The following is a 72,089-nucleotide window of genomic DNA, read 5'->3' as shown; positions in this document are numbered from 1 at the left end:
ATTCATTACCTACACAGCTCTAGTTGAAGTACCAATTTAGAGTCATGTGTGTCACATTAATTGTAATCCTGTTTCTAAATGACAAGATAAATATTTCAAGGAACATAATGTACTATGGTCATAGGTCAGCCTAAATGAATGTCTAAAACAGATTAGCACTAACCGTATGCAATATGTCAGGTTTATAAAGTTATAAGTGGATAAATTGTATTAATATTTAGCAGATTGTTCTATGAATCCCATCAATATTTAGCTTTAAGTAAATTAATACTGCATTCATTTATAACACTCTCTGAAAATACCACACACAGGGAAACACAAAATCTCTGACTCAAAATCTAGTACTTGAATTTAAGCAGACTAACATAAATTTTATCCTTTCCCACTAAGCATCTGCAGCTTTGATGCACACGCATGTGAAGTACATATGTTTGGCTCCCAGCAACTCAACTAAAGGACAATACTACAATTAACAAAATATAACTATCACATTGCAGGTCCTACCAATATATTCTAATTTGTCTGTTGTGCATCTCTCCTTCATCTGAGACTATATCAAAATCCCATCTGTAGTTCTAGAACAGAAAAGCAAATTGTCCCTAAACACATGAAGAAATAAGTGCAGGATAAGAATGTAGGCTATTCTTACAACTGAACTGGAGAGTCAGCATTTCATATCTGACCTGAGATTAAGCTAACATGGCATGTGTGTACCTACAGGCTCTTAAGATCACAGGAGAAGTGTGTAACCAACTCTCGCATCACCATGTCATTGCATGCTACTCTTTTCACAAACCAGAATTCCCTGTTGGAAGACTCCCCAGCAATTCTTTGTGTTTCTTGAATATCTATATAAGGTGTTTATTCATTTCTCTGATAAAAAAGAAGTAAAGGTTTATTGTGGGTCACAGTTTAAGGACAGCTGGTGATGTCAGGTATGCACGGCCACACAAGCAGTAAAACAGAAAGTCCCACTGCGTCCACAGACAGGACACACAGAGCAATGAATGTCTGTGCCCAACTCGCTTTTCTATTTTTATTCAGCCCAGGAATTTTTTTTCATGGAATTGCTTCACTTCTATTTTGGAAGAGTCTTCCCACCTTAATTAATCTAATCTACAAGCCCCTCCCAGGGATGCCCCCACGTTTATTTCCATGGTGATTCTAAATCTTAGCAATTAGACAATCATGATCAACCATCAAAAATGTGTTGAAATGTCTCTTTGGGCACATTGATAAAGAGTGACGATCAAGCCGTCAAATTCCAACATGCAGAAATGGGCTGCTATTTCATGGCTGTTGCCCTTTGTGTAACTGTTTGAAATTTTCAACTGCCTCTCTTTAAACCAAAGATAGCTACCTCCAGTTGATCAATGGCTTGCCTTGTTCCAGACTTAATCACACAAGGTTCAAAGCTATAACAATATTCCCTGTAGACAATGGAGTAGCTGCACATTCTTTGTTTGTTCGTTTTGTTTGTTTGTTTTGGAGGGTTTTTTGTTGTTGTTGTTTGGTTTTTTTTGTTTGTTTTGTTTTTGTTTTTTGTTTTTTGAGACATTCTTTGAAGATGGCAGAGAGTGTCGTGGAGTAGCACTTCTCCTCTGAAGATGAAACCCATGTTTTGCTAAGGGAAGTTTGTGTGAAAATGAACTTATCAAGGAAACCAAGCAGTTTTCTTAGGGTCTATATAAGGAGAGATTTTTTTTAAGATAGAGTTTTGGGTTAACAAAGGAGAAAATGTTTGGATGAACAAGAAGCTCTTTAATGGGAATTTCCCCCAAGCTTCTGCTGGACTTTGTGTATGATGGGCATTCCATCCTCTACACAATATTTTGCTAGGACGAATGCACTACAAAGCTGCAGTGTTCCAGAGAACTGAGGCAGTATTGGGTGTCTCAGTTGAGACAGGACCATCCTGAACCACATTTGGATGACACCAGTACGAAGGAGAAATCAGTATACTGAAGATATTTTTCGCTTTGTTGAAGGTGTTCATTGGGAGTTGTGTCTCACACAGCTGACTGCACTTCAGTGGCAGCTAGAATCAGGGCTCAATCTGATGCCCATTTAGACTCAAGAGAGTAAACGAGAAAGGTAGAGTGACATGGAGCGATTCCTCTTCAAATACTGCAGCAGTTCTAACTTGAAAATTGTCAACATTCCAGGAAACTCAGAGCAGATCATTTAGTCAATCTGTTCCCATGAGGACCAAAATAACTTAGAAACTTCACTGGACACTCATTTAGAAACTATGTCCACAACTTTAATTTACATGGAATAGAACATTCTCCAGGCAAGAGCAGCTTTAAAATTCTCCCTGTCAGGATCAAGCGCACAGACACATTTTAGAGAATTTGAATCCCATGTTTCTTCTCTGAAGCTGTACAGAATTAACATTTTTCGGCCTCGATTTCTTCATCCTCGTGCTCAGGTATCAAAGAGCAGGTGGAGGTGATTAGCATAAGGAAGAGCAGAGGCAATCCAATAACCACAGCAGCATGAGGCCTGCCCACCTACGGTGCTGGCGGCAATCAGTCACCCAAGGCTGTCATAACAGAGTGCCACAGACTGAGTGGCCTAATAACAGAAATTTATTTTTCCATAATCCTAGAGACCAGAAGCCAAAGATCAAGTTCTTGGCACATCTGGCTTCTCTTGAGGCCTCTCTCTGTGGTTAGCAGATGGCTGTCTTCTTGCTGTGTCCTGTGGTGGTCTATTTTTCCTACGTATATACATCTCAGGCTTCTCTCTCTCTCTTTAGAGGGAAATCGGTCATATTGGATTAAGACTCAAATTGATAATACATAACCTTAAGTGTATCTTAAAGCACTTATGTTCAAATGTAGTCACACTGAGCTTAGGCCTTCAACATATGCATTTGGTGATATCACAAATCGATAATAGACATGAATCAAGCCTAACTCATAAGGGCTGATATGAGGATTCAATGAGCTAGTACTTGTACAGTATTTAGGACAGTGGACAGCATGAATCATCACTATGCAAGTATTTATTAATGGGTTTTGAAAATTTATTTTTCAAAATCTTTGAGGGCTGGGGAGATATTTCTGTGTGTAAAAGCTGTGACTTGAGTCTCATCCAGAACCCATGTAGCAATGAAAGGAAAGAACTGAGTCTGTCAAAGTTGTCCTCAAATTACCACTTGCATGATGTGGTATACACATGCACGCACACACACACACACACACACACACACACACACACCACATTCATATATGCAAAATAATAAATAAAATAATTGGAAAAAATTAGACAGGGACTCATTACCTAAACCTGGCTGTCATTAAACCAACAATCCTCCTGCCTCTACCAGTAGATGGGTGAAAAAGGTTATTCATGCTTAAAATTTTTATTTTAACCTTACATAATTAATTCTTGATGAAATGAAGGGGCTTCCTCTTTCTGAGAAGCAGGAATAAGGCTTGACCATTTATTATTTCTGCACAATAATTTATCTTAAAATGTAGTGCATAGTTACTCGTGCCAACTTAGATAGCCTGAATGAGTAAAGCTTGTATCTCTGGGTGTTTCCAGAAAGCGTGAGGTCAGGAGCACTCAGGTCTAATCAATGGCATGTGTAATTGATAGACTGAAAATCTTCTCGGATAGACTATTGGAAAGTGTGGGAACTGCAAGGGGGGGCTGGCAACGGGAGATGGTCACTGGGAGTATGTTTGTCAGAAAGGCATATCTTGGCTTGGCTCCTCCTACTTTCACTCTGCTTCCTGGAGGCCATAAGCCAATGTCTCTGCCTTACCACGTCCTCCTCACCTGATGGATAGGAGTCTATGAAACCATAAGCTGAGATAGATCTTCCCCAGTTCCGTTGTTCTCTCAGGCCACAGCAGTAAAGTCCAACAAGCATACCTAGCTCTTTAAAACAAAACAAAACAAAACAAAAACAACAACAACAACAACAACAAAAAACCTCTAATGTTTAATACACCTTTAATAAATTGATTAAGACACAACCTGGTTGGAATATTCTACCTAGTCCCTCATGAGACGATAAGACATCATTGGAAGACTTGACTGGGCTGACCACACACTTCCAAGACCAACAAGTTTTTTGTCAGTAATTGGGAGGCAGCCTCAGTTCTTCACTATGTGGGCTTCCTCAGAGTGCTGCTTAAATGCCCTTCAAATCTTGTAGGTGACTTCCCTGGGAAGAAGTGATCTAAGAGAAATCAAGGCAGAAGTGACAGAGTCTCTTATGAGCTGGACTCAGAGAATACCAGTTATAACTGAGGCTGCACTCTATTGGTGGAGCAGATCAGCACTGATGCTGATTAGGAGGGCTCTACGAAAGGAGGCGCCACACTGAAAACATCCACAGGAGCCAGCAATTGACCAGCTACTCTATCTGATCAATCAGACATTCCTTCGAGGGATGTAGAGCAACCCGGTAACAATAAAATATTGCTTACAACTGGGGACGAATAGTAAGCCGGGACAGCCCAGTGACCACATCTCAGACAGACAAAGGCCCCACTATGTTATGTGCTGCCCTTACTGAACGCTTTGTCATTTTTCAAATTCTTTTCATTCCCCACTTGTTGCCCATGCCCTGGACAACTCTCCACCCAATCCTATCTGCCCTTAGGGGTTGGGAGTGAATTGGCACAGAGTGAAAGTCTGCAAGCAGATGAGCAAGCTCATCAGAGCACTGCTGCAAGCTCCTTTAATACCCTCCACCCAGTACCCCATTGGTCCCAAGAAAGCATCTCTTCTAAACTGCAGTTTCAGGTTGGCTGGCATTGTTTGCAGTAGCAATTCATGATCTCTCAGGCAGTCCTCAATTAAGTCCTCCTACAGGAGGTGCTTTTGTGCTGCAAGGCCCCCAGTGTTTACATAGAGGCAGCCCCTGCCTTTGTTTATGCTACACCCACTTTCCCTTTTCAACCTCTCAGTTCTGGGACAATGCCCCTTATTTTTTCATTAGTTTGTCTAGATCAGACATCACACTCCATGTTTCATTTGTTTTCCATTCTCACGTCTGTTAGTAAAATATGAACCACACTTACATATCTAACTATTGTTACATAGTCATTTTGCTTCCAACAATAACAACAAAAGTACAAACACCAAGGGAGTCTTGGTCATCGCTTAAATTCCCAGGACCTCACATAGTAGTTCTTCCCAAGAGGCAATAAAAGTGAAACATATCTTTTTTTTTTCAGTTTTTACTATCTTTTTAAGACAGCTGACCTGTTTTTTCAGAACAATGTATATGTCTTTAATTTCTGTGTTTTGCACTCCCTGCTATAGTTTTTCCTGTAAATTTTAAGACAACATTTTTCAAAGATGATAGTTTTTGTTGTGACCCTTTGGCACAATGGATGCCAGCTAAATATATTCTCTTTCCAGTGACTTCTTTCCCTTTGGGAAGACAAAATATAATGAGAAGTTTGCTTTGTAAGCATCCCACTGAAAAAGGAGTTATTTGATTGTTCAGGGCCATCTGGTGAAGGAGACCTGTCTGAGAACTGAATAATGGGCCCTCGAGCCAGCTTTCCCTCTCTGAACATGGGCGTCTCCACACACTGCCCCTTTTACTTTTTCGATATGATATCACTTTCCGAACCCACACATGAAGATCTGACAACAACTCATTTTAAAGATGACTTATCACTGATCAGGTTTGAAGATTTAAAGAAGCGAGAGAAAGGAAACAGGATTTTTTTTAAAAGAAGATTCTAACTTTTGGGTTTATAAAATTGAAGTGCTTTAAAGATTAAAACAAGCCTTGCATCATTGACATAAAGTATTATGAAGTTCATCACTTAGTCCCCTGGATGAGCACAAAAGAAATTCCGAGGCAACCTCCTGAACCCCACACTTCCTTAACTAAAGAAAATTAATGGGAGTTTACACAGAACAAGGGAGTCGACTTGAAGTCTCCTTGAGGCATGGTTAGCAAAATTAAATCTGGAGGGACTAGAGCAGAACAGGGAAGAAGGCTCTAGAACCTCTGACTAGGTGCAGCTTCAACATTCAGTAGCCAATCTGCTGCCACTGCCATCCACACCCACAACACCTAACTGACCTTCCACAGAGCATCCCTGGAGTCCTCTGTCCTGCTACATCTAGCACACACAATCGAGAGTACCATGTCATGGCTACCATGCCTGTTCTGCTTCCTCCTAGGGCACTGTCCCATTAAACAAGTGCATGCCAGGGAGGCCTCCCAGGTGTTCCAGTGCAAGGACTCCTCCACAGTGTCCTGTAATTCAGGAGTCAATACCTGCTTCTCCTCGGTACATAGGCTGCCATAGATAAAATCATTTGAAACCATTTTAGCCAATTAGGTTCTCTGATAGATTTGGAAAAAAAAAAAAAAAAGAAATAATGAAGAGATTCTCTTCTTTTCTAGAAACCCATGATAAAACACATTTACTTGTACAGCAAAATTTACATGGGGAAAACAACCAAATCATAAAATATTATGACACTTAACTATACGTCTATCAGTAGGTCCCTCCTCCATTAGCAAATATAACTGACCTATAATCTCTCTCCCTCCCCCCCCCCCTCAATTGTGAAGATCTACTCCAGGCAGGATTCACCTAAGTAGAAGAATAGTGTAGATGATTGAACCAGTTACCATAGATTTAACATCCACCCAACTGGCCTAAGCAGCAGTCCTTCTTAGACACAGCCTGTGTATATGGAAGGAACTCAGGCATTGGGAGACATTTATCTCAGACCTTATCCCAACCCATTTCTGTGCACGTAGCAGTTGGTTCCAGATGGACTCATGACTCAATGTCAGTTATGAAAACTAAGGCTTTGCTCTAATCTTAAAGGCCAAAATGTTTCTTTCCTGTTAGATGAACTGCAGGACCAATACACAGCCTGATTTAAAGTGGAGTCAACAGAGAGGAAGTGAAACTAGCAATAAATCCTGGGCCTATGAGAGGCAGAGTTCTCCACAAAATACTGGACTTCCCTTTGGGCTGAGTTATTTTGGAGGGTGATTTTTGTTACTTTGCATCAAAAGGTTTTTTTTGTGGCACAGGCTAACTGGTTGTTTACTAGAAGGTTTAATCAGTGTGGCAATGCGGAGAAGGAAAGGACATTTGGTTTAAACCCATGCCTACTGTCACCACCCTAATATCAGCAAGTAGAGTTTAATTGGAAATAGGTGACATGGTTCTAAGAATAATCATCCGAGGCTAACTGCATGAGTGGTTTTGATGTCAGATAAATTGGCTCTCTTGTTATAAAGTGCATCTCTCCTGATTAGTACTTGATTAAACAACAACAACAAAAAATAACCTCTTCAAGCTGAAATATCAACAGCCTTCTGGGTTCCACTTTCCTCAGCAAGATAATGAGCATAGCACATTGTTTAGCATGTTTTAATTGGATGAATATTTGATACACAATGGTTTTTCTATCACCTTCTGTGCTAAAAGTTCCATTAACACTTGAAGAATTTTCCTGTATTTTCTATCCTTCCATGCAAAGACAGTTGCTGCGCCGTAACAGTTTATGGATTTAAGCTTTCTTTTCATTTACCCATTTGCATTCATCTATCAACGGTTGAAAGGCGCTCTGCTTTTGACCATAAATTCTTTCCAAAATAGATTTTTAAGAGTTAAAATTAAACTGGATTTTATGCTGTACCATTAAATTCTAAGCAATTTCTGTGTGCTCTTTGTTCTGTAAAAAAAAATATAAAATAAACTAAAACAACCGGAAAATGTGTCTCTGGCCCTCCAGAATGTTGTAAGCTAACTCAAGGTAACAAAATGAGCAGGGCAATGGATTGTTTTGGTGTCAGTTATGGATCAAACAACAAATCAATATAAAAAGAATTCTAAGTGGAAAGAAAAGGATTAGTTGAGAGGACCTTAGAAGTTATGATTTGACTCATCAGACAGAAACAGACCAATCAAGAAAATGTGTATCAAACTCACAAAGCCACATGATACTCTAAAATGAATACTTTTTAATTATTCATTTGTTCCAAGCCTCTTAAATTTTTTCCACTTTTGTGACCCCTCCTTCTCTGAGAAACATTACTTGAGCCTGGATATAGGCATATAAGATAGGGAAATAATCAAATATTACCTGATCATAAGAAAATACAGTAGATAATAATTGTTGTAGATATATAATTTCATAATTTATTAAAGCTGTAAGTTAACATGATGAATTAGATATCCCTCTTCATTTTTTACATGAAAGAATTAAAATATTGGCTGAATACTTGACATTTTAAGACAAAGAGCATCTTCAATATGTTTCAGAGTTATTATTTTGATTTGATAATCATCAATACTAAGAACACCACTTATTAAAATATGGCAGAAGGCCCTTTCAGAAACTAAGGATGTACATCTTTATCTATCTTCTGATAATATATGTTTAATTCTTTACTTTTTGGCTCTTTAATATGTTTAGTATCATAGACGTAGATCACTGGTTCTCATGCTAATGCTGTGACCCTTTAAAACAAGTCTTTATGTTGTGATGACAACCAACCATAAAATTATTTTTGCTGCTACTTCATAACTGTAATTTTGCTACTGTTATGAATTGTAGTATAAGTATCTGTGTTTTCTGCTGGTCTTAAAAGATCCCTGCAGTTTAAGAACAACTGCTATAGATAGCTCTAGACTGGCTAATACATGATTGTGGCCAAATTGATGAGATATGAAGGTCACCTCACCGAAGAGTTCAAAGCTTCTCAAAAGCTTTTCTTCTTGATGGACTGCAGCAATAACTCGGCACTGGACATTCAAGAAAAGTTTCAACCCTGGATCAGCACAGGTCAGTTTGCATCAGCTCTCCCAATACCTCACATCAACCCCAAAGCTCAGAGAATTCTGATAACATCAAGAGCATAAAAAACGGGAAAAGAAATCTTTTCACATAGACTAACTGAGCAGTCTGAGGTCAAGTCTCTAGGCTAGATGGTGCTGACCAGCTGTCTGATCAGAACAGAATCCTCGGGTCACATAGAAGCCACTTCTGCTAGCCCTATCAGGATTATCTGTACTTCAAGACTACAGGAAGCACTATCGACAGAAGCAGAATTAGAATGTCCATTGAAGGCAAAAGGACAAGACACGCTTGTGTTGTTGGGCACAGGGCTAAACACTAGTGAAAGTCATTCCATACATTTCCTAAGTCTCCAAATGTGGAAACCAAAAGGGAAATGACAGAACAAGAGCCTGTTTCCACTGAGCAGCTGTCAGATCCTTGCAAACAATGAGAGAGCATGGAGACTTAGGATGCTCTTGACAGCAAATGAAAGCAAATAGCAACTGTAACAAGTGTTTTAAAATATTTTGAAAGGTGAAAAGTTTATAAAAAATCTCCAACTTCTTTAAGGATTGTAAGATCTTTTCCCTCAAATAAAAACAAGGAGTTTTAAGGGTTTTTCCTTTAAATGCTTCCAAAATAAGCATAGATGTCAGAAATCTCAACTATAATGGCTTTTGTTTACAAACATAAATGCCAGCATATTTTCTTCCTTGGCCTTGCAATATACTTACATAGAGGCTGTTAAAATGCGCCATTGTCCAACAGGTAAATAGAAGTAAAGAGATATAGGCAGTCCTCACAAGCTGCCCTGCACAAATATACCTAGAAATCATATCTCCTAAGTTCTTTTTTGCCACGCCTAGACAGACCATTTCTACTTTTGTCATGATAAATGGGTAGAGGAAGGGTACAATTACAATATTTATTTTACATAGACTACAGGACTGGCTTCTTCTTCAAGAAGAATGTAATGGGAAGTGTTCTGGGATCCTTTGTTTTCATCTGTGTGTGTATAAAGAATACACTGGAAGCATGTGGCACTAGTCCCCATCCTCACCCTTTCTCTGTGTAGCCTCCTAAACCTTCCCAGATGTTACAATCAGCACACAGGCTTGTCAGATTAGAGAAACTCTTGAACCACAGCAAACAGATGCCAACACAAAAGGACATTTTCTTTTGTGCCCAAGAGAACAAAACTTTCCAATCAAGAAATGCCTGGGCTCTTATCTCCTTGTTCAAAGCTCAAGTCCAAGTGGACCAAGGTCCTCCACATAAAACCAGATATACTGAAACTTATAGAAGAGAAAGTGGGGAAGAGCCTCAAACACATGGGCTCAGGGGGGAAATTCCTGAATAGAACACCAAAGGCTTATACTTTAAAATCAAGAATAGACAAATGGGACCTCATAAAATTGCAAAGCTTCTGTAAGGCAAAGGACATTGTCAATGGGACAAAAAGGCAGACAACAGATTGGGAAAAGATCTTTACCAATCCTACAACCAATAGAGGGCTAATATCTAATATATACAAAGAACACCAGAAGTTAGACTCCAGAATATCAAATAACCCTATTAAAAAATGGAGTACAGAGCTAAACAAAATTTTCAACTGAGGAATATCGAATAGCCGAGAAGCACCTAAAGAAATGTTCAACATCCTTAGTCATCAGGAAAATGCAAATCAAAACAACCCTGAGATTCTACGTCATACCAGTCAAAAACTCAGGTGACAGCAGATGGTATCGAGGATGTAGAGAAAGGGGAACACTCCTCCATTGCTGGTGGAATTACAAGCTGATACGACCACTCTAGAAATCAGCTTGTCAGTTCCTCAGAAAACTGGACATAGTACTACCTGAGGATCCAGCAATACCACTCCTGGGCATATACTCAGAAGATGCTCCAACATGTAATAAGGACACATGCTCCACTAGGTCTATAGCAGCCTTATTTAAAATATCCAGGAGCTGGAAAGAACCAGATATCCTTCAACAGAAGAATGGATACAGAAAATGCGGTACATTTAAACAACGGAGTACTACTCAGCTATTTAAAATGATTATTTCATGAAATCCTTAGGCAAATGGATAGAACTAGAAAATATCATCCTGAGTGAGGCAATCCAATTGCAAGGAACACACATACAGTATGCACTCACTCATAAGTGAATATTAGCTCAAAAGCTCCAAATAACCAAGATATAATTCACAGATCACATGAAGCTCAAGAAGAAAGAAGACCAAAATGTAGGCGCTTAAGTCCTTCTTAGAAGGATAACAAAACACTCACAGGGGCAAATATGGAGATAAAGGGTAGTGCAGAGACTGATGGAACGGCCATCCAGAGACTGATCCACCTGGGAATTCATCCCATACACAGTTATCAAACCCAGACACTATTGTGGATGCCAAGAAGTGCATGCTGAAAAGAGCCTGGTATAGCTGTCTCCTGAGAGGTCCTGTCAGATACAAATACAGAGGTATTGTAAGAGCCTTACAAATACAGAGATGGATGCTCACAGCCAACCATTGGAATGAGTCCCCAATAGAGGAGTTAGAGAAAAGACTGAAGGAGTTGAAGGAGATTGCAACCCCAGAGGAAGAACAACAATATCAACCAACCAGTCCCCCAAGAGCTCCCAGGGACTAAGCCATCAACCAAGGAGTACACATGGCTCCAGATGCATACGTTGCATGCATGGCCTTGTCATGCATCAATGGGAGGAGAGGTCCTTGGTCCTATGAAGGCTTGATAGATGCCCCTGTGTAGGGGAACTGAGGGTGGAAAGGTGGGAGTGGGTGGGTGGGTGGAGGAACACCCTCATAGAAGTGGAGGGAGGGAGGATAGGATAGGAGGTTTTAGGTGGCACTGGGAAAGGGGATAACATTTGAAATGTAAATAAAGAACATGTTCAATAAAAAAAAAAAAGAAAAGAAAAGAAATGCCTGGGCACCTTCATCTCCCATCTAGTTGGTTGAACTATGAGACTTCCTTATGTCAGACTTTAGATTTAAAAAAAAAAATCTTTCTGTTTCTTTCAAACTACTCCTCATATGCATACAAACATTAGTTTAAAACAAGCTTGCTTTTGTATGCTTTTAAAATTACTTTGGCACTTTCAAAAATGTAAAGAAATGGTTTCACGTTGTGGTTGTAGTTACTACTCTTATTTTTATCCACCTGGTGTCAGCTTTGCCTCTTCACACTTTCTCCATTGAGTTGTCAAGCTATGCATATCTATCATCTGGATAGCCGTTCAGTACACTGTCATCCATCTATTCAGATAGTCAGTACAAAATGCAAAGTAGATAGGACCTTTGTGCAAGTACAGAACAGATGTCACCACTTCAGTGTCAACTGTCCACCTGTGATCAAAGTGCAATCTGCACCAGCTAAATTCTGTAGCATCTTTCTAAGGCAAGATGAGGTCATCCACTTGGCAGCTGCATCTTTCTAAGGCAAGATGAGGTCATCCACTTGGCAGCTGCATCTTTCTCTGACAGTTGTCCTTCCTATTTTCCAAATGTTCCTGATCTCTCTCACCAAGCTCTGTTCTCCAATGATTGCCACTGGCTAGAAGACACACAGAAGAGAAGACTTTATCAGAGGCCCAAGTCACTGAAAAGGAGTCTATGTGAGCGCAAAAGCCAGCGTGTATCTATCTTCTGTTTTTACTTTTGTTCTTTAAAGGTCCTCAGCAACTTCTCACATAGATTTATTTTTAGATAAGATTTAGAGACTTCACATAGCTATACATCTCCATATACGTATAACTTTCTCCATAATCATCCCCCTGCCTCAAAATGGCAAGTGATCCAACCAATGACTCAGCATTTCCATCCAATCCTCACATTTACATGTGAGTTGTCTTGATTCTATGAGTTTTTATGAATGGACACAGCATGGCTCCACTCCTTTAGTGTATTTCCCCTGCCCTTTCCTGCAGGATTGCACAGTATCACTCCCCTGCCCTCAAATTCCTCTGTGCTCACCATTCTCTTTCTCTGACTTGTCCTTACAATCATTAAGGACTGGTATTTTTATTATCTATGATCATGCTTTTTCTAGATTGTTTTATGGCAACTGTGTGACACTCCAGAAAAAGTAAAGTCACAGAACAGATACTGACTAGCTCAGCACACTGGCATCTTCCAATTCCTAGTTTATTTATCTTCTTACTTGCTAAGTATCTCCATTGCTTCCAAATTAGGTCAATAATGGATGAAGAAGGAATCGATTTTCACCTGAAGGTTTTTGTGTGGACACAAGTTATAACTCACTTGAATCAATACCAAGTAACACAATTACTGGGTTATATAATGAGAGCACCATTATTTTTTTTTAAACTGTCAGGTTCTTTCCCAAAGTGCTGGCCCACTCCTGTTGCACACATCTCCTCAACATTTACAGTCGGAGTTTTGGTTGTTGACCATTCTAACAGGAGTACCAATACCACTTTATTGTTTTAATTTCCAGTCACTTAATGATGTAATAGTCAACATCTTTTATAGGAGAAAAGGCAGGCATGGCCTGGAGGCCAGCCTACCTGTCACATTGTCTTTCTAAATAAGAAGCATGGCATACCACATTCCTGAAGTCAGAGCACTTAGTTTTCAAGAGTATGTGTATTGTAGCCTTGCTGTACTCTCCATACCTCCTTTAATGGGCCTCTTCTACATAGAGACTTTAGTGATAAGAGTGTTCATTGTCAAGACCAGGGTAATGTGCTAACCAATCACAGTGGATAGACTTCTATTAAATAAATGGTTACTCACATGCACTACAGCAGATGCTGTTCCATGAAATCATATCCAGACTAGTTTTTCTCTCTCTGCAACCATTTCCAACCTATGGGCATTGTGATAAAGATGATAATCTTTCTATATGCTCTTTTACTATCTCTGTATATTATTTGGTAAGGACTGTTAAGTTCTCTTCTGCATTATTAACTAGCATATTGTTTTGCCTATCTTTAGATTTTATAAGTTCTTTATATATCATATACCATGGTCCTTGGCTGGTTGCAACTTTTCTCCCATCTTACCTTTGTCTTCTCACTCCTGATATCAAAGGCCATAGAGATGTTCTTCATTTTCATCCAATCTACTTTATCAGTTCCTTCTTTTATGAACAGTGCCTATGTCATTGCATTCAAAAGTTCTTCCTCAACATCAATATCTTGTAGATGATCTCCTAATCTATTTTTTAAAACCTTCCTAGTTTCATGGTTTACATTCACACCAATGATTCATTTTGAGGCAATTTTGTGAATGGTTTAAGGTCTATAATAAAATTGTTTTATTTTTCTGTTTCAATACACTCATAGCTATTTTTTCCCAATAATATCATTGGACTCTCAAAATTTCTGTTTGTTTGGTTTTATTTTTTTCATTGTGAAATAGTTTTCCTATAATATAATAGTATTCCTTCATCTCATGAAATCACCCTCATTTTCCCAGAGGGCATCACTACAATAAATTCACTGATTAAATTGTACCTACATATGTAAAAGGAGCTGCTGGTCCTATTCTAGAGCATAGTAGCAAGCATCTCAGAAGCAGAGTGGGAATTGAATTTGCCATAATATTTTTACTGCTGCAAACAAAACAGGATGAATATCATCATGTATGAAAATAGTAATAAACCATTATACTTGTCATGCTCCTGCTTTGAGTGTTCTATTTTTCTACTTCAAATCTGTCTTTCTGCTTTCTCTTTTTTTTTTCAATATTTATTGAGAAGCAATAACACCAAAAAAAGGCTTACTGTCTAACTTATGCCTGGAGAATTTCATAGAGAGAATTTAGAGTGCTATGTATGGTCTGTAAACTTTACATTAAAAATCTACTTGTCAATGTACAATATCCATAAGAATTTAAATGTTTACTTTCCTGTCTTTCTTGGTTCTTCTCTAGGAGGTATTAAAATAAGTCAGCATGCTACAGAAATAGATTAATAGGTCAGGAAAAAGTTCTTCTTGCTACCCATTTCCAACTTAGAGGAGGCATTGTAAAGAACAATTACTTCATTTCCAACACTATTAAGATTTAAGGAATTGATTGTTGATATTTGTAAGGACTAACAAAACAGTTTCTTGTTTTAAAGGTTTTTTAAGGTGTGTGTGTGTGTGTGTGTGTGTGTGTGTGTGTGAACACGTATGCAGGTACATGGGGAAGCCGGACAAAGGTATTATATCTTTTGGAACTGGGATTGCAGGCGTTTCTGAGCTGCCTGGAAGGGATGCTGAAATCTGAACTCCAGTTCCTATGATTGAACAAGTGCTCTTAACTGTTGAGACACCTAACCAACCCTATAAAAGCTTCTTAGGAAATTAAGTATAACCCCAGTTCTTGATGAAGACATAAAAATTATGAGGAAAGATACAATACTAAGGGAAAGAAAGAAATGGCTATTGGGGCATGATTGAGCCCTGAAAAGTGTAAAGAGGGCATTAAAACAAAATGACCATGTAATTAAAGAACTGAGCATTATGCCATGGCCTCCATTTCTTGAAATCCCAAACACATCAGGGCCCATTAGTTTTGAGTAAATGAAGTTCCACTGATGTTCCTCAGAGACTTGAGCTTTAAGCTTCTATGAAAATACACCTTAATTGATTTTTGAAGATTTAGGGATATTTTTACAGACGCTAACTTCAAATGCAACAGCAGGAGTGATCATCAGCATCCATTGGCTCCAGCATCGAGTGCCCAGCCTGCCAGCAATGCTATCCATTCTCAGCCTGCCAGCAATGCTATCCATTCTCAGCCTGCCAGCAATGCTATCCATTGCTTTTATAAATTTGTACAATTACTTCCTTTGTTCTTGGTAATATTTAGACAATTTCTTATCATCTATAAGGGCAAGTACGCAAAGTCATGGATGCTCAAATGAATTTCTACAGAATGCTGAAGATACAATGACCATCATCAGCCTCAATTATCTTTCCTGGAAATTCTTTTCTTTGTCCAATCTTCTAACACACAAGTGTTTCCCAATGAAGAAAGAAAGAGTAACATACAAACACCAATACATTATTTTCTTCTGACAATCCAAGTAAGACTGGTCTAACTTGAAATTTGGTTACGATATAAATGTCTAAGGCATATGATCACAACCTTATTACAGAATGGGGCTTTGTTTACACTTTTTAAATTAATTCTACTTCATTTCAAGTATAGTACAAATATTTTGCTAATTTTGCTAATAATACTTTCTTTGTTTTACCCAGACAAAGGGCATGATGACCCATGATTCTTGCCAAGCGAATGCTTTACAGTAAAACTGCCGTTGCTTCCTTATGCTTGTTCATTGCTCTCTGTTTGAAAGCAAAAGTCTGCAGTCTAACTGCTGCCATTACAAGCCGACAAAGTAAGATCACGTCTGAAACTTGTGCCCAGACCTCCATTTGGATCTGTCTTTCAAGAGTGAGATTACATTTTCATGCCATTGAAGCAATAAATTTCTCCTCCAAATGACTTTGTAGTCCTACAACCATGTGGTTGTTATGGTTAGTATGCAGAAACAACGGTTGCTGAGTTGGGGAAGGGATATCTGATTCACAACTCTGGATGCTTTAACTTGAAATGAGGTCTTTTTCATGCCCTTTTATTTTCTGGGAACAAAGAGCCCTGAGCTTTTTAACAGCAATGACAAGAAACAATTCGACTGGCAAGGGGCTTGACAAGTCCTTAGCAAAGCTGAGGAATGGGCAACTCACAGTTAGCCAGAGGAAATGGTACAAGTAGTTTGGATGTCTATAAGGACCGTATGGACAGGCACACCACTGCTCTCTCCAGACCCGCCAGAGACCTCTGCAGTGAGTGGTGTTCACACAGCTGCAGGTTCTTGGAAAGAAACCTGAAGTGAACACAGGGGAGCATTAAAGGGTTATTCAGTATTTTGACAATGTTAACTAAAACCTCCTTGTAGTGAAACATATAACAGTTATTGGAGGTTGACATAAACTGTTAAAGGAGCTTCTTTTTCTTCTGTGTATAATAAGAACATAATTCTACAGTGATCTTCCGAGACTAATAAAGGTGGCTTTTTATCTGGCTCGTAAAACTGTTGAGATCTTACCATGACTTTATTAAGCAGTTTTTTAAGCTGTTCTTTTTTTCCAAATTGCACCCTTAATTAATTAATTGATTGATTAATCAATGTGTGTGTGTGTGTGTGTGTGTGTGTGTGTGTGTGTGTAAGGATTCTCTAAATAGCTTTTGAAAGACTCATGTGAATTTTTGAAAAAATATAGTTTACAAGGAACATTATTTTTAGAATGATAGTAGGTAAGACTCCATTTCTCTCTCTCTCTCTCACTTGCACACACACATGCACACACCTTACATATGTAGGTGTATTACCCCCAAATTATTCTAATATTGCCAATAGTAGATTTGAAATATATTATTTACATAGTTAACTAGTACATAATTTTTCCTAGTTTATATACTAAACTAAAATATAAATATAAACACTATAAACTAAAACTCAGTCACTATGTAAACCACAACGATTTGAAGATAAACACAACCTTACGCAGCCATTTGACAATAGAGAAGCCTGTTTATCTCTCTTTGAATGTCAAGTATGGCAATATTTAGACAAAAGGTTGTAATAAAATAAGGATTAATAGGGCCAGCTAGAAATAGCTGATGACTATTGTTCTCTCAACAAGCCAGCACTTAATAAGCACCTGTTGTGTGCCACAGGCCGAGACCTCCAGTGATTCATGACTGCAGCTGGATTTAAGAGCTCCTCATTTGAAGGGTGTGAATGTACAGGCATGGAAGAAAGAGGCATGAGTACTGTGACTTCTACGCCCACCTAGATTACATAGTAAGACCCTGGTTAAAAACAACAGGTGCCAGGCATCGTTCTGTCCTGGAACTGCAACACTTCTGAGACCACTTGAGAAACATGGATGGGACAGTGTCTGTATGCCGCCACAACTTTAAAAATAAAAAAAAAATAAATAAACCCTTTAAAAACAATATGCCCAGTAGTTTAAAAATAAAATCCTTGAAAGATTTTGCTGGCTATACAATGTAGAATTAGGCAGCCACACACCTTGGGCTTGGTCTCAAGTTTAAAAAAGCAGCCCTTCTTATTTTCATGTGCCCCGACATTTTGTGTGTGGCTTCATAGAACTGTTGCAAGTATGCAGGAATATCAGCAAAGATTTCCACCAGGGTCCAGTACTGTGCAACAAGTTGGAAAGACAGAGCTACGGTACCATACCAGTAGGTGCTACTAGGTTTATACAGTTTAAATTTTTACTTTTTTTTCCACTTTGTTTTTAGTTTTTCTATGCACGAGTGTTCTGCATCTATGGCTATGCACTGCTTACATGTCTGCTACTCATGAAGGCCAGAAAAGAAAAACAGATTCCCTGGACATGGAGTAACAGACAGTTGTGAGCCATATAGAGGTGCTGGGATCTAACATGAGACCTCTGGAAGAGCAGTTAGTGCTCTTAACCACTGAGCCATTACTCCCGGCCCTGGATTTATACATTTTAAGTTTACTATTATCTCTCTGCTTATCAATATCTGGGGAAGAAATATATAGATACATAATGTATCTAGAGAAGATACAGTCACTGTGTCCAGTGTGTAACATTTGGGCCAGAGCTGGAAAATTCCATTATTTCTTTAAAATTGGGATTTTGTTTGAAATTAAAAAAATAAAAGTAGAATATAATGACTATGCAATACTAAGCTGCAATTTTTTCTTTCAAGAAATTTTAATGGGGCTGAAGAAATAACTCATATTAGGAGTGCACACTATTCTTGAAGAACATCAACTGTTTTTTGGTTGTTTTTCTCTTTTTTTTTTTTTGATATATCCATGTTATGTGGCTCACAACTACCTATAATTCCAGCTGCAGGGTGTTTGACACCTCTGGCTTCTGTACACACCTCCACTCGCTGCATATACCCAAACACAGATGCATACATATATACATAGTTTAAAAATAGTAAAATAAGCCTTACAAAACACTTCTCTGGCAATTAATAAATAGTTGTGCTTTGGTATCCCTAATTACAGATAAATGTGTTAAATATAATCTCTTCATATATCTGTATATAAGGTACTTTAATTCCCATAAGACACTGATGGAGCAAGGGAGATGGCTATGTCAGTAAAGTACTTGCTGCATAAACATGATCCCATGTTCAGATGCCCAGAATCCATGTAAGAAGCCAGGCATGGTGGTGCACATATAATCCTAGAGTAGGGTATAGAGATACAAGAGAATCCCAGGAGCACACTGACTAGTTTTGTCAAATACATGGCTTTCATGGTCTGTGAGAGACCTTGTGGTCAATGATAGGGAAAACCACGTGATATCTACCTGTGACCTTCAAGTACATGAGCATATGTGTGCATGTACACATATGCAACACAAAGAAAAAGGGAAGGGTCACCTGTCCTCTGACCGGGAAGGTGGCCAGATGTCTGGAGCCCGAAAAGGGGGCTGCGTCGGAAGCTCTGTAGCTCCCACCTGTGCAGACTACTTTCAGCAGAGTCCCGGATCCAATGCCGGGGCCTAGCAAACACAGAAGTGGATGCTCACAGTCAGCTATTGGATGGACCACAGGACCCCCAATGGAGGAGCTAGAGAAAGTACCCAAGGAGCTAAAGGGATCTGCAATCCTATAGGTGGAACAATAATATGAACTAACTAGTACCCCCCGGAGCTCGTGTCTCTAGCTGCATATGAATCAGAAAATGGCCTAGTCAGCCATCAGTGAAAAGAGAGGCCCATTAGTCATGCAAACTTTATATGCCTCAGTACAGGGGAACGACAGGACCAAGAAGTGGGAGTGGGTGGGTGGGGGAGCGTGTGGGGGACTTTCGGGATAGCATTGGAAATGTAAATGAAATAAATACCCAATAAAAAAAAGGGGGTGGAAAGAATTCTGATATCCTATACTTAGTAGTATTTGCATCTGTTAATAATATTGAAACAATATCATGCCTAGGAGAAGAAAAATTGAACAAATAGGATATAATAGCATAATTATAATAAGTATTTCCAATTTTGGCAGAGCTTTGTGATAAAATCACTAATAGACACATGCATCTATATGTATATGAAATTATGTCTGAATATATATTTGAATAATATGACATATATATGTATAGTTGTATCACGTATGGTGCTATATATGCATATATCACATATAATAAAATTGTGTACATCTAAAAAAAAAGAAAAAGGGAAGGTATTGATAAACTGACCACATTAAAATTAAGCCACATTATAAAGAAAATAGAAAACAAAGCTTTTTCAGTCTCAACAGCCATTTTTCAATAATTTGCCAAAATGACAAACGCAAAGGGAAAGAGGAGAGGGGCCTGGTATATGTTTTCTGAGACTTTAGAGAAGTTGAGGTTGTTTCTTTGGCCACATGCATGCAAATGTACAAGAGGTGTGTTATGGAAGGCATCAAGCAAATGAGTACTGTTACCATGGCAAAACTGATAGAGTCCACACCATCACTCAGCATGCCATGAGCATCACTGTAAACAAGCAGGTTACGTGTAAGATCATTAACATGAGTCTTAATGTGTACACTGAGCCTATTAGACACTCTAAGAGCAGAGACAACTTCCTGAATGGATAAAGGAAAACAATCAGGGAAAAAGAAAAGCCAAAGAGAGAGGTGTGTGGGTTGAGCTAAAGCTCCAGCCTGCTGCACCCAGGAAGCCCAGTTAGGGAAGACTGAAGGAAAGACTGGGAGCCGCTGGAGCCTATTCCTTGTGACTTCGTGGCTTAGTATGCAAAATGAAATTTACGGCAGTAAAAGTGTTTTCCTCTAAAGAGAAAGAAAATAGCAAAGCCAACCACAAAGCAATAAACATTTGTAACATCGTTACTAAAGGTATCACCATGAAATAGAAAGATGCATATGTATGAACAGATACATGTACAAATCATAAGTCATGAATAATAAAAACAATAGAATACGTGAAAAATAATTTTACTCAAAAGAAATACATTTGGCCAATAACTCAATTATATTGATAAATCTCTTGTGCTGTGTGTATTGCATAATATATTGTGTAAATGCTATCATACTGTGTATATCATCTATAAATTATTGGAAATTTTAAAGAAATACGGAAATAAAAATGAGTTCCTCTTACTCAACTGTGAAGTTGAATTCAATTTTGAAAATAAATTCCTTAAGTTATAAAGCTGAAGGAGACTCTTAACTGCATAACCTGTGGCTGAGCAATCACCTTCTGTATGCACACAGGGTAAACTGAGCAATCACCTTCTGTATGCACACAGGGTAAACTGAGCAACCACCTTCTGTATGCACACAGGGTAAACTGAGCAATCACCTTCTGTATGCACACAGGGTAAACTGAGCAATCACCTTCTGTATGCACACAGGGTAAACTGAGCAACCACCTTCTGTATGCACACAGGGTAAACTGAGCAATCACCTTCTGTATGCACACAGGGTAAACTGAGCAATCACCTTCTCTATGCACACAGGGTAAACTGAGCAATCACCTTCTGTATGCACACAGGGTAAACTTTTGCACATACCGAGAACATTTTAACAATTTAAGATGAAAAGCATGTTGAACATTTCACATGCCCATTTAACAGAAAATCTCCAAACACACACCATGTACTTCCAATGGTAAGTATGTATCGCATAGAGTGGAACAAAACCCACTGTCTAATTTTGAAAAACAAATGTATATTTCTGTTTGAGATAACCAGCTAGACCATACATGATGCAAAATTGGGTTGGGTGGTTAAAGTTGGAAAACCTCTAAAACCTATTAATATCACTGTTCTAAAAGAGCACAGATTCAAGCATCTCAGGTTTTGTGTGTAGGCAATCCAGAAATTGCACAAAGAATACAGAATTTAAAGTTATAGTAAATGTCACTAAAGCATCAGAGGCAGACTAAGATGAGCACTGTAGAAACTGACTTGAATCAAAACCATTTCTGAACTCCTTAGGGGAAAGAGCAGACATGTCTTGAGAAGGTATAAGCAGACTCGGTGTTTACTCAAATCGGCGATGTCAAGTTCAGCTAAGGCACATAGGTGCATCTGCTTCTGTCCATTGCTATTCCTTCAGCCCTTGTGCACAACTTAACTGATTTTAGCCCTTTCCAGTTCAACAGGAACTAGGAAATGCAGTGAGTAATAAAAGGAACAAATCTATATTCTGATTTTTCACTCATCTAACAAATATTTATACCTTCTGTACAACATGTATGATGCTTGGTGCTGGAGAGTGACATGCAAATGTGACAACACTCCTGCCTTCAGGTGGCTTACAGTCTCATGGGGACTTCACATCCACGGAGAGAGAACTGGACTGCTAGGTTGAGTGTCCACTGGGCTGGGCAGAGTGCTAGACTACTTGGGGTTTCTGCATATAAGATCCACAGATAAACATTAGACAGAGCCTGGGGAGTCTTGTGGAAGGATTGAGGGACCCAAAGGAGATAGGACTCCACAAGACCAACAGAATCAACTAACTTGGACCTTTACAGGCTCTCAGAGACTGAACCACCAACCAAAGAGCATATATGAGCTAGGCTGAGATTCCCCCCCCCCTCCCACTTCCCCATGCACATATGTAGCAGATTGCAGCTTGGACTTCATGCAGGACCCAAACAGCTGGAGCTGGGGGTATCTCTTACTCTGTTGCCTGCCTGTGGATCCTGTTCCCTAACTGAACCACCTTGTCTGGCCTCAGTGGGAGATGATGTCCCTAGTTCTGCAGTGATTTGATATGCTAGGGAAGGTTGGACCTCTCCCTTCTTAGAGGAGAAAGGGAGAGGGGATAGGGAGGAGATGCATGCATAGGGGACTGTGAGGAGAGGGGAGGGATGTAAAGTGAATTAAACAAGCAAACAAATAAATAAACAACATACAAACCAGACTGGGAAGATAGCTTAGTTGATAAAACCAAGAATGGGGAGCAGCACTTGGTAAGAACCTGAATGAAAATGATGGCATGGTAGCATGAGGTGGTAATACCAGCCCTGGGGAGGCAGAGAGAGGAGGATCCCTGGGGTATATGTGCCAGCTCTTCCTTCTAGCCTAATTAGTGAGCCCCAGACCAGTGGGAGACCTAGTCTCAAAAGAGAAAGGTAATATTCCTGAGAGTCACACTTTAGGCTGTCCTCTCAATTCCACAAGCACAGGTATGCATGTGACTGTAGCCATACATGTACATTTATGCTCACACATGAGAACAACCACAGACACGGGGGGGGGGGCAAGCACACACACAGAGATGACAGATGGTAAATAAATAGATATAGATAGATGGATAGACAGATAGATAGACAGATAGATAGATCGAAGCATCCACAAACATAAACTCACATCAATATTCTTGTGTAAAAGGATTCCAAAAGCAGTCAGAACTCTACAGCGTGGACGATAGAAAATGTAAATCCTCAGATGGAGATTTAAGAGGGAACAATTCAGACTGGCCAGAGTTTGCCTCAGAAACAGTGGTTACAACATGAAGAAACTTTAAAAGCTCAGTAAGAGGTTTTGATTTCATCTCCAGGATTATGGGGACCTTGAGGTGGTCAGCATCTGGAATGATCTCATTCCTATGTCATGAAGATCACGCTAGCAGTTTGGAGAACAGGCTGATTGATCTGAACTTGAGTAATGAGCTAGAATCAACTGGATCGGGCTGCTGGTGAGGGGAAGGAAGACAAAGGGTTTCTTGTTCTGCTGCTTCAATAACTGTAGAAACAGGTGCTAGCAAGACACGGAACACTGAAACATTCTACTTAGTTTGTGCTTATAAGGGATATGGGATAAAGATATTTAAACCTTTTTCTCCATCTAGAAACACACGGATGTACTTTTGTTCATTCATGTATATGTAAATCTAATTATATATAATCTATCAATCAATGTCTAGTCAGTGTAATTCATAACAAGAAACATTTTACAGAAAGCTATTGGTTATAAGATATGAAAATTACTAAATAGAGCTGATTTGGCATTTTGTCTTTTATTCCAAGATTCAGAGCTATGATTTCAGAATTGTATTTGGACTTTTTCAGTTTAAAACTGGTTAAAAAGTATAAGTGGTCTTTTTTTAGATGGCACAGAAATGAGCCATGCCTTGACGGAGCCTAGAACTTTCTAGAACGGTGATTCTGAAGTTAGTCTGTAAATTATGATCACATGGAGAAGTTACAAATCCCAGGCCTCATTGCAGAGCTGTTGAAATGACAACCCCTGGAGATAAGATGTGGGGCAGGAACATATCTCTATGTTCTTCAGGTGGTTTCTGCATGCAGACAAGTTTGGGAACCAGTGGTCTAGAACAGGAACACAAAAGTGAACTGAAACTGCTCACTGAGAACTGAGGCCGCTCTAACACAGAGGCCACAAAATCAGGTGTGCAATAAATAGCTTCAGTTCTCAGTAGCAGTTAGTAATTTCCCTCCATTCCACAGCACAGGAAACATTTACTCTGGGTCCATCCAGGTCTTGTCTCTCTTCTCCCCTGTACTTTTCCTACATGTACAGCTGGTTCAATCCAACAAGCGAGAGTCGTAAAGTGTCAGGGAGAAGAGACAGATTAGCAGGGACCAGCAGCCATAGAACCTCCAGCTGGGATCAATCCACGTTGTTTGTGCTGACTCCCTCAACACTTGTCTTCTCTGTTGGTTTCTGACCTCCCTAGCACATCCCTAACCTATCCCATCCACATGGAATCTATGCTCCCTAGAATTTCTGTTCCCATTCTCACAGCTCATAACTTCATTCCTCTGAGCAGTGACAGAAATTCTGCAACTTGCTACTTTGCATGGACTTCAAGGGACAGAAGATTTGGAATAGTATGAGAAGGGATTGTTGAAAGTGAGAAACTCCACTTAATAACATGTCAACATATAAACAACAGTACCACTTCCTATTACATGGCTGGTTGTGCAAAGGGATGTTGTTGTTGTTGTTGTTATTTTGTTTTGTTTTGTTTTTCAAAACAGGGTTTCTCTGTTTAGTTCTGGCTCTCCTGGAACTCACTCTGTAGACCAGGCTGTCCTTGAACTCAGAAATCCACCTGCCTCTGCCTCCCAGGTGCTGGGATTAAAGGTGTGTGCCACAACTGCCCAGCGCAAAGGGATTTTTATCTTTGTAAAATTGTTTAGTGTGTATTTTTAGCATTCTCTTAATTAACTTCATGAGGTCTTTTTAAAGATGCATGTCCATTTTGTGAAGGTAATTTGTTTTGTGAAAAATTATAGAGAAACATAATCTATCAACTTTCCTGAGTGCACAAAGCTTCAATACTGTGGGAGCTAAGATGGTATTGCCCTTGCAAACTGGCTAGCATTTGCTCAGAAAAGCACTTGGACCAGACATGGCTAGCTTATAGGACAGTAGTGTCAATTATTGTATGAGTTGTCAGACTGTTCAAGGACATAGATCAATGGGAATATGGCTCCATTAGTACAGGGCACAACTGTCACTTTAGAAAAGTTTTTCTACATCTGAAAGTTCATGAGTGAACAACAGTGGTGAGCATATATTTAAGGAACAGCATATGCTGTGTACACATCAAAGCAGTGTCCATGCTGAACACTTTCAGATAGGAATGACTAAATTGCAGCACACTCAGCCATTTGAGGATTCAGGAGCCTGCTGGTGTACTGTCATCTAAACAATGGTTCAGAACTTCACATGGTCTAACAGAACAAGTTCAAGTTCAGAACACAACTCTGTACATTGAATGATATGACATGGTGTGTGGAAGATGACACGAATGGGCTATAAATGAGAAGAACATAGATGTGCAAATGTGTACATTGCCTTACTCAGATTAGCTTTCTACCCTTTTTATTTTATCCATTTATTGACTATTTTACTCTAACTGTCCTGTTACTTACTATGTCGACCAGGCTAATGTCTAACTGTGGCTGAATGTCCCTGCCTCTCCCTAGTACTAAGTAGGACCAGCTTCTGTATGGCAATGGCCATCTGGTACCATGATGATTTTCTTGCTTGCAGTGTACAAATAGCATGAAACATTCTGTAACACAGACGAGATCTTTCAGACCCATTGGAATCAGCACTGCACTCTCCGGAGGAAGACAAGGCCAGGATAGACTCACCTACTTTGAAACAGAAAGTGTGGAAATTTCTAAATGAAACAAAAGATGCCTAAATACAGATCTCTTTCCCTTCTTATGGGTGCAAGGCCTATTGTGTATTGAACTGTTGGTTCTCGGGTGCACTTGGGAGCTATTTACAAAGGCAATGTTCCCAGAGATACTTTTAGCTTAAAATATCGTTCAAATAAGATCATATAAAGAATTAATGCATGAGGCAGAGCTAAGGAATGAGCCATAAAAGAGATGACTCAATGTCTGTAAGATGTGATGTCTTGCCAAGAGCTTTATAGGGTACATGGTTTTGAGTTTATGTGAATTAAAAGTACAATTTCAATATGTTAGGTATGATAAGATTTTCCTGAGTAATTAGGACAAACACCAAGGTAAGATATCACGGCGAAAGAACATTGGTTCATGCATAAAGTAGAGAGACGTTACCACAGAAAGGGGGATGACAGTCAGACTATGAACTGAGTTAAGCCAACTGATGGCTTGTTTGGCTTGCCCAGTGTTTAGTTCTCTATCTGCAGAAAGAGTTTTATTTGAATTAGCAGTCAGTATTTAAACATTGGGAGACTGCCCACACAATTTCTAAAGGGTTGACTTCCCTTAAGAAATCCAAAGCTCTGAACGCAATGCTAGCTTGCAGTCCCATGTCAGTCATCAGTAGTGATCATTAGAAGCAGGCCACCAGGACAAGTCACAGGCTCTCGAAACAGACATGATAACCAACTCTACTTTTTGTCACAGTGACTGTCAGTTGCCTTTTGTCATGATGGCTATGCTGATTATATTACTGCAGTTGTTTTGTAGTGCAGAATAATGTTTTCTTTGTACCATGTTTCACAGACTTCTCTGCTGTCTGGTCTATATATATATTTGAGGTTTTGATCTCCATTATAAAGGAAAGAGCAGGGAATAGTCAACCTCCACTGGGTGCATTTGTTCATTAGATGGTGGATAACCACAAAGCTTGGGAGTAATTAGGAAGGGACCTCAGCATCTGGATAGAGATGTGCTTGTAAAAACTTAGCATAGTAAAGGAAAGTAGAATTGATTAAAGGAGAAGGGAAAGAAGGAAAATGCAATGGGAAAGTCCCTTATTATTCAAGTAAAAGGTAGAAGGTGAAATTAAGCTGGTATGAATGACAATAGGAATAGAAGAAAAATGTACCCAAGATCTACATGAACAGATGCAGGTGACTTCTGGAATTAAAAGGGGAGACAGATGTCAAGCCAAATGGTTACAATGATCAACTCCTTAGAGCCATTCTTTCATTCCATCAGAAGACATGGAAGCAACTAAAGTCTGGGGGAGATGTCTATTTCCTTTGGGAAAATTATCCCTTGCTTTGGGGCATCTTGCTTTGGGATGTCTCCTGAACATGCGGGTAGAGAAATTTATCAACAACAATGGCATTGTTATGGGTCAGTACAGCCTGAGCTAAGAGCTAAAAGCTTAGGCTGTGCCAACAGGCAGAAGTCAGACCTCATGTACATAATAGGGGAACAGTAGGTGCCACTTTGCTTGAGAAAACTGCATGGTGAGTGTTTAATACAAAAAATGAACAATTGGATACATATAAAATTCATGGAAATCACAGATGTGGAAAAATAACAAATGGATTGAAAAACTCCAACATAGTTCAAAAATAACTAGAAACTCAGTGACAACTGGCCTCTCGGTGATTCTAGGTTCAAAGAGTACCAGGCATTGGATTGAGAACTGAGGAGTAATGACCCAGAGACACCATACACCGGCTCTAAACTCCCAGGTGATCTGTTTTGGTAGCCTGATTGCCTCTATTCCAGAGGTAGATGCTGGCATGCCTGCCTCTGGTAATGTAGAATTAACTCAAGACAAGCCACTCCAGGCAAACATTGCTGAATCAGAGTGCTCTCAGTGACTTGATGAAAAGACAAGTAGATTAATAGAGACAATATATTACCTAATCCTGTCTGAAGTTTAAAAGGATGCTGGGTAAAGATCTTGTATAGTAGTATGTTAATTAATTCAGAAATATAGAATACTTCTGACATTACAGAATTTGACATTTTTATTTTCAGTGTCTCAAAAAATTCAGTCCTACTCAGACAAAAGAGAATACTGGCTGGTGAATCATGTTACATATCAAGATTTGTATTTAAATAAGTCTCTCTTGTTTTAAAGAAAATCTCATTTCAATCTTTAACCTCTTTCCTCAACATATTTAGTGTCATAGCTAGAACTAGAAGTCAAGAAGCTAGAAAGAACAGTCACGCTGGTAAGATTATAGTGCTCCATCCAGGGGTAACTCTGTGCTTAGAACAAAATAAACACTTAGTATAGAAGCAAGTAATTGAAGGTTATGATTCCCTCTGGTCCAGCCGTAGTGGAATCGCTCACATATTGATGCAGAACACTTTCTGAAAAGTTGAAAAGATCATAAAAATGTAATGACTTGCACAGATACTCTGCTTGATAATGTAGGAATTCATAACCTCCATATGTCAAGAGTCTGGGTTGTTTACAGGATTATATTTTTACTGCACTTGTTTATTTATATATTTATTTATTTTTGTATGGGTGTGTGAAATGGGAACTTAAGGGTTCTTTGGAAAGTCAGTTGTGTTGAATAGTGTTTTGCTGTGGCAAACACATGAAGGAACGTTTCGCTGAAGCACACACAGGAGAAAGGATGTTCTGTTAAGGCAAACACATGAAAGGACACATGATAAAGGAATCTTTGCTAACAGCACATGAGTATTAGTTTGCCTTACATATCATAGTTGAGTTCCATTTGTCTGGACTCCATAGAGAGAAAAGCACCAAAAAGCTTCTGATGGTGTGCTGCAGTTTCTTGTCGGTTGCATGGACTTGGGCTGATTGATGGTGATGTCAACTTAGAAAGACTCGCTTGCTGAGGCAAGACCTGTGGATGAAACATGATGTTTGGAGGAAGTATAAAAAGAACTCCATGATCAGTGACAGAAGATGAGCTTGGCTTGCTTGTAGAACTAGCTGTACAACACTTGTTGGTCTTGTATCTTCACCGATCTTTGCTTCACTGAGAGAGACACAGCTGTGAACTTTTCTTGGAGTTGCTGTTGGCCCTGGTGCCTCCTGCTGACTTGTGCTGAGGCTGAGGCTGGCCTGGCTGAATGTTAGGTAGTGCTGCTGATGATGCGTGTTTGCTATCCCAACTCTACAGAACTGGACTGCTGGTGTATCCATGAAGTATTGGCAAGTGGAACAAGCGGTCACTGTTGTGCTTTGAACTGAACTGTCAATTTCCAGACAACACACATGGGAGTCGCTTCAAAGAACCATTTCTAAACAGGTCTACTTCCCCCATATCCTTTTTTTCCCACTACTTCTGGTGAGTGGTGGGCTAAAAGGGTGGTTAAAACATTTAAGAACTATCATTAAAAACAGGTTTAAAAAAAGTTACAGGTGTGTAACTGTGTGTGTTCAAATACTCATAACAGTCTCAAAGTAGATGTTTGGAGATCAGAAGACAACTTACAGGAGCACAGAACCTATGGGAGATAGAGCCAGACAAAATCCTAACATGGAGGACTGAGTTGGGCAGGAAGTCCCACCACTACCAAGATCTACTGGTATTTGATAGCTGCTGGAAGAAGGAGAGATAATGATTTTTTAAGAGGGTTGCCCTGGTGCTGTAGATATGGCTCAGTAGATAGGAACACTTGTTCTTACAGAGGAATAGTGTTTGATTCCCAGCACCCACATGGTGGCTCACATTCATTTGTAATTTCAGTTCCAGTGGATCTGGTACCCTCTTCTGACCCCTGTGGGTACCAAGCATGCATATAATGAACACACATATATACAGGCCAAACACTCAGACACATAAACTAAAAAGGATAACCCCCAAGCCTAAAAGAAATATTGCCTTTGGTAGGAAAAACAAAAAACAAAAAACAAAAAACAAAAAAAAAAAACCCAAAACTCCAGGGAATGGCTCCATACTCTTGAGTATTTGGGCAAAACTAGCTTTGATAGTTTTCTTTTCAAAACATGGCACCAATTTTACAAAGTATCATTTTGCATAAGGCTAAAGATTGACTCCCAAGAACAACACACAACTTTAAATGAACAAGCCAGGAAAGCCACAGAGGCTCCTTTGAGGTCTTCACACACAGCCTCTTGGGGGGCCTTTCCTCTTCTGCTAGTTCCTCGGCAGAACCAGCCCCAACCTAGGTTGTGATGTTTGTCAAAACTGTCTCATTGAGACAAGAAATACTGGGGCAACCTTTCTCCAAAACACTGCAACATCAGAAATCAGAAGACTCAGTTTGGTTCTGTGGCTCACTGTGGTCCTTCAACACTTCCTAGTTGAGGCCAAACCTATTATGGACCTAGTTTCTTGATTCCTCACTGAACTAGCACTAGATTCAACAAATATAAAAATAAAGTAATTATTCAAATATAAGGTTTTGTTTTTCTCCATAGATACACCTATTGTTTTTGTTCAAGTAAGTTCTGGTCATCTGGAGGTCCTCCAAAACAGCTTGTAACATGGGCCAGAAAGATGTTTCTATTCAACAGTACCTTAGTTACATCATTTTAAACATTAGGAATTTAAAATGTGTTTTGAAATACTTGGCCTGAATTAAACTGTGATATATATCCATAGGTTTAAGGTCCTTTTGGATTTCCACTCTAAAAATGTTGACAATTCCCTAAGCTCCAAATTGCCATCATTCAATTTTAGACTCAGAAGTCTATTCCCCTGGCTGGGTATGACTGTGGACAAGGAAATATGTTCAAAATGCAAACCACTTTATGAATTAAAGAATGGGCAGGGAACCCTTGGAGATGCTATGTGACAAATTGAACTTAGGCAGTTAGGATCTACCAGTAAGAGCTGAGTTCCGAACATTAAGACTTCACAAGGAGACAAATACATGGCCATGTACCTGTCACGTGTTCCAATCTTTCTTCTTTAAATACAATACAATACATAATAAAACTGGATAATCAGAATTATTCTTAGTGTCTTTGCCTGGGTACCATAGAACAGATCTGACCATTTGGAGTAGTGCTAGAAAATGTTAATCTTATTAAATATTCTCTTCATGATTAGGGCCCTTTACATGTAATATCCTATTCAAACGAAATCATTTGGCAGCTCCTTGTTCTCTCTTGCTTTTCAGCTTATTAGATTCATCACCTCACTTTAGCAAGGTGCTGGATGACCTGTTTCTATTCTAGGTAGCATTTGTGTGAGGATGATTTCATCATATTAATGACTGCTGGCCCAATAGACCCATCCCTGTGGCCATGTAGCCTCCATAAAGTTAAATCCCTTTTAAAGTGTGCTGACCTTGTGAAGGCATATGCTGCCCACGTGGGAGTTTTTAACATGTTAAAAATGATTGCTTCTTTGTTGCTGTTATTACTGTCTTCTCGAAAGAGAAGAAACACTCTGTGCATGCCATCTTGCAAAGAAAAAGAAATCTCTAGAAAGGACTTAATGATCCAATTGGAAAATGTTCTAACAATACAGTCATTCCTGATTTTTCAATTTACTACAGGTGCAAAATCCCCGACAAACCCAGGACAGTGAGCAGATTGAATCACTTTTTAACAATTTGAGTCTTGAATGAATTCCAAAGTGCTGAGAGTCAAGCTGGTTTCCCATTTTTTTTAATATTTCAAGTTAAACCATTTTCTTTGAAAGTTGGCGCACAGTACTCACAAATTATGGACCTTGGAAAACCAAATTCTTTATTAAATAAACATTTAGGCATTGGAATTACAATGATAATTTTAATCAATGTTGCCATAAATGTAAGGACAGGAACTGTGTGTCTTCAAATCTTCCTTTGTTGTGTATGCTGGCACTCCCTGAAAGAGACACAATTTCAATATTTCAGAAATTAAAACATTGCTGAGATATTTCACTCTATAAGTGTTACAATGGGGCAAAAATAGAAAGCTTTAAACTCTGGATACAATAAGGGTATGTTGGACTAGTATCCCCATGAAACATGCTATAATCACATTTTACACCAGGTACTTTGAAGCTAAAATTTCCAACAGTCAAAACAAGGAAAAACTATGCAAGAGATTGAAAAAGATGGTTGGTATCCTATAAAATCACAATGCAAGCCAGGACATACAACACTAATGCTTAGGGGGCTGAGGGCGGAGACTTGCCATGAGTTCAAGGCCATACTAGATTGTATTAGTAAAACACAGTCTAAAATACAAAGAAGTGACAGTGCACATAACACAATAAAATAAAAATAAAAATCTTGTCCAGCTAGCTCACTCTACTGAAAGTTTAATTTAATATAACTTCTATGTAATATAAAATGATTTCCCTGTCTTTGGTGGCTTAAATGGACAGTGGCTTGGGAAAGAGGGCTATGTTACTAATTCTGGCTGCAGAGGAGGTAAATGGTAGTACCAGTGCTCCGAAGACTCATTAGTATATGAAGAGAAGACACTTTATGGTCATATATGACAATGAACCCCCTTCGGTTGAGCCATCTCACCCCACTGGAATGAGATGCACTGGAAACACCATCACAATCACAAACATCATGGAATGTTCTAGAAATGACGATGCAAAAGTGACATGAGCACCGACTTTGGTCTCAATATTGGGGTGGTAAGTCATAGATAAACTAGGATTTATTCACAGTGAATATGAGCTATTTGGGAGAGGAAAAAGAGACACTATAGAGATGATTTTTGTCTTAACAGTTGCTTTGAAATTTGAACATTTAAAAATTCAAAATTGGCACCTGTGTTGTACAAAATGCACAGCTACCTAAGAAAGCCCTTTTTTATGGGGTGGGGGAGAGCAAAAACTTCTGTTTTCCCAGTTGTGCTGTTTAAAAGTGAATCTGTGTACCAGAAGGTTGCTCAGGATTATGAAACTTAATGCATTTTAGCACAAGCAAATATAAACACTTTCAAGGAAGGCACAAGGCAGGAAACAGGGAAGACCATATGTTTTTAATGCTCTTGGCATCACAACAGTCCCAGTCTCCAGAAAGGAGCTGCTAGCTGTGCTGAATTGCTTTGCCAGCGAGCTTCCAAAAGTTAGTTGGAAGAAAATACAGTGTTCTCCATGTACCATGTAAGGGAGAAAAATAGATTTCCCGAGTCCAAACATATTACATTCATGAGTTAGTTTACAGGCCATAGTACTTTATAAGATTTCTGAGTATTATTGCTCGTGGGTTAGTAGCAAAGATAAATACGAGATAAGAGAGAATAAAGGTTTAATTTTCTGGTAAAATTTTCTTAACAAGCTATGGAAACTCCTTTTACTTAAACCGGTGTGTTGCCTACATAAACAACACAGGGTATTTTCCCTTCCCAGCAGTGGAGCTATCTCTTTCCCTTTGTCTGGCAAGAGCCTTTAAACATTCACAGATTCTCTCTCCACCCCACCTCAGCCTGTTTCTGACACAGAACAGAACCAACTGAGAAGGTGAGGCATCACGAAGTTGAGAGTAACCTAAGCTGTTGGCTGGAACTGTGCTCCAAGCTTGCCCTTGACATTTGGAGCCACACTGTGTCCAGATGACTCATGGTACCCTGTCATTGATTTGCTTGATGGATAGTCCTTCTCAGACTGCTCCTTCTGATAGCCTCCTGAACAGCCAACAGGGGAAGGAGAGCAAGATGCAGGAACCCTTCCCCAGCTCCTGGTAGGATTATTTGGCCTTACCAGAACTGTCTTCAGAATTATCCTCTATTTTGATGGCCCAAAATTTACTTCCAATATTCATTCATTTATTCATTCAACCTCTCCCTCTCCCTCTCCCTCTCCCACTCCCCCTCCCTCTCCCTCTCTCTCCCCCTCCCACTCCCCCTCTCCCTCTCCCTCTCTCCCTCTCCCTCTCTCTCCCCCTCCCACTCCCCCTCTCCCTCTCCCTCTCTCCCTCCCTCTCCCTCTCTCTCTCTTTCTCCCTCTCCCTCCCCTCTCCCTCCCCCTCTCCCTCTCCCTCTCCCACTCCCCCTCTCCCTCTCCCTCTCTCTCCCCCTCCCCCTCCCACTCCCCCTCTCCCTCTCCCTCTCCCTACCCTCTCCCTCCCCTCTCCCTCCCCCTCTCCCTCTCCCTCTCTCTCTCTCCCTCTCCCTCTCTCCCTCCCTCTCCCTCTCTCTCTCTTTCTCCCTCTCCCTCTCTCTCCCCCTCCCCCTCCCACTCCCCCTCCCCCTTCCTCTCTCTCTCTCCCTCTCCCTCTCCCTCTCCCTCCCCCTCCCCCCTCTCTCTCTCCCCTTCCCCCCATCTACTAAAAACCTACTCTGAATTTGATAGATCCTTAGCTAAGTACATAATCTTAGCAACTAAATAAATATCTTGGCACAGTACAGGCTAAGTACTTGTCAATTCTCAATGTAAAATATAATAAGGATTGATAATCCAAAAAAAGCAAGTAAAAAGTATTACTTTCACTAAAACGTATTACTAGAATATGAAATATTGCCTTATCTTGCCCAGTTTCTGCTGTTTACTGGTAGGTATTTGAGGCTGCCCTACTTCCTTGGGCTCAAGAGAAGAAGAAGAAGAAAAAAAAAAAAACCCAGTGGATCGTATGGTCTGGCCTCTTTGAGTGATGTATGTGCTCACTGTATGCTACAGCTAATCAGGCGTCCCATCTAATCAACACATCACACTCTGCTGAGGGCAGTACATTGGAGAGGACTTCTTCCCTTCTTGTGAGGCTGGCTCTTACCCAGTGCAGATGAAAGGCATTGAGCAGATCCCCACTCTAGAGTAAATGAGCAGCTGCTCTACCCTGAGCAATGTATTTCTTATTTAATGCTCAAGGACACTACAGGATCAGCAAGACCTCTCCTTGTGCTTAAGATCTGACCATCTCCCATGATTGGAAGACCCAGAAATAACCTGCCCCAAAGAACTTGGGTCTTAGATGAGAGTTGAGAAACTGGCAGCCAGGAAATTCCTTGGGCTAACAGGATTTTTCTTACAAATCGCAAGATCAAAAATACAACTACTCAGCCAGACTTGGTGGCACATGCCTTTAATCCTAGCACTTTGGAGGCAGAGGCAGGTGGATCTCTGTGAGTTCGAGGTCAGCCTGGCTACAAAAAAAAAAAAAAAAAAAAAAAAAAAAAAAAAAAAAAGAGTCCAGGAGACCAGGGTTACTATACAAAGAAATTTTGTCTTGGAAAAAAATAAATAAACCACCAAAACCAAACAAACAAGAAATCCCAATTACTCAACATTTGGAATCGTGACTCTAAAGCCAGGACCCTTATGAACCATCATGAAGCACCAGGTAACCTCCCAAGGCCAGCCTTGCTCACAGGAAAAAGGAACCCCATACCTACTAGTTTCTTGTCCCTTGTCTGTCCTCTTGTCAGACAACCCTCACCACTTTCATCTACTCTCTCAATCAAATGCAGAGGCTTTCTAAGACAAAAATATTACATCTGTGTTTCTACCAAAGGCAAGGGAAAACTATGTTTTTTTTCTAGTTCCTTTTTTTAACATATATTTATTATTACTCTTACAAAGGAGAAATCTGATTCTAGGAGCACTTAAAAAGACTTATGCTGTAGATATAAATTTAAAAATCACAAACTTTGAAGCTCTGTTGCTTGTGACAGTAGAGGAGCTGAAGGGCAAGTGTATAATGAACATTTCTCAGTAAACAGGTCCCTCTGATGATTTTACAACTCTCACTCTTACCATTAACTTTTAAGAATAAAATAAACAAACATCTTGGCTTTTTTAGCAGATGTTTATGAAATGTGTTCTTTTGTATTATGGTTTTTATGTAAATACAATTCTGATTTTTTTTTGTCTGTGTGTTTGGTTGGTGTTTGTTTATTTGTTTGTTTTTGACAGGATTTCTCTGTGTACCCCTGGCTGTCCTGGAACTCACTCTGTAGACCAGGCTGGCTGGGAACTCACTGAGTTCTGCCTGATTCTGGCTCCTACGTTCTGGGATTAAAGGCGTGTGCCACTACTGCCTGGTAATTTTTAAAATTATTTTATATGTACGGATATTTTGCCTGCACATGTTGTCAACATACCATTTACATGCATGGACCCTGTCAAAGCCTTGGATTTCCTGGAACTTGAGGTATAGACAGTTGAGAGCCCCCATGTGGGTATGGAGAATTGAACCTTGGTTCTCAAAAGAAAAGCCAGGGCTCTTAACCAATGGGCTACCTCTCCAGTTCCCTGAATGCAATTCTTATTTTCAAAGATGGAAGTCTGCTTATAGTTGGCCATCACTCATTCATCAATTGCTTGTGTGCTTCAGTGCTTCCATTGTTTTCTCCACTAATGTATGCCTTATACATAAGAAATATCTAGTCAGAATCCTAGTTTCATAACTGTCTTGAAATGAATTGTAAGTACAACACAATCTCTATTCTCTACAGGGAATTATCCAAGTCATGATTCCTAAACTGACTGTAAAATATCAAAGAAAATAACACTACAATCCATTTCTCTTATGGTCCTTAGAAGTATCTTAATCCAAAGATGCCTTTTAATGTTTGTTACTCAAACAAATTGAACCACAGTTTACTCTGAGCTATCTCACTAACAGTAGTATGAAGTTCACATTGATTAGTACAAACTTTCATGTAGTTTTATTTGGAGACCAGGGGCATCATTTTAGAGGACAGGCCAGAGAGAGAGAGACCAGAGTTCAATGGGTAAGGAGTCTCAACAACTAATAGGATTTATTAACACCTAAGCCTGAAGCTATTATCTGGGAAACCACACATTTTTTTCTCTTTTCAGTTCTCAGTGTTGTTAATAAAAGAATTCAAAAGAGAAGGAAGCCCAAGGGCAACTTACTGGAGTTTGGGAGCTATAAATCTTGTCAGCTTCTGTGAGAAAGAAGAAGGGAAAGGAGAAAAGAGAAGGCCAGTGTCCATGAAAAACACCATGGAGGTCGAAAACAGTTATATGTGAAAAGGGAGGTGAGGCATAAGAGAAAGAGTGAAAAAGCCCAAAGTGTCAGGGGAAACTTAGGTTGTGGGACAGTGTCTGAAGGAAGGAAGGAGGGAAGGAAGAGTGCGAGGGAGAGAATGGGAGGGGGAAGGGGAGAGAGGAGAGAGAAGAGAGGAGAGAGGAGGAGAGAGAAGAGAGGAGAGAGGAGAGAGGAGGAGAGAGAGGGAGAGAGAGAGAGAGAGAGAGAGAGAGAGAGAGAGAGAGAGGGAGAGAGAGAGAGAGAGAGAGAGAGAGAGAGAGAGAGAGAGAGAGAGAGAGAGAGACCAGGGAACTGAAAGACCCTATTGGAATAACTCTTAAAGGAACAGACAATTTTATGGATTATTCCAATCTTTGGAGCAGACCAAAGTGGCATGTCTCCACTCAGGGACAGAGGAACTGTGTGCTTTGGATGTAAGGTCTAAGGAGGAGCAGGCATGATGTACGTGTGCATGGTATATTCCTTTCTAGTGCTGCTGAGGAAATGAGTCCTAGGGTTAAAAGATGACAAAGAAGAAGATAGCCACCCTCAGTGGCCTCCAAGGCCACAGTGTCTATCTAACACTCACCCTCAGGAGTGGAGATGGAAAATCATTTAGGAGATGGGTTGATGTTAGAGAATACATAGAACACATTTCTATTATGAATATCCAGAAATGCTTCTAAAGATGGTCTGTGTCCAGCCTGACATCTGATCGTGTCCATATAGTTCCATTTAGGGATGCTCATTTAGGAGAACACTGGGATGGCAGGAAATCAGAGCTCCTGGCTGGCACTCCTGACCTCTCCCTAAGATAAAACCAAAGACATGATTTTTGGGTCTGGCCAAAGATGGGATGAAACTGTTACCTTTGGGTCTTATGCCTGGTAAGTTACTGTTTTCTGTTCTTGAAGTGTTAGGTTCATGTGTCAAGAATTATCAAGGAGATTTCACTGTTCCTGAAGCACTTCAAACACTCCCTCACAGGAACACAACAGTGATGAGTTTCTAAAAACTCAGTCCATTGTCATCTCTTATAATAGTGATTTAAATCTATTCTTTCATAATATTAAAGTTACTGATCTGTTAAATTACATACATTAAAGTTACCAATCTGTTAAATTATGTACATATGCCTTAATTTCTTCGAAAGTATGTATGACATGTCTTTGTGTCCATGTTAATTTTGTTACTGTTATTCAAGGATTGTTGGACATCATAAGCATTTTTTCTTTGGTTTGAATCCTTTAGATTTTGATTATTCAGCTTTTCAAATGCTCACAGCAAATGAAAATGGAGTTAAGCAGCTCGTCCCTGAACATTAATGATAATTGGATAAAGGTTTTTGTGGCAGTTTGTTTACCAGAGACCTCATGTCAAGCTGTTTTGCAAAGACTCTCTGAATAAGTCAACAGCATGGGAACCTCAAAACAAATGCTCTTCAGGAAATGAAAATACAAACCACATGTTAAGTCTGAGCTGTAGCTTTAAGGGCAGGGTGGGTCCTGCAGTGGGGCACATTGTTTACAACTGAAAAGAAATATATAGCTGTGGGGGATGGGAAACTGGGGGTAGCTACTAGAAAGTCCCAGACACCAGGAAAGAGAGAAGTTCCCAGAACCCAACAGGGAAGACATTAGCTGAAATATCCAACAAAGGGGAGATAGAAGCTGTAGAGACCACCTCCAGTAAATAGGCACAATCCCCAGTTGAGGGATGGGACCACCCACCCATATCAAAAATTTTAACCCAGAATTGTTCCTGTCTAAAGGAAAGACAGGGACAAAAAATGGAGCAGAGACCATCCAGAGGCCCACCCCACCTTGGGATCCATTGCATCTGCAGATACCAAATCCAGGTAGTACTGCTGATGCCAAGAAGAGCTTGCTGACAGGAGCCTTGTATAGCTGTCCCCTGAGAGGCTCTGCCAGCACCTGACTAAAACAGATGCAGATACAACCAACTATTGGACTGAGCCTGGGGACCACAATGAAAGTGCTATGGAAAGGACTGAAGGAGCTGAAGGGGGTTGCAATCCCTTAGGAAGAACAATACCAACTAACAGGACCACCCTGAGCTCCCAGGGTCTAAAGTAACAACCAAAGAGTATGCAGGGAGGAATCCATGGCTCCAGCTACATTTATAACAGGGGATGGCCTTATCTGGCATCAATGGGAGGGGAGGTGATGGATTGTGTGGGGATTTGATGCCCCAGCATAGGGGGATGCTAAAGCAGGAAGACCAGAGTGGGTGAGTAGATAGAGAAGCTCCCTCATAGAGGCAAAGGAAGAGGGGGATTGGATGGGAGAGTTTGTAGAGGGGAAGCCAGGAAGGGGGATATCATTTGAAATGTAAACAAATAAAATGATTTAAAAAAAAGAAGGGGGAGGCTAAAGGGGTGAGGCGTGAGTGGGTGAGTGTGGGGAGCATAGAGGCAAAGGGGGTGGGAAAAGGGTGGGGTGTTGTGGAGAGGAGAACAGGAAGGGGGACAACATTTGAAATGTAAATCAATAAAATAATTTTAAAAAGATAAAGCAACACAAAGATGGTTAAAGCAGAAGACTGTGTGTGGGATGAGTAGACCCAGGTGCCCCTGTGTTCCCAGGGCTGTGCTGGGTCCTGACACAGCCATGTCACATGGCCACATGAGACACTCATATGTCTGAGGGCAATAAGAAGCCACTTAATTACAAAGGGGGAAATCATTCAATAAGTCAGAATGAAGTCATCTCATTGCTATTGAATTATTTGTTTATATCCTGGTTTTTTTTCTTTCAACCCAACAAAAATAGTTTATCTTACTATTGAATTACTGAGAGACATGTTGAAAATGATAAACGTGTAGTTGAGTAGAAAATCCAACTTCTTAGCCATCAATTTCCAAATAAAGGCATGTTGGCCTGCAAAAGACTTAGGGCAATCCATGTCACCAATTAGCATATTTACATTTCAGCCCATGAACAAGGCAAAGAGCAATGAAGCTCTTTTCAGTTAACTCCACCACAGCAAAGCTTTACAGAGTCTGTCCTTCACCTTAACCTTTCAGCATCTCAGTGTTCTCTGACCTGGTTTGGACTGACTGCTTTTAAAAATAACTGAGGAGAAGGAGGGAAACAACCTGAAGTGAAATCAGGGAATTTCCGTTCCCCAGTTCCTCACCCAAGGTCTAATGGGGTCCCACAACAAGAACTAGAATTGTCGTAAGATCCTGGGCTGACTTGTAGACTTTGCGAAGCACTGTGTTAATATTCTTTGTGCAGATCTCATGACATCCAAACAAAAGTAACTGTTGCATTATTTTTGAATATTTCTGATAATTTCATCTCCTTTCTTAGAGAATCGGGGTTCTCTCACCTTGTCTGGATACATTTGCTTAAATAATCTTGTATGTATAGGTTTTAGACTTAGAGACTAGTCCTTTTAGTAGCTCTCTTAAGACCTTTGCATCCTTTAAATCAAGGAGAGGTCTCCTAGGGAAATAAAAGTCATTTCACTTTTCCATTATAATTAACAGTTTTACCCGTGTCTCCATATGAAGATAAGATATTCAAGCTAAATGTTAGATAAATATAAATCTTGCCACTAGCATACTCTAAACCAAGGCACTATAGAAAAGCATATACACACAATGCCATACTATATCCCACAGTCATTTTCTTCAGAGAAACTATGGAGTTAAATTTATTTTTTGTTTTCTAGATACAGAAAAACATCTTCAACTGAAGAAAACTGTGAAGGCTGAAGCTTCATTTTCTAGTAAACTGTTCTCTTTACCTTATAAGAGAGTAAACTATGCCTTTAAAAATGTATTTAACACATCTATAACAGCATGTTTCTGCTCACTAGTGGTTTCCTTGGTTTTTTGGCCCTCAGTGCAGGATCATCCAGGGATTTTTCCAGGCCCTTAGCTTCCCACTGGAGCTAAACCATTGCTCCCATTTGTTCTGAGACATCCAGCTTCCGGTACTAATCAGCACCAGGTTTCTAGTTCTCCAGCATACAGAGGGATCACACAGACTCCAATCTGCCAGACAAAATAATATTTATTGAGTCTACTTATACAGTTATATACACACATGCATATATATATATAATATATATATATTATATATATATATATCACATATACACATATGTATGGTGTGTGTTCATGAATGTGCATGGACTTTCTTGGTTGTATTCTTCTACAGAATTCTAACACAGCTGTTTGTAAATAGAGCTCATGATGTCTTCATCATCAGAAGCAGCTAAAGTCCTGGGAGCGTATTCACTTCATCCCTATAAACTTTCATCTGATCCAAACAGATGAGTAGGCAGTCACCATTTGAAGTGGCCAATAAGATTCGCTGGAATCATATTGTTATTGATTTATAAAAATAAATTCCAACATTTTTCTCTATACACCTAATAATGTCAACAACTCCTATTCTATATCTTTCCAAATGAATAATCCATGTACTACAAATAAAAGGCAACATCTGTGAACACATTTTAACTTTGTTGGTAAATCTTATCACTGTTGGTTGAGTCTTGAGCACTCATACTGTCAGTGTCCTCTGGCATATAACAAATGTGTTTATCCCAATCATGAAGATTCACAGTCCCACAGCGGTGGTAATTTTTCTGGATTCTAACCTGAGTCAAGGTCAAAAGCAAAATCCTGAAGTATCATCTTTGTTCACCCTTTTTCCTCCCACAACAACAAAGGCTAACATGCCATTTGTTCCTACAGTCATTTCTTTGAATATTACTTCGAGTATGTAGTTACACTAAAAGAAACAGACCCAAGGAATGACTAATTACTAAATGACCAAGACAGAAAATTGATATTATGCTTAAAATTTAGCCCTTAAGATATTGAGGCAGTTATACGGAAAGCTATGGAGGTAACAATTTGGCCAGGCTCACGTCGCATTGTGTCTGCTGAAGTCAGCTCAAGATTCTTCCTGGTTGACACATACAAGTGTACATCCTGAGAAGCATTTTCTCTTCTCTGTAACTGCTTCATAGACACAGCAGCTCCATCATGATTACTATGTGGGTGGAGCTGTCAACTTTCTGGGCCTTCCAAAGCAAAGCAATAGATATCTAATGAGGTTATACCACAATAACCCTCTGGTATAGCATAGCTCATTCCCTGAAGCACTTAAAATGTTGTAAATCATTTATAGTTTCATTCCGCACATATACCTTCCACTAAAGAACTCAAGAGCATTTTCTAAGAGCTTAAGAGCAGTACAAGACTCAGATGTGCTTTGGGAAATCACTACAGACTGTCATGTTACATATAACACATCTCAACTGTCCTATTTTTAAAGACTACCACAGAAATATATTCCAGTCTTCTTGAATATCCCATTACAAACCCAGAATGGTTTGCTAGATGGCACCAGGGAAGTCACTTGTGTCCCTGACGATTGGTTGTTTCTTGTGCTACATTAGGTATTAAATATTTTATACTAACCCAAGTTACATAAATGTATATGGTTTGAATTATCCTGTGATTATATTAAAGCAGAAGCTACAAGTCTTTAATAAGTAACCTTCACACTCTTGATTTTATGCATTATAAACATTTGGCCTATAAATAGAAGCATATAGTTTCTTCATGGACCATTTAATTCGTTTTCAAAGCAAATGAGCTTAACTTAATATTTTGCCTGGATAAGCTTGCTTCTGTTGGACAAAAGTAAATAGTGTTAGTGTTAAGAATATAGCTCGGGGGTAGAGCACTTGCCTAGCATTCACAAGACACTGGGATCAATCCTCAACATTACAAAAATATATAAAACAAATACAGATTAAAATACAAAAATAAAGGCCGGACATGGTGGCACACGCCTTTAATCCCAGCACTCGGGAGGCAGAGGCAGGCAGATTTCTGAGTTCAAGGCCAACCTGGTCTACAAAGTGAGTTCCAAGACAGCCAGGGCTACACAGAGAAACCCTGTCTTGAAAACCAAAAATGAACACACACACACACACACACACACACACACACACAAACAAACAAACAAACAACAAAACAGAAATAAGCCAATAAACTTTGTTCTTAAAATGTCTATAGTCTAGGAGCTGGGATGAAGTAGTCGGTGATGACTTGTTACATAAGCGCGAGTCCCTGGGTTCAGATCCCCAGTTGCACACATCTGTAAACCCAGCATTGGAGGATGAGGAGAACAGGTGGATTTCCGGAGTTAGCTGGCCACTTACCCAAGCCAAACAAATATGCTCCTATAGGAGAATCTGTGTTAGATAAATAAGGTGGATAACTGGGGCTCGGGGAAGGAAACAGGTGGATCGGTGGAAAGTGTGAGGGAAAATAGGGTTAAGGAAGAGAATGCAGAGAGAGACATCTGGAACCGAGGGGCATTTGAGAGATGGTATGAAAACCTAGTGCACTGGAAACTTCTGAAAATATGTGAAAGGGGTCCTAATGAGGTCTCCTAATGCTAGGGGAGACAGAGTCCCATCTGGTTGTCTCTTCCAGTACTGAGACTCACTTGCATTCAAATGAGCTGTTGGCCAAGGTGAGGTTCCATAGAAATCCCCTACACAACCCAGGCTGTTACCAAGATGATAGAACTTATAGGTTTCTCTCAGCAAACTCACAGCAGGGCTTCAGCACTGAGGACAACAACTACAAATCTCATTAACCATGAAGAAGTCAAACTGGTATGTTCATGAAGAGTTAACTCCTATGTTCTATTGTCTTTGCTGTATGAAGATAGTCTGCAGGTTACCAAAAGAGAATCATAAACACCAACCCAGCCGCAAAACCTTAGACCTACTATTTGTCCTGCCTGCAAAATATTCGAAGACAATGGTGGCACAGGACTTGTGGAAGTAGCCAACAAATATCTGATTTGATTTAAAGTCCATTCCATGTGATGGAACACGTAACTGAGATTGCTCGGGTGACTCAGAACCAGAGATAAGATAAACTAGAGAGCAAACACTGATCTAAACAAAAAAGCAATAAAATGACTCTTGGTGATGTTCTATTATACTACTAGAGCAGTGCCTTATTCAGGCAGTATCAGAGAGGCTTATTCTTGCAGGAGTTGGGGGCAGATGCAGACACTCACATCCAGATATTATGCAGAGAGGGGGTGTGGGGAGGGGAAGAGAGAGAGAGAGAGCTCTAAATGGGATGTACACCATTGGCTCAGAAAACACTTCAGAAAAGGAAGTAGAAAGAATGTAAGAGCCAGAGGGGATAGAGGACACCAGGGGAAAAAGTACCTCTGAATCTCTGAATGGACTGAGCAAGGCTCTTATGAACTCAAAAAGACCCAGTAAACACCAGACTGACGTGAGTCTGCATTACGCCTCCTGCATATATGCTAGAGCTTTTAGCTTAGTATTTTAGAAGTATGTGAATGAATGTGTCTCTGATTCTTGGGACTACTCTCTGGCCTCTTTTCATTTCTCATCAAACCTCCAAGTGATGCTTTTTGTTTTATATTATATTTCGTTTTGTCATATCTGGTTGTTATCTCTTTCTAATGAGAGACAGAAAGGGTGTGGATTCAGAGCAGAGGTAAGGTGGGGGAGGAACTAGGAGGGGTAGAATGGGGGGAAACTGTAATCAAGATATAATGTATGAGATAAGAATCTATTTTCAATGAAAGGAAAGACAAATTAGGTGGAGACTGATAGGGAAACCACCTAATGCTACCTCATGCGTGTGCGCGCGTGCGTGCATGCGCGCACACACACACACACACACACACACACACACACTAATGAATTTGTACACACATATACACTCACAGTGCATAGTCTAATGAAATGGTATATTGAAATACGGAAGGCTGGAAGAAGTTCTTGATTTAAAAAGAAAAGAAGCATTATTTCTCAGCATAAATCTAAAATCCCATCTTCCAGGGGCTGAATGGAGAGTCACCATGAGTTCCAGGCTACCCTGGGCTATGAAGCAAGTCTCTCTCATTTTAAAAAGGATAAAGAAAGAAAGAGAAGAAAGAAAGAAGAAAGAGAGGGAGGGAGGGAGGGAGGGAGGGAGGGAGGGAGGGAGGAAGGAAGGAAGGAAGTAAGGAAGGAAGGAAGGAAGGAAGGAAGGAAGGAAGGAAGAAAAAAACATAACATTTTGTGGATTTAAATAATCTATGGTCCTAATTAGACCGGAGCTATGAGTTTGAAGAAGAAAAAGCACAGAGCTCGCTAGCCCCCTCATCAGTCTTATCAAGGTGAAATATGTATGTGTGTGTATATATATATATATATATATATATATATATGTGTGTGTGTGTGTGTATAATATAATACTGTATACACACATATATATCCATGTATATACTATGCATATATACTATATATATTATATATGCCATATATATACTACCAACATGACACTGGATGTTGATGCCTTAATTACTGACTAGAATAGTATCTGTCAGATTTCTACCCTGTAAAGGAACTCTTTTAAAATGTTTTTCTTCATCTTGTAAAAAAAAATTAATCAAACATATGTGTTTGAAATATCTGTTTTTATTTTCTACAACAGATGAAAAAGACAGCTTGAAATGGCCACTGTGCAAGATGCTGCCTGGATATTCCTCCTTAAGCTGAGGTCATAACTTGCCAGAAATGAATTTTTTTCTTATCTATATCATTCCTCCTTAGTCTGGTATGTCTAGTGGCGATTTCCAACAGAAATGTCATTGTTTTTGTACAGTTTTGGGCAGAGCAGCAGTTTCACTGTGCCAGCTAACAAGTGATACAGGGCAGAGAGTCTGAGGCAAAAAACTAAAGAGCTTGGTGGGGGGTGGGGATGTAGGGGTTGGGGCATGGGGCATGGGGGAGTCAGGGGTGGGGGATGCAGGATGCAAAGTCAACTGTGAAGCCAAGTTAACAGGGGGTGAGGAAAAAATGTGTATCTAACAAAAGGGTGGGTATGGGAAAAGATGCAGTTTAGTAATAGGTGTGAATGGAACATAAATGCTCAAAGAAAAAGGTGTAAAGTCCGGTGAAAGATAAATTAGTCACATGTTCACGGCTGTGGTTCCTAAAAGAACTCTCACCAAGAAGATTAAGAAAATAAAATGAAGAAAGAAAGAAAGAAAGAAAGAAAGAAAGAAAGAAAGAAAGAAAGAAAGAAAGAAAGAATCACACCCCCAAATGGAAGAATTCCCACAACAATCACAAGTAATAAAGATCCTAAGATGCCAAGACCTGTATGTCCTTGTTGGGTTATGGCTGAGGACAACTTGGAATTCAAGTTAAACAGTTTTGATATCTTAGAATTCTGCTGTGTTTGGCTTAGAGTTGAACCAGGAAGAATGACAGTCAGCTTTTCTTCCCAAGGGCCAGACATTATGTCTAAGAGGGATGATAAAGCATTTGACATCAGCAAGCCGTGTGGGGTACGGGTCACAGGGTGGAGCTGATGGCGAACACTTCAAATATTCAAGGAGTTTCTTTTCCCTAGTTTACGACTGCCCTGTAATTTTCATTATTAATTAACTTCTTATATAGTCGCTTGTTGTTTCAGCTGAGGAAAAGCTATCATTTATTTTGTCTCTTCCATTTTTAGTTCACCCATCTGTATATTTATCCTTTCTACGCCACTCCTTCACTGTAGATTTGGAATAATAATCTGCTCATCACGAATGACTTCCGATGAAAAGTAAAACCACCTCATGGGTTTAATTAATGATCTTCAAGTGAGTTTCTCAAATGAACCTTTTGCTTCTTTAGAAGCCCTCAGTAATTACCCGAGAAACTTGAGCAGTCTGTGCCTGCGCACTCCTCGCTGCAAGGCTGGGCGAAAACCCATGGCTTTTTTTTTTTTCTTCCAGGAATCTATCATTCTGTTTTTCTCCATCCACTTCACTTTCTATAGAGATCAAAATTATCATATCTTCCCATTAGTTTTCTGAAGATCAGTGAGGAAGCTAGAAAATTATACAATATAATTATTTGATCTGCTTAAGGTTCCATTTCTTTTCATGTCATAAGCAGTAAAAAATTTGGAAGAGCTAATTAAGTAGAAATTGAGGATTTAGAATTCCCAAACAATTTTGTTCTCTTCAGGATAATGTTCATATTTCAGCGTAAGGCTGTGATCTGGCCGTTGCTACATTGTTTAGGCATCCTTACTCCAAGATAATATACCAACAAAGAAGAAAGGGCAGTCTGTGGAGCTTGTTGCTTTGATAGTGAGACCTGATTAGCCCCTTACAGACTCCACTGTACCAAACACCTCACAGGCATGCTACTCGGTCTCTGTTCCTCAGATCTGCAGGTCCTGACTCTTTGCTTTCTCTCTCAGTTAGCAGGGGGATAGGGAACCTTTTGAGTGTGTATAAAGAACTTCACTAAATGGCACTTGCTCGGCTTATAGAATTAATTTGAAGTACTCCTATCAGGAGTATGGGTTTAACTATCTCAGAGTATTGTCTTTCACTATCCAAAATCACAAGGAAAACAGTGTGTATAGAGTACAAGGCAAAACCATCATACCAACCAAGTGGAAGCAAGCACGGAGGCACAAGTAACACAACCAATCATGTGGCATCTTTGTGGTGTGTACGTATGTGTTTGTGACACCTTTGTGTGTGTATGTAGCTGAACTACCCTGAGAACAAACTTTTTAGAAGTATTCTTTCTTATCCTAAGCCTACAAAGGAAGCAGTTTGCCTTCATCTTTACAAGACTTCGTTGGAAACAGATGTTCATTTGCTCTGCAATTCATTAAATTTAAAAAAAATGGTTTGGTAATTTTTAAATTATGTATGACTGAATTTGAATTTGATCATCTATTCATTCTAGAATATATTCCCCTGTTTTACTGGATGGAAACCAAATGAATATAAATGATTCTTTGATAGTTAGTTTTAGTTTGTGTGTGTGTGTGTGTGTGTGTGTGTGTGTGTGTGTGAGAGAGAGAGAGAGAGAGAGAGAGAGAGAGAGAGAGAGAGAGAGAGAGAGAGAAGGCTTTGCTGTGTATCCCAGACTGGTCTCTTGGCCTTGACCTCACTATGTAGCCCTCACTGGCCTTGAATTCTCTGTGGTACCCCTTCTTTGGCACACTCAGTGCTGGGGATTATAGGTATATGCCATATGCTCATTGATAAATGATTATTCTAATCACACTTAAATGTGGTATAGTCAGAATAAGTAGCACAAGAGCAAGGCGCCTGGATTAGAATACAAACAGGAAGTCCCAAGTGCATTGCCTGTCTTTTCTACTTCCTCACAGAACCCAGGGAGTCTCTTACTCAATGCTAGTGTCATTCTTTGGCTAGATCACCTACCAGTCTCTGCTCAGCTCTTATACTTCTTTTCCTTTGTCTGTACTGGTTTTAAACAGAGATATGATGCCTGGGTAGAGTTTAAGCACTTTATATTTAGACCCTTTCTGATTTATTCTTTTTATTGATTTAAATCCTTGCAAATTTAGACACCATAGAAAACTACTATTTCCCTCATAATGGCCTCTTCAGTGTGTTTCGCAGTCTTTTGTGGAAAATAATGACATAATGATAGTGTTGTCAGACCTATATTTTCTACTTGATAAACTAGCAATTATATGATTAAAGCATTTTTTAGAAACCCACATTAAGTATATGATACTCTAGAAATCAGTCCATCATGTAATTACACAGTCAGGAGAGAAATAATTTACATGACTAAAAACCATCTGAAACACTATCTGTGAACAGGATGTGCGTTTTTAAATGGAGAATTAAGGAATATCAAATGGTTCTCTGTATAATGCACTTTTAATGTTAGGGCTATAACTTCTGTATTTTTAAAATTAGGTTTCAATTTTTGTTTTCTGTCATTAGTAACAGGAAACTATATCAAACTCTGCTGGAAATGTGCTGGATACATTAGGACAAAACACACAAATCTGATGATTTCTCTCCAAACGACAAACACTTCCAAAGAACAGAGACAGGCAGACGAGGCCTGGGTGTTGAAGCGTCTGTGACACACACCAACTTTGCAGCAACTTGATTTCAGTAGATCACGAAAGCAGATTTGATGACAAGAGCACGGACTTTCTTGAAGATCGAGCCATAGACCAGAGTGCCCACACTGTGGTCAGTGGGGGAGAGGTAAATACGTCCACACACAACATTTTTATTAGAAAAAAAGAATAGACATTAGCAGGCTGTACAGTGTGTCCAATCAGGACATAGTGTGAAGACTCCTCTTCAAGACCAAAATATGCTACCATTTCCCTTCACTGATTTACTCCAGTCTTTAAAGCCAATCACCATGCTTTCCACACTGTTATTTGAGGAAGATTCTATAAGTCAGAAGTCTCATCTTAGAATTCACCCTTCCAAGCATAATTCCATGAAGTCCTGTGAATTAGTATTGCCTAAAGAGGAAGCTTAGCTATATTAAGTAAGAATAACCAGTGTACCAATCCATGAATGTTATTTTACCATTTATGAGGATTTTGAAGAATAAAACATGTACAGACTCAGACTGGATTGCAGCAATAAATCATAAATCTCTTTACACAGAGAGAGGAGAGGCTGGAGAGATGCCTCAATAGAAAAGGGCATTTACTGTTCTTTCAGAGGGTCCAACTCTGGGTCTCAGCACCCCTGTTGGGCCACTCATAACCACCTGTATCTCCTGCAGTTTCGGGAGGTCAGATGGTGTTTCCTGGCTTCTATAGGGCCTACACATATCTGTGCATACACCTACACAGGTGTACCACATAAATAGGAATACTTTTGTTTTCTTAAAGAACACATTGAAAACCTATAAGAAGGGTCACTCTTTGGCAGGATTGGGAAGGATGTATGTGAATTACACATTGGCAAGGGAAGCAGAAGAGACTTTTACAGAGATCCTTATGTGTTCTGGTTATTGAATCACTTGCATGCTCTACTCAGAAATTATGTCATCTTTAAAAATTGCAAAAGAAAAAGAAGTGATATAGAGTAAATGCCCTCAGCTCTGAGGAGCTTAAGAATGAAAGTCATGCCTGGGTTCAAACCTCCTGTACCACAAAACATGAAGCTGTGTACCTCTTGTTGTAATGGCTTATTCCATTATAACTACAACCCCCCTAATGTCACTGATTTCTATGCTTTTGAACTCAAAATAAGCAAAAAAGCACAACACATTTTATATTAGAGGGATGGAAACCCAACTGAACAAAGCCAGCATGGGACATTCAGTTGGCCATGTCTAGTGATAAGAATGACAGTAAATACATTCCACTCTTCCTGCAAGATCCTGAGAGAAAGCCAGTCACCATCCACTTGAAGTAAAACTTACCTTAGGCTCAGTAATTTTCCCTGGGACAGACATCCTCAAAGGTCTTGTTATTCAAGCATTACAAGGAACTGAGAATGAAATCAAAAAAAGATAGAGTACAGCCATCCATACCAAGCTGAATCAATAAAGGTGTATGGTGTCATCTAATTCTTCCTCATTGATGCTACCTGGGCCATTCTGATTGTGACTAAAGAATACTTCAATCTGTCATTAAGACCATTTTAGGAACTGCTGATCTATCACTCCTTGTAATGTGATGTAGATGCCCTTGAGACACTTGATAAACCTGTAGATCACACCATAGTAACATCATCCCACATAGAATATCAGTGAGCAGAAGGTGGGACGGGGGACATCATGTAGCTTGTCATTAATTAAGAATGAAAGGCCTGTGTGAGGGTGAGCAGGACATCATCTCAGGCCTTGTGGGCTTGTGTCACTGTTATATGCCAGAGCCTTGGGGTTTTTCCTCAGAAAAACAGTAAAGGCTTCTACAGCTAAGCTGCAGATTCCACATCTACAAGGCTTAATCAACCTCAGAAAAAAATCTACACTGAGGGAGGAGCACAAACAGATATGTTTCTAAGTTTTTGTATGGAAGGGTGTTTATAATTTGCTTCTTCATTTCATCTTTAATGAAAAATTTAAAGGTCAAAAATGTTAAAAGAAAGAACTGCTGCATTTTGCAAAACAATATGTAGACATTTATTGCAACTTTTGAGCAGCCACCTGAGAATGTATGAACAAGATCTCCTGGAATTTTGATCTTACACAGCCATCCTCCAAGATGACCTGGGTTGATCTCAGCAGTTTACATTTGGAATAAATGAACTTGGAATAACTGACTTTTTCCCTCTATGCTACTGTATCTAACCATACATTTCTTATCTTGCTAACCGTGAGGGAGGTGATAAGTTTGTACATCAATAAAACATACTGTGGAAAAAATGAAAACCTGACCTGAACTTCAAAGCACACTGTACCTTTCCCTATTCAACTGGGAAACCAAAGGTGTCTTCTCTGAGTTCACTCTCCCTACATGTGGGGCAAATTTCAATACACACCAGCACTGGGGCCTTCAAAGTGAAAATGGGAGGCCCCAAAGCCATTTCTTTCCTATGTAATAAAACTCCATCATTTCTGCCATACCCATCATGATGATGCTATTTTAATTGTTTTACCATTGATATAGATGTTCTGCATTTATTGTTACTCCCAACAGCTAACATAAAAAACCCCAGAGGATTAAACTCAGTTTGAGATAATTTTTACAAGATATCTGTATTAATGTGATCTAAATAAGATATTCATTGCCAGCCTTAAAGCAACGAACAGTACTCATATGAAAATATAAAGTTGATATACACATGTGTGTGTATGTATGTATGTATGTATGTATGTATGTATCTTGATGGGCAAAGTTCTGTAAAGAACCATTATTTCTTTTTTCTCATTTTTTAATTTTTTTTTATTTTTGAGCCTATAATATACTCATTTCTTTCTTCATATCTCCCCCTCAAAAACCTCCCATATATCCATCTCTGCTTTTCTTCAAGTTCATGACTTCTTTTTTCTTAATTGTTATTGCATACATATATGGATATACATATATGTTTCTAAATATAGCCTGCTCAGTCTATGTAATCTTTCTTGTACACATATTTTTGGGGTCAACTGTTTTGCATTGGACAAGAAATTGGTGTTCTCTTCCCTGGTGAAGGCCACCTCTCTTGGAGTATTCCTCAGTTATTTATAGTTCTTTGGGTAGGATGGAGGCCCCATGTGCTATTTCCTGTTCACTTTGGCATGTCTGCTGGTGTTGTTCTTTCTCAGCTTGTGTTTAGATTATCATGTTGGGGAGATTTTACGGGTATAGTTTCTCAGAGTCCTTGGAAACAGTCCCCTGTTCAATGAATTTTTCTAAAATTTCACGGCAAAGTTTGCTGAAACAGAGCACTTTGCAACAAATGTTTTTAGCATTATTTAATGGAGCTCAGACCCTGCTTACATATGTGCACCCCAGAGTAGGCCACTCCCTAGTTGTAAGTAAATAAGAGGCTCTGTAATGACACTGCCAGTATAGAGTCAGAAAAGCTAGTGTCGGTCCCTGGCTTAGTTATCTGCTATCACTGAGAATGCTGCTTCTGCCTTAACAACTTTAGCATGGGAACTCTGATTTCTACCTTACAAGGCATTCAGAATTAAATTCCTTGTGCAAGCTGAAGCATCTAAGAATGCTATATAAATACAAGGCATTCATTTGATAATTACTAGTATCAAAACCATAGTGATGAACACAGTACTAAGCTTTGAAGTCTACCATTCTGGACACTATGATCCAGTGCCATCTCCCAGGTCGCCAGTGCCTGGGAGACTGAAGCAGGAGGATCACCAATTCAAGGCCTATCTTGGCTATATAGAAAGACCATGATTCAAAAAGTGTGGGTGAGGTAGGGGTGATGAAAGGGGGTGGATGAGAAAAAAAAAAGGAGGCAGGGAGAGGACAAAGGAAAAGAGCTCATTATATGGATTCAAAGAACTGTAAAGGCAATGCAAGAATAAGGTAGGCTATCATCTTCTCTTCCTTTATTATACTGTAACAAGTGTTCATCTTTTGTCCCTGTTTGGTAAGCAGAATGCAAAGTTGTTGATGGCTTTCTTCTAAAAAGAAAAGACAATACAATTGTTGAATTGTTCAACCCCGTGTGCATCTTGAACACATACAATCAACTCTATAACTTCAAACAAACAGTCTCCCATTTCCCAAGGAATAGAGTTGGGATAAGAGCCCACATCTCAGAAGACAGGTAGAAATGATTCATGAGTTATCTCAGGCTTAGAGTTAGTGTAATGTATAATACAAGGGACTTAGACATGCTGGCCAATTCTTTTACTTACTTGTAAAGTCCAAAAAGACCAGAGGCCATTCCAGAGTCCTCTTCTTTTATAAGCCTTGGTTTGCATTGCCTATCAAGATGTGACTTGAGTGACTGACTCCTATTCTCAAGTTGACTTTGGTCACCAAAACATCTAATGAAAGCTAAGAGGTCTTGTAACCATTATAATAATGATAATAGTGAGTTTATTCTAAATTCTCCCCCATGTGACCTGATTGCTTCACTCATCTTATTTTTTTAAATTGGATATTTTCTTTATTTACATTTCAAATGCTATCCCAAAAGTTCCCTATACCTCCGCCCCCCCCCACCCTGCTCCCCTACCCACCCACTCCCACTTCTTGACCCTGGCATTCCCCTGTACTGGGGCATATAAAGTTTGCAAGACCAAGAGGCCTCTCTTCCCAATGATGGCCGACTAGGCCATCTTCTGCTACATATGCAGCTAGGGACACAAGCTCTGGGGGTACTGGTTAGTTCATATTGTTCTTCCACCTATAGGGTTGCAGACCCCTTCAGCTCCTTGGGTACTTTCTCTAGCTCCTCCATTGGGGGCCCTGTGTTCCATCCTATAGATGACTGTGAGCATCCACTTCTGTATTTGCCAGGCACTGGCATAGCCTCACATGAGACAGCTATATCAGGGTCCTTTCAGCAAAATCTTGCTGGCATATGAGGAGAAAAATAATAGTACTTTTACAATCTCTATTTCATGCTAAGCATCACATTGAGCTGTAATGTGAAAGATATAATTGTACACTATCTGTGGGAAAGAAAAATAAAGCTTAACCAAAGTTATTACAGAGGAGGAAAAAGTTAAAATATAGCTATAAGGAGTGATCTCAATGAGAAAAAAAAAGTGCCAGAGGGATGTAACTTTAAGGGAAAAATCTAATTATAATGCTGAGGGAAAATCTGAGAGATGGATGACTGCCCTGAAGAGAAATTTCTAGTATAAACACAAAAGGGAGATAGGAGGGGAAATGGACCCTTGATGGGAGTGAAAGAGAGAAGGTGAGACTGATGCCCAGAAGGAGAGCCGGCAAGGATGATAGGAGCTGGTCCAGCAAGCCAAGCTCCCAGCCATCTAAGACAGACTAATCGTAAGAGCTGAAGAAGTGTAAGCATGGGCACTTGGTGAGTCTTGAGGAAATAAAGAGCCTTGATGATAACCTCTGCCTGGGAAAAGCAGTTTAAGGGGGAGTGTGGTAGTTTGAATAAAATCTCTGACCCATAATTGTTCCTGTCTGAAAGAATTACAGGGATGGAAATGGAGAGGAGCCTGAAAAAAAGAAGATTCAGCGACAGGTCCAAAGTGGGGTCCAGCTCATGAGGAGGTCCCAAGGCCTGACCCTATTACTGAGGCTATGGAGTGCTCACAAAAAGGGACCTAGCATGACTGCACTCTGGAAGACCCAACAAGCAGCTGAAAGAGTCAGATGCAGATATTTACACCCAACCAATGGACAGAAACAGCTGACCCCTATTGTTGAATTAGGGAAGGCTGAAAGAAGCTGAGAAAAAGGGTAATCCTATAGGAGGGATCTGCAGTCTCAATTAATCTGGACCCCCGAGATCTTTCAAACACTGGTCCACCAAACAGACAGCATACGCCAGCTGATATGAAGCCCCCAACACATACAGTAGAGGACATCTGGGTCTGTGTTTATTCAGAGATGTTGCACCTAACCCTCAAGAGACTGGAGGCCCCATGGAGTTTAGAGGTCAGGTGTGGGGGCGGGGGGAACATCTACAGGAAGACAGAAGGTTAGGGAGGAGGTATTGGATATGGAACAGTCGGAGGGTAGAAAGGAGGGGGGATAAAATATGAAGTGTAAAAAAAAAATAAATTAACTAAAAAGAAGCAAAAAAAAAAAATGTCCCCATAGGCTCATAGGAACTGGCACTATTAGGAGGTGTGGCCTTGTTGAAGTACTGTGGCTCTGTTGGAGGAAGTGTGTCTCAGTGACCTCCTGCTCTCTGAGGATCCAGAAGTTGGACTCTCAGGCACCTCTCCAGCACCACATCTGCTGCATGTCGCTAAGCTAGCATGCCAGCAGTGGACTAAAACTCTGAAAATGTAAGCCAGCCCCAATGCAATGTTTTTCTCTATGAGAGTTGCCATGGTCATGGTGTCTCTTCACAGCAATGGCAACCCTAAGACAAAGATTAAGAGTGATTGCACACAAGTCAGTCAGGAGGCTGCCTGCCTTCCACATGGCGACTGCAGCTCTGAGCACGGTAGCTGAGTGGGAGGTTTTACAGGTGCTTCAGAAACAGCTTGGCTCTCATGAAATACACTTTTCCCCTGTTGTTGCCCAGCAGCTCATTCATATAAAGGCACTTTCCTTTTGGAATATTCTAAAGAATCCTAGTAAAGGTTAATGGTGGGTAAAATGGTGGATTCCACACACATTTAAATTCATGAGGGAACAGTCAAAATGCCAATTCCTCAAATAATTGGTATTATTTCCCTCCAGGTGAAAGTCCTTGTTCAGTACTGCTATAAAACAACACTGGAAATTTTTCCATCGAAACACATTTTTACTAGGAAAATGGTACAGATAAATACCATTTATACCAAATTAGGTTAAAAAGTGGCAAAACTATGGAACTCAAGCTAAAGGAGGAGAAAATACATGCATGGACTCCAGAGAAGTCTAGATAACACATCTTATAATAATTCTAAAATCACCAATGTCCTTGACTTTAGTATCTGCTGGACCAGAGCCACTGCCTTGGGGGCACTGGCCGCCATGCTTTGACCGCTCAGCAACTGTGGTTTTGTGATGGCCAAGGCATTGCCTTATGATATCACAGCAACTGAGCAAAGCTCATGTGTGCACACAGAGGCACAGATACCAACATCCCTAAACAGGCTAAGTGCATACATACATCTCGCAGAACTAGACATAAAAGGAATGCCTCCCTGCCACAAACAGGCACATAAGACATCCCTTAGAATTTCCTCTAAGGTAAATCTTTCTCTCCCAAAAGGAAAAAAAAAAATTAGATCACTGGCAGCCTGAGTCTCTCCGAGTAGAAGTGAGACATTAATTTCAATCGTGAACATTGAGAAGTTATTGCACGGCAGGGATTTCCAATTACATATGCAGAACCAGAACTCTGCCTTGTCATTTGGCTGCCAGTATCCATGGGTGAGCTGCGTAACACTCCTCTGTCATGTAGCTCATGTGAGAAGAGAATTCTGCTGTTCCAAGAAATGGCACTCATCTTGGAGACCTGCCCAGTTACACAAAAGAGCATAATTTCCACATTATCCCCGGGCATTCTGTCTGAGATGATAAGTGTGTGATAGCTTTACATGTAAATTATAGATGCAATGCTCCTAAGGAAAGCCACACTGGCCGACCGCTCTTGGGTGGCAGCAGTAGAGGGAAACAAAATCAATTTGTTCTTTAATTTTTATGAAATGATAGCTAAGCCCTCCTATGATAATCAAAAGACACTAGGAGGGTTAGACGGTAGATAGGGCAATTGCATGGTGATTATCTATAGGGCAGGACTAGAACTGAAAACCCATGTGGAACTGATGCAGGCTTAGTCACTATCTTGTCACAGATTATTTCATTACTTGGATTTTAAGTCCTTCACAGTTTGAACCTAGTATTTATCTGATTTTCCTCAGCGACTATATATACTATATATATTTTCAAATAATATGCATGCATACCATACACTAACAGAAATACACTCGCACTTGCAAAAGAGAGAGGAATGAAATACATTTTCTCTATTTGGTGGCAAACCTCCATATGTAATATAAACTGTGTGCCAGACTTGAGGTTAACCTGCAAGAAAATATTATGTGGTTTTCTGCTAAAGGTTAGCAAGTCTTTCAATAGGAGTCAAAATGTGGCTTTCCTTTCTGGTTGTCAGTACCATTTGGAGGATTTCTCCTTAGCTTATTAAGTTCAACCATATTTCAAATGGAAGATAATGAGAACTAGGAAACAAAGGTGGACAATATTTCCTATTTCTCAAACATGTACTTTATCCAGGAATTACTCATATCCAACCCTTAGGAAAACTTAATCTCTACATTTCAATCTTTATTATAAAGCAAAGAAAACTGGGATTCCTGCAACAGAGCCCACATACAAAGAAAGAGAATCTTTCTTCTTGCCCCCTTACTTACCTCTAAGTGTATTAGGTATCCATAAGGGAGTGATAGGATAGACTGGATCAGAGTACTGTGATGGGAGAGCCCACATTAGGTAAGGGGGATGGAGTGTGTGCAAAGAATGGCATTGATTGACAGCCTAAAACTTATTCTTCGTCTAAGGGAGATTGTAAGTGTATCTGAAACACTAGCCAAGAGATTTTACTACACCAGCCCTCCAGGCCAGAAACTTCAGACAGCACTTGAGTTATGATATTTGCATTTAGATTTTCTACTTTGCAGTGGGGGCAGCTAGACACATGTCTAGCAGAAACAGTGCTTCAGGTTTTGAAAGTGTATCTCTTCTGGTGGCATGTGACATGATACTCTAACTCAATTTTGTACAATAGCCACATTGGCTCTACAGATTTCCAAATTACTTAGCAAGGACACTCAGTCATTCAGTTGGATTGGATGAGCATCCAGTCTTATGACATTTTTAGTTTACAATGTTATGGGGGTGGGGAGGATATTGCTTCATCCTAAATTGGTAACCCTTTGAATTTCTTATATTTGACAAGATGATCCTATAAAATCTGTCATATCATCACTCTTATGCTGAAAACTTCCTAACATATTTGTGTTGACTGTTTTATGTCAACTTGACACAAGATAGAGTCATTTTCGACAAAGGAACCTGAGTTAAGAAGATGCCCACCAGATTAGCCTTTGGGAAAGTCTAGCAGTGCTCTTACTTGATTAATGACTAATGTAGAAGCGCCCAGCCCGTTGTGCTTAGTGTCATCCCTTGGATGGTGGTCCTGTGTGCTATAAAAAATAAGGACAAGCAAGTCACGAGGATCAAGACAGTAAGCATCACTCCTCCACTGCATCTGCATCAGCTTCTGCCTCCAGATTCTTACCCTACTTGAGTCCCTGCCTGTCCCCCTTCAGTGAGAGACTATGCTACGGAACTGTATGCTGAAATAAACCCTTCCCTCTCTATGTTGAGTTGGTTATATTGTTTTGTCACAGCAATACAAACCTAACTGAGATACCAACTTATGTCATAGAGTAAAAGCCCGAGTGCGCAAAATGCTGCATAAAGCCTGCACAAGGATGATAATTGGTAATTTTGGTTTTAACTTCAAAATGTAAACTTCACAAGCACATATCTATCTCTTTGTCTTACTACTATATTCCCACCACAAGATTAGCATCAGGCATCTGTAACTGCAGGACACTTCATGGGAAAGCAGTACACCATGGTAACACCATCAGCAACCTGAACCTGGTGAACAGTGCAGTAGAGAAGGGAAGGAGGCAAGGGAAGCCACAGTTGCTTCACCTCTCAAGTTTTCAGAAAGGGTCATCTTATTCAAGATGGCAGGTTAAAGCTATCATGGGCAAAGTTAACAAGGATTAGTCCCTAGTTACTTAGTTATGGATAGCACAACCTCTACTGAAAGAAAGAAGGGGCCAAGAACATAGATCCTAAACTATGACAAACACAGAAGTTCAGACACCAAATCTAACAGTTTTAGTGTAACAGTTTTAGATGAGTTAATCTCTGAATCCACTTCCCAACAAGACAGGTGACCATGTAATAGAAGACAAAGAATCAGCACAAAGGAACTGATAGCAACTTAGTTGTGGTCCTGGGTACCAGAGGTTTTCCACAGAGATCTCTGGCCAGACCTGGTGCGAGGGTTCCAGCGAAGGGAAAATGAGTGCGGGCAGGGAGGGAAAGTCGCTTCCTTGCTTCCACTGTGCCAGTTGGCTCCACCTCCATCTCTGCCTCACCATAATTCCATGCCACCTTGCACTGAGTCCGGTCAGGCTGGGCCTAGGAGAAGCTGACTAGCCAGTGAAGAGTGTGGCATGGCCTCAGGCAGCGCTTCAGGAAAGCAGATTTGTTTCGAAGTGTTACAGCTCTTATGATAAAAGGCTCAGACAATGGAGTAGTACTTCTCTTTGGCTTGGACTGAGAGTTTGGGGAAACCTTATTTGCATGTGGGAGGGCTTGGTGCAGCTACTAAGATGCCACATACCTCTCTGCAGAAGGGGCTGTGGGAGGCTGTAGCAAGGTTCAGGAGGCGTGGCTAAACTCCTGCTGTACCATGCAGGTGGAAATCTCCACCCACCAGGGCTCTGGGGGTTCCAGACCTATGCTCGACCAGGGACCAGGCTATCTGTGCACAGCCCAGCACCCCACACTTAGTAGTTGTGCTTTGAAAAATTCTTAATATTACATAAGAGCTGAATAATATTGGTTACTAAATGTTTGGCAAACCCCAGAATCTTGACAGTTTTATATATGAAGACAGCATTTTATCTTTTTAAATATTTATTTGCAAACATTTATAGGATGCAGAATGATAATTTAATACATGTTTAATGATCAACTCAAGTGTCTTGGGACCCCATTATCCAACTTCCTCCTATCTCTACTCCCTTACCCAGCCTTCCCAGCTTCTATTAATCACTACTAAACATTTTGAATGAATTTTTAAACATCCACATGTGAGATGGAATATTCTGTAGTTGTCTTTCTGTGTGTGATTTGTTTCATTTACCATAAGATCTGCTAGTTCCATCCATTTTGCTGCAAGTGATAATATGACATTACCTCTCTCTCTCTCTCTCTCTCTCTCTCTCTCTCTCTCTCTCTCTCTCTCTCTCATTTGAGACAAGGCCTTATCTTTTGGTGCAGAATGTCAATCTCCTTGCCCATGCCTCCTGAATTATAGGATATGCATTACTATGTAGTTTTTTTCAATGTTCATTTACTATTTCACTGTCTTCTGTTTATTTTTTTTTTTCATTTCATGCCATGCACTCATACAAGTAGATTCCATATCTTAGTGACTGTCACTAGCACAGCAATAGACATAAGCATGCAGGTGTTTCACTAATATGTCGATGCCTTTTCCATTGGCTATGTACCTAAAGAAGAGTAGCAGGATTATTGAGAGACATTAGTGTTCAGAGTAGGCTTACAGGTTCTCCAAGGGATGTTCTATCTCATATGTTCCTCTAACAAGTGTATGACAATTCCCCTTTTTCTATAGTGTCTATTAATAGTCTTTTCCCATATTTAATTGGATTATTTAGGGGTTTGTAATGGGCTTTTGAAAGTTTCCGGATACTTTGGAAATGAGTTACCTGAACAACTTCTAAAGTTCTTTCATTGTGAAAATTGTCTTTTTGCTGTTTCTTTCACTGAATAAATGCCCTGCAGTTTGCTATAATTTCCTTTGTCTATTTCTACTTTTGTTTCCTGTTCTTTGGGGGGGGGGGTGTCTTAGAAAATCTGCTGCCCATAATTATACGTTGAATTATTCTGCATTTTTAAATCTTATTTGTTAAAGAATTTAAGGTTTTAAGTTTAGATTTACTTATTTTGAGCTGATTTTTTACAAGGTAAGAGAAGGAAATAAAATGTAAATTATCTGCAGATATGCATATGAATATCAAGTTTGCCAAGCACCACTTGTTGAAAAAACTGTATTTTCATGCTCTGCCTGTCTCTGTAGTGTGTTTTTTGTCACATTTGTCAAAAATAAGTCAGCAATAAGTGCACAGGGCTACTTCTGGACACTCTATCTTGTCACAATGGTGTGTGTGTCTGCTTTTATACCAATACCATTAGATTTGATAACTTTGCCCTTATGCTTTATTTTGAAAGGTCCTCAAAAATGAAAGGTAAAAATTTGGTTTTCTCCAGAGTATTACCTCTTAAAATCAAATCTCTTGTTTGCTCTTCAGTCATAGAGGTTTGCTAGGTACTTTAAAAAGTTATTTATTTTATGTGTATGAGTACACTGAAGGTATCATCAGACACACCAGAAGATAGCATTGGATCACATTCTAGATGGTTGTAAGCCACCATGTGGTTGCTGGGAATTGAACTCAGGACTTCTAGAAGAGTAGTCGATGCTCTTAACCTTTGAGCCATTTCTCTAGCCCAAGGTTTGGTACTTTTAAGAAAGTAACATTGAAAAATTTCTAGCCCTAGAAAAATCATCTCAAATGTAATTTTATCTCATTTTTATTACATTTAACTCTGTGTGTGTGTGTGTGTGTGTGTGTGTGTGTACCACTGTATACACGTATACAAGTCAAATTGTAGAATTTGGTTCATTGGTTCCCTACTTCTCCCCATGTAGATAAAGGCCATGAGGTTTGATGGCAAGCACCCTCAAAGCCATTTTACTGGCCACAAAAAGTGATTTTTAACTCAAATATATCCTTCTTTTGTATGATAGAGTATTAAATATCTATAGGTAGCAGGCAGCTGCAAATACTAGATAAATAGTAGTGAGCAAAAATCATAGAAGCCAGCATAATAACAGTTTTGAGACCTATAAGACAACAAACTAAAGTTGGGAAGAAATCAGTTTCTGAGAACATAAGAAGCAGGCAGTAGGAGTGCAAGTAACATGAAAGGCTTAGCAACATGGGAGAGCTAATGAGGCTTCCGCTTGTTATTTAGGTAAGATCTGGACGATAAGATAGGTTGGGTTGTAGCACAAACTCAAAGAAAAACACTTTATTTGGTGACAAGATTTTTAACGCTGGAAACAGTTCATTATTTCCTAGAAAATAGTGAGGCCATGTTAAGAGAAGAATCAAAAACAAAACAAAATAAAAAACCATAAATTACCCAGGATATGATGATTAGCTCTTTCATACCTTGTAAGACATTGGAAGGAGTGGATATTTTTATTTATTTGAAACAAGAAGTATTATTAAAGACTTTCAAGAAAGCCTGATTTAACCTGCTTTACACATTTAGGGGCTCCCAGATGCTTGGCATGATGGATGGCTATGGTAGAGGACAGAAGAAAGCAATGCAAGAAAGGGGGAAATCTGTTAGGAGATGGGGTAATTTCAGTGAACGAGGACCGCTCTCATTATAGACTGGGATCACAGAAATGAGAGGAAGCAAAGGAAAAAGGATTGATGGTTTAACTCTTTATTTTACCTGAAAGGTGTGGCTTAGATCCTGATAGAGAAGGGGAAAATCAAAAGGTACTTCTAGATGTCAAGTGCAAGCAAGTGTGTGCTTGGCGATGCCATATACTGAGAGGGTGAAGAAAGAAAAAAGTTTCCAGAAGGGGAAGAACTCTATTTTGGATGCATTAACTTGAAAGTTGACTGTGAGTCACCAAATGGAAATTTCCTGAGACTAACTAGAGAGAATTAGTTCACAGCCCCCAAAAGAGGCCCCACAAAGGTAGCAGAGGGAACAGGAAGTTTCTAGCTACTATGAGTTGAAGAGATGACCTTTAGACTCTAGATAAATTAAGAAATCCATGCTGGACTGTAGCTCAGTTGGTAAAGTACTTGCCTAGCATGCATAGTGTCTCAGAGTTTATCCCCAGTACCTAAACTAAGGATAGAAGCACACTTGGAAAGTGGCTCAAGGCCATCACTGGCTACCTAATGAGTCAAGCAGTCAGGCACTTTTCTTTAGTACTAAGCAGAACACTGCTCATCATACACATCCAGGGAGACAAAATCTGGAGAAATTAGAGAGAATAGTTTCACATTTTAACATTAAGAGAGAAAATTACCCAACTCAAAAAAAATGACAGATGATTTGAGCATGCATGTTTCTTAAAATGAATACAGACAAAATTGACAGCATCGTTTGTTACTAATACATTCAAGTTAGAACGACTGAATGTAACAATACACACACATTTTTATAATTAAAATATTGACCATGCTAATAGTCTGCCGGATGGCAACAAAGAGCTTTCAAATACAGCTGTCAGGAATGAAAATGGTACAGCTACACTAGAGGAAAAAAAAATGTTAGGCAAATTCTTAAAATTTATAACCTAAAGAATGTTAAGGCTGTTATGTGACGTAACCCTCCTAGTCCTAGGTTTTTACCTAGGACAGATCAAAATACATAGCCATAGAATGAACTGTTTGTACATCAGTGGCCATATCAGCTGTACGTAGGACAGCCCTAAGCTAGAACCCACACAAATGCCCGCTGGCTGGTGAGTAAATATTTGAAGTGTCACGGGATCCTACCTCCCCGCAACCACAGCAGCAATTCACTGACAAAGGCAGCTGCACAGAGACTCAAAAGAACTAGGCCAAATTTCACAGAAAAAAAGACCTGGGCAAAAGTGTGCCATTCACAAGGGAGTGGAAAGAACCTAAAAACAATAGGAAGCATGAGGAGACTTAGTGTTGACTGTATTCATTGTTCTGCTTGAGGTAATGGTCCCATGTGTGAGCACACATGCCAGAGCCTAGCAAGTGCACATTAAAACATACACAGTGCATTATATCTCCACCATTCTCCACTCGACTCTGTGAGAAATGAAAGGAAGTTGAGAAGCAGGAAAGATCATTTGTTACTCACGGATTGAACAGAGTAAACACATTAGTTTTGAAAGGTTCAGAAATATAAATCTGACCACCAATATCATAAAGGGGGTATTTGGAACCTTGGGAGGGAATGAAGCCAATCAGAGAAGGGTTGGCATGAAGAGAGATGAAGATTCGGGGTGGGTCGGAAATCACCATCAAATCAAGCTGTAAAGTGAAGACAGTGGTGATAAACACTCTGGCTTTTATATGTTGCTTCAATCTAAAAATCAGAGCTGAAGCACTTGATGACCAGTTAGGTAATGCAGTAAGCATGCAAATCACTTAGCATCATTTGTGACTGATTTTTTTTTTAAAAAATATTTGTTCCTAGCTCTAAGAACATTGTTACTGATTCTAATTTACAAATACTATCTTTTTCCCATGTTCATATTTAGAAAACTCCCATTCAAAATGGTCTATCACTGTGAAAAGATGTGTTTCCTGAAGCTGTAATACACGCTGACTTACCTGACATTAAATTGGCAGCATCGTGCATGCTGTGCATCGCCGACTGAGCACAGAATACAAATCACCACAGAGAGGAGGAGAGAAAACCCCTCATTTGAACAGGTGTTTAGGAGACATACACCAGCAGATCCTAAGTTAAACATACTAAAGCTCAAAGATAAATTTTTTCCTTCAGGCTTAAGGTAAAGTATTTCAAGTGGCTGAGTTAATTCTCTATTTCGAATAATCTTCTCTGTTTGTTGTTTGCCTTTGTAAGACAAAAGCCCAGAAACCTTGTTAATATTACAGAATCATTTCAGATTAAGTCTCTTCGTGTTTATAATGCCAAATAACATTTTACTAGAAAGATTTCATGAGTCCCTTTCCTTGCTCAGACTGCCCACTCTGCCCTCAGCCCTATACCAAATGCTTGCACACGTGTGGTTAGTGGTGGCTCTCTCCTCTTTCAGCCTCCAGCGCTACTGCTTTCCAGAAGTCTCTCCCAAAGCCCACCATGAAACCCCCCACATTCCCTGTAACTTAAGTTTGTTCAACATTTGGCGCTGCCTGGGGTCTATTTTTTTCCAATAGTCTTCCCCATGCTTGCCCCTTCCCTCCTCCTTCCCTCCCTCCCTCCTCCCTGCCTCCCTCCCCTCCTTCCCTCATTCCTTCTTTTAGAATAGGATAGCAATCCTGGATAGGATACTCTCTCCTTCTGTTTGCTGACTATGTACATTCTAGGGCAATTGCGAATTTGCCTATTTCTATTTTCCACCTAGTTCCTTCTCAACCCTCTTCCTAGTACTGGTATCACCACCTGTGGTTTTAGCTCCCAAACTATATTTCATATAAACTAGTATTTATATGAAATGAAGACACCCCTGGGAACAAACCACACTACCTACCAAGCTCCATTTATTGGCTAGTTTCTATTGGACCTGCATGACTAGGGTTCATCTCTTATGCTTCTTATGCTAAGAAGGTATGTTTGTTCAACAAGAAAGAAATACACTGGCAGAATATAAGTCCTCCAAATAAAGTTATGATATGATGATCGGTTCGAGTTTGTAACAAGTTTATTTGAGGGGTACTTTTCATTGAAATGTGCATCAACTTGTGGTTGGCAGTCATGGGCCAGTGTAGAAAAGCTGGGGGAAATGACATTTGAGAGTGGAATCTTACCAAGTATGAACTTGCTTGGTCTGAAGCCAGGAACTCAGCATTCATCTCATGTTAGCTTCCTGTACAGCTTAAAGTAAATTAAAGTAAGCTGTGTGACCAAAATCACAGAACTATGCTGAAGTCTTGCCTTGTGCCTCATGTTTGTGACACTTTGCTGTTGCAGAGGAAACCAATTTACAATGCTGACCTTTAAAGTATAGACTTCCTGGTTAAGATCCAAGTTTTAACTACACTTAGTTTTTTTTGTTTGTTTTTTGTTTTTGTTTTGTTTTGTTTTGTTTGAAAAATTTTAACTGGATACTTTGTTTATTTAAATTTCAAATGTTATTCCCCTTTCCCAGTTTTCCCTCTGCAAACCTCCTATCCCATCCCCCCTTACTCTGCTTCTATGAGGCGCTCCTCCACCTACCCACTTTAGTGGCTGGGGAATCAAGAGGGGTTAGAAATGCTTTGTCCTTGTAAATGCTTGTTATGGAAGGATATGTCTTCTCTCTCTCTTCAGAGCACCAGGATTAGTCACTCGTTAGGTTCTTAATCTAGATCACTTTATAACTAATAAAGCATGCATCCTCTATGGCCGTGCATTATATAACCATTTAGCCTTCACAAAGTAACAGTCTTAAAAAAAAATCAGGAATTCTCAGGAAGAGGGTTGAGAAGGAATGCTTTCTTTGCATTTTTTTCACACAAAATGTAAACACACATAGCTGTAGTGATCTGAAACTGTATGTAAACCTCCATTTTTAAATTTCTACTGAGGTATCTCATGCTAGCAGGAAGTGAAGAGGGCATGTTTGAGTGTAGATGGAGAGAGAGAAATTGCCGAAGTGGTTGGGATTAAGTGGTGACAGAGAAATGGAATGTGTCTTCAAGTTTCTCTAATGTGTTAGATAACAAATATACACATCAGATCATAGAACAACAAAAGGTTTCTTAAACATAGACGCTTTTAAACTATATACTATTATATGTCTAGTTTTAAAAGATTTCCACACTCAACTGTAAAGACCATTTCCAGTAACAAGCATATGTTTCTTAATCTTTGCTCTCGGTGATGCTTTTCATAACTGAAAGCCCTTAGTGGGCATTCCCAACGAAACCACCCTAATTACCCTCCTGTTACAATTCTCTTGGCATTTTCTTATATTTGTCAAATAGCAGATACCATCAGTACACATGCACGGTTTAAAGAGAAACCCATTCTCTTCAGTATTTGATAAAGTCTTACTCGAAACGAATCCACATTCATGGGGTTTTATTCTGTGAATAGAATAAGATAAGTCTCAAAGGGAATACTTACAAGGACAAGGCTGGTTGGTTGACATGTATAAAATGCATTATCTTTAACCAGCTGTCCATCAATATCTTCCCAGCACATGATCAGAATCTCTTAACACAGGACAAGGAAGGGCCTGCTACAGACTTTATTTAAATAACTGAAAGATTCTCTAGCTGGGACCCAAGGAGTGCAAAATGAAAGGACATTGTTGGTGATCACTAGATTTTTTTTTTCCTAACACTTATTTTCTCTACTAAGATCGAAGTGCTAATAAGATTGAAGATGACTGGTGTTTAACGTTTGAAGATATTATGAAAGAGTAAACATAAGTAGACTTTGCTACTAAGCAAAACTTTACAGTACCAGAGCAAAACCCTAGACTCTATGTTTTTTTAAATTAATTCGCTTTAAAAAAATGTCTATTCAAGAGTTATAGAGTTGAGGTCTAATATCTATACTGACTTTTTCAGAACACACTCAAATTATAATCACAAATTCATAATGAAAGCAAGTTTCGCCTCTACTTAACAGGCACAAACTTGCCCCTTGAGTCTTAATAGTGTAGATTTTCAGCATGCTGACATGATTCCAGAACTCTCATTTTGAAACAGTACTGCCAACACATGCATACAAATACAACCATTTTGTAGGCACTGGACTTAAAGATACACGCCAGCCTGTGAAAGAGTCACCACGGTCTGATGGTGCCGGGTCCCTTCAATTCTAATGAAAACAAATCAAAGGTTAATGAAGAAGAGGGGTGTCTCTGTTCACATTTCTTGAAGCACCCCAATTCATATAATCAAATGACTGTTCCCCTAAACAATTGACTGTCAAAGCCCAGATTTTATCATGAAGGGAAAGAATTACAAACCACTAGAATTTTGGTGCTGTTTAATAATTAGTACATATGCATGTTAGAACTGCAAAATTCTTTTGCTGCTTTAATTTTTAACTCCCTCCCCTCATTTATACTGTGCACATTATGTATTTTTTTAAAAAAATATTTTAAAAATTGGAATTATAATAATTTTGGATGTGGAAAATTATTCAACCGCACCCCACCCCAGCCCAGAAAATAAAATCTCGATTTATTTTTAAAGAGCCTATGGCTCAAACACCCTTTTTATCTCCTAGAAGAAAATAATGTTAAACTAATTTCATAATGCCTCAAGTGGATTAGGACATGAGCGGCTCCAGTGTACTGTTCTTTCTAGGTTATGCCACTGATACTTATCACTAAAATAGTAGTAAGCTAGAAGTCCTATAATATCTGCATTGTAGCATAACCACTGTATCTTCACAAATCAAAAATCATTCCGAAATGTTTATCACTCTTTCAGGAAGCTTAAAGGTCAAAGCAGTTTTCTAAATTATTCTATTTAAAGTGCAGACAGCTGCCTAAAAGTCACCGCCAGCAGCACCAATCAGCATCCAGCGTCAAGGAACAAGAGTTGGAACAAAATATAACCAAGACTAGTGAATGTGTTAAAAGAAAGAAAGAAGGAAAGAAGGAAAGAAGGAAAGGAAGGAAGAAAGTAAGGAAGGAAGGAAGGAAGGAAGGAAGAAAGAAAGAAAGAAAGAAAGAAAGAAAGAAAGAAAGAAAGAAAGAAAGAAAGAAAGAAAGAAAGAAAGAAAGAAAGAAAATTCAAGTAACCAGAAGCTAAGATAAAAGGGGACAGATTTTTAAACATGAAATATGTGTTTTCTGCCATAAGTTATATCATTTTGCCATTGATCTTGCCTCTTTCTTCTCACGTGCCTTAGACAATGCCACTTCACTTTCAGAAGTTAGTGGAGGACAATACTCTGGACTCAGTGTTTTCTTCCTGGCTGTCCTCTACCATGTCCTACAACTCCCCTGAGCTCAGGGCAAAGTGGAAGACTCCCTTTCTCAGAGGGGCTTCCTCCTCTCTGCCTGATCTGGGGAGCCAGATTAACACATCCTCTACCTGAGGAATGTCACATAGTCCTTGGCAAAGTGACAGGTTCAACTTCCTCCAGATAAGAACCTGCTCTGCAAGCACCTGGGATTCAGAGAGTGCCTCTCCATGCAAATGAGGTGTTCCCAGAACCTTAAGCTTCAGCCAATGAAACTTCACCCTAAGAAGAACGCTTCCCCATTCTCCAAGGTTCTTATACAGCCCTTGATTTACCCCAGAAAAAAAAAACTATATTCACTATATTCACAAGCCATTTCACTGAATATCCTCTAAAAAGGTTGTAAGGCTAAAACTCCCAGAGAAGGCTTTCTCCCTCCTGCAGTCCCAGCTGGACCTGGATCCTGCATGCCCCACCTGTCCTGGGTTTGGGATCACCCTGTGACACACCAGCCTGGACACTATAAGAGAGGAAGAAGAATTCAGGACCACAGGAAGGAAGCAAAAGAGGAAAAATGGGAAGTGCATAGAAAAAGGTATTGACAGCCGGACAATCAACTCAGAGTTAAAGTTAAAAGAATAATAGGCATAAATACCTATTCAAGTCTAGGTGGCCTCTCACAGAAGGGGAAAAAAGATATAGGAAAAAAAAGCTATAGAAACTAACTTCTGCCATTCTCTTTTTGTGAAGCACTAGTGTAAAACACTCTTTAAACAAAACAAAACAAAACAACAACAACAACAACAAAAAACTATGCCTTAAATCAAATCATCCTCAAAATGCAACTCTTAGACTTCATCAGAGATGTTTGTGTCATAGATAATGATTACATCAGAAATTAACAACTGGTCAGTGAGCCAAGAACAAGTGTGTGTGGACCTTGTTCACAAATGGGACAACTACATCACACGCCTTCCATGTAAGTCTCAGGAACAACTGCAGAAGAGTTGCAGAGATATTGTAAGAGTCAGAACTTGGGAAGGACTGGAGCCAATCAGTCAACGTTCAAACCAGAGGAGAGATGCGCTCATGAGCTGCCACTCATAATTGAGTTGCTATTGACAATTGATGGCTTCTGGGGGAGAGAGAGTCAGTTTTCTTTAAGGGTGTGGCCCCTGATTGGTTGACCACACTCTAGTGCATAGGCCTACACCCATGAGTACATGAGCAGTGCAAACTTTTTTTTTTTTGGTATTTTCTTCATTTACATTTCCAATAGTCCCCCATACCCTCCTCCCCCACCCCCCTACCCACCCACTCCCACTTTTTGGCCCTGGCGTTCCCCTGTACTGAGGCATATAAAGTTTGCAAGACCAAAGGGCCTCTCTTTCCACTGATGGCCAACTAGGCCATCTTCTGATACATATTCAGCTAGAGACACGAGCTCGGGGGGGGGGGGGGTACTGGTTAGTTCATATTGTTGTTCCACCTATAGGGTTGCAGATCCCTTTAGCTCCTTGGGTACTTTCTCTAGCTCCTCCATTGGGGGCTCTGTGATCCATCCAATAGCTGACTGTGAACATCCACTTCTGTGTTTGCTAGGCCCCGGCATAGTCTCACAAGAGACAGGAGCAGCACAAACTTTAAAAAGCAAGCAACAACAACAATAAAAAAGATGAAAGCAGTGAAGTGTTGTAGGTAGAGCAGGATTGAGAAGAATTCGAGGGAAGAATCAGGTGTGAACATGACTAAAGTACATTGTATTATGGAATTCTCAAAAATGATAAAATATTATATTACAAATGAAAAAATAGCAATGTCTACAGTATATTTAAGTCTTAACTATGTGTGTGTGGTAGGGCGATATATATATTTTAAAAGCCAGGGGTTTTTTTTTTTTGTTTTTTGTTTTGTTTTCTTTCTTTTTTTTTTAACTTTCTGCATCTCAGGATTAAAGATGAGTTACTCAAATGAAACAATATGAAGGGGGGCCACGATGAGGAGTAGTCAATCAAACCAGTGGTATTCTTTAGCCATCATTTGGATTTTAAAATTCTGACATCCGTCCTTCAAAACACAGAGCACTTCCTCAGTCTAGACAGCAGAGACTGCTTCCATCTCTCAGAGGACACTCAGGAACCCTAAGAGCTGTCTCAAGACACTGACATCGTAAGTGATGCTTCAAACCAAGGCCTACATGTCCCCTCTCACCGCCACTCCCACCCCCAACCCCAACCCCATGGGCAATGTGCTTCTATCCTGAGCCAAAGCTCTCGCCAGATTCTACTTGAAGCTACGTTCTTCCCTGTTTTCTTTTTCACTTACCTTGTGAAGTCTCATCCCCTAGACATTGGCAGTGGCTTTGGGTGTTGGTTGAAGAGAGAGGAGCAGTTAGGATGGTGGTTTCCTGTAAAGCAGGCAATTCAACACAGCTCAGTTCAGGTCACCTAATACTCAAACCGAGAAGTCGGCAACAGGGCAAGGTCGGGGCTGATGAACTTTTTCTTTGTTTCTGCACATGCAGCGGAACACCAGACTGAGTTTCTTTATAGTCACTTTTCAAAAACTATTTTCCAGCTTACATATCTTTTCTGGTCGCCTTCTTTCTGTAAATTATCTGGAGTCACTATTTTCACCCCCTCATAACCAAATGAACAGTTTATTGAAAGGATGGTTTTAACTAGGAATGATAACTATTTTTTGACCTGGAGACTTCAAAAATATCCTCATCCAGAAAAAGATAGGGGAAATCTTTGGTTCTTGTGTTTGTTACTTAAATGAAAGAGAAGGGAAGGGTGTTGTTTTTCTTACTCAGATGAGAAAAAAAAATATGCTGAGCTTAATGAGTTAAAAAGCTCCATTCAATTCTAAAATTCTATGTGCCACTCTCATTGAGAGGATTTGGGACACTAGGATTTAGGTTTTTAGTCCCTTCTAGGATCACACTGAAAATATAAGCAAATGATCATATGTTCTAGGACTTAGCCTAGTGAGCCTGGCATTCCTGAACATGTGAAAGGGTGTAATCTAATGTGTGGGTTTGGATTTGTCAAGACTGAAGCCCTAAAGCAAGTTAGTGTATTGCAGGGAATTCATTTGAAACTCAGAAAAGTGTTTGTAGTACTCATTAATAGATTCTATCTAGTCAGGTTTATATATTATAAATTTGCACGTAAGTTTCCAGAAGACAGAGTTGCAAACACATTTGCGATAAAACCTGATTTGCTAGAGATCACTTGCAGCCACTTTATCTAGCAAGAACAATGGTTTTGAACTTGTTTGTACTTGTAGGTACATTTTTCAATCTATCTATCATCTTATTTTCATGAGTCCCACAAGAAATAACAGAATTTTATTAGGATCAGTTCAAATTTTCCTGAGATCTTAGGGAGAAACAAACTGAAATACCACTAAATCTATCTTACAGCCTGGTGCAAATTCCACACCTATAAATGACTCTTCTGTATCTCCAGGTATTCCATGTTATGTTAGCTTTAGTTATTTATTTTTGCTTTGGAATTGAAGTAAACCACTTCATCTGGAAACAGTAGTGCAATTTTAAAAACTTTAGTACTGTGTCTTAGCTATAACTAAATCCATTTTCAGAACTCACCTTGAGAAGATACACACAGTTAGTTATTCACAACAGATAAGGGACCCAAAGACAGAGCAAAGGCCAACTAATAAACCAGTAGGTTTACTGGAGCTGCCTACAGAGGGCATGCCAGTTTACTCCCAGGAGCATGGGTAACCCCAAAGCATCCCAACTACACCACTATTCCACCTTCTGGCCTGGAAACTGGGCCCAAGGCTGGAG

General features: G+C 39.7%; 1 long non-coding RNA gene across 1 annotated transcript; it reads right to left on the bottom strand.

The window, feature by feature from the left end:
* Positions 1-31,648: 31,648 nt before the first annotated feature.
* On the bottom strand, positions 31,649-70,814 carry Gm37004. The gene is made up of 2 exons (XR_003953863.1): positions 70,598-70,814; positions 31,649-31,789 (listed from the first exon to the last, which is right to left on the bottom strand). It is a non-coding gene; the product is annotated as a predicted gene, 37004 (long non-coding RNA).
* Positions 70,815-72,089: the final 1,275 nt, after the last annotated feature.

This window comes from Mus musculus, chromosome 2 (genome assembly GCF_000001635.26).
Source record: "Mus musculus strain C57BL/6J chromosome 2, GRCm38.p6 C57BL/6J".
In the NCBI taxonomy this organism is placed as follows: domain Eukaryota; kingdom Metazoa; phylum Chordata; class Mammalia; order Rodentia; family Muridae; genus Mus; species Mus musculus.
This window is presented reverse-complemented; position numbering and strand designations above follow the sequence as displayed.